Here is a 72,089-nt window from a genome sequence, read left to right on the forward strand (position 1 = left end):
ATTTTCAAGGTTTTTATAACCTTAGAGAATGCAATGTCATGATGGTGGAACCCATTCTTACCAGTTTTATTATCAGTCAGCAGTACAGGGGGCTCAGTGCCTGTTTGTGTCTGTGAAGGCTCAGCCTATAAACCACGAGTTATGTAGTAAAACTTTGGGCTTGTCCAAGGGGGAAAAAAACCCCATCAAAACACAACTCAAGCCCCCACCACACATAATCTGCAGTGGTTTATGAGAAAGGCAGTTCTCCTGGATTGGCCTTTCAGTGTTGGGTCCATGGACCGGGTGCTGTTGGCGCTGTGACATCACACTGAGAAGCACAGTGCAAAAAACCAGTGGCATCCAGAATTTATAAAGGAAGAATTCGATCCTCTTTTACTCCTATTAGTCATTCAGGATAATAATGGGAGACAGGCACCTCTACCACAGTGTGCAGGAGAAAAGGTAGGATTTAACATGCTGCCAGGCTCTGTGGGTAGTAAAGATTGGCTGGTTATCTCCCCCTGATGCAGCAGCTGAGCACGAGCTCTGTTAAAGACAAAAGCAGGACAAAGGAGGAAGAGGCTAGACAAATATGATTTGAGTCTGTTTCTGCTCACTTGTAGGTGTGGACTTTCAGATGTAAATACAATAAAGCGAAAATAGCAGGGAGAAGAGAACAAAGTTGTCTGTCAACATGACTTCTATGACAGATTTTTCTTGCTGTTCAGCAACGATTCTAATTCAATTGCTGGCTGCTGTGAAGGAGATGAGATGCCAGAAGCAGAAGCGCTGCAAACCAGAACAAAAAATAATTACTAGTAGAAATGTGCTGCAAATAACTCCCTTGAAAATACAGTTGCATTGTTCTTCTAGTTTCCTATCCCCCAAATATTTTTGTTTTCTAATCATTGAATTGAAACACATTCTGAGTGTACAAAACCATGCACCTGACGATATATGAAATGTCTGAGCAGTTATGCACAACCTGATACCATTATATTCAGGAGATTTGCAAACCTAATTTTCTTGAAAAATCTTCTTCAGACAGGCTTTTTAAAGAGAGAGAGGGGGAGCAGGAAAGCAGGGAAAAGTCTGTCTGCTTTGGCAGGGAGAAGTGTTTGTTTTGTTTTGGCTGTTTAGTTTGGGCTCTAAAATCAACTGACATCTAAGCATCTTCTGAAGGTGTTTGGGTTTTTTTCTTTTTAATCAGTGCCCACCTATTGCACACTGGTAACTGGCTATAGTTTAGACCAACAAAACCTGATGAACAGAAGTGCCCTGGCTGTATCACTGTGCCCAGATGAGGACTGGCATGGCTTGGCTAAGGACTCTGAGCAGAGCTTGTCCTTATGGCAGCTGTAGGGACAGAAATGTGCCAAGTGTACATCTAGGAAAACCTCCTATTGAACACAAAGAGCTATACATCACTCACATCCTGGAGCATGCCCACTGACAGAAAGATTAATGCTTGAACCCTTGCATAGTTGGAAGATAGAGACTTAAATGGGGGAGGATTGGGCACCTTCATCCCATCTTCATCGCCCAGTACAGTTGACTGTGTAGACTGCCAGACAAGCACCAAAATGCACCAATATGAGGGGTAGGTTTTATTCTCACCATTTTTCTGATTGGACCAGCAGATGGAAATGGAGATGTGATCATTTATCTTCAAAATTGCCCTAGTAATCTGCAGTGTTAGCGCAGATTATGTTATAATTGCTAGAACTGGAATAAAAGAGATTGCAGCATCTGTAAAGCTCGTGGTAAATTTAAAGGATATAAAAATCAGCTCCATGTCAGGGGACATTCTCACAAGTATATTACATTTCATGTACACAAATGTAGCAATGCAAGAGCAGAAGCTTATGACAAACATCATTTGAATTTTATTGCTGATTTTTCCTCTGCAGCTGGTCTAGGGAAGTTACTATAAAATACAGCCCTTGCAGCCCACACTACTGCAGCATGGCATTGTGTAGAACCCAGCCCCACAAAACAGGCTCAGTGGCACAGTCCTACCAAAACTGCTATGGGACAGAGTGCTTTTAAGTGTCCCTTCTTATATTAAATTTGGAAATAAAAATTTGTAACTTCAGTCTCTAAATGGTTTAATTTCACAGTAACAGATTTGACTCTCTAACCTACAGGCAGAAAAAGGAAGACAAGCTGAGACAAAGTTGAAAACAAATTTATGTACTTAACATAAATTAAGGGCAGGATTTTAGTCTTGTGCCTACTGCAGAACTGGATAAGATTTTGTCAAACACTAGCTTACATTAATAAAATAAAGATAAAGATCCTGATTAACTGCATTTAAAGCCAGAGAGAGATTTTAGTGCAGTGTCCACCCCTTTGATAACTTAATGTAGACTGTTTGGCTGGTTTTATGTATTATGACCTTGCAAAGTTGTTGAGTGTGTTCTTGTGTGGGTGAATCACACAGAAACTTCAGAGTATATATTCAGGTGATGAGGGTTTCCTTTAAACTTCTAATGGTAAGCTAGACCTGTCATAGTTTCTCAGACTAAGATACAATATTATAGGTGTACAAAGAAACCTTCAATTTTTAACGTTCACATTGTTTCATCTGCCGAGAAATCAATCATTCACAGTGGAAAGTAGCAGAGTACTTTCTTTTTATCTTGCCTTTCACCTCTTTGGTGCTTTTGAGGAACTGTTAACAATTTTGGAGAAATATTTTGGCTAATTTTTTTTCTCTGTCCCACGAGAGACTTCCACAGAAGTTTTCTAGTTTCACTTGGGCTTTGGTAAGAAAAAAAAAAAAATTACCCTTATAATAGCAACAACTGCAGTGTTAAGAATATAAAAGGTCACAGACTACTAAAACTGCAAATGATATAATAGACTGTAATATAGGTGAATACAAAATCAGCACTGTTGATTACATTCTCAGCAATTTCACCACACATTTATCATCATCAGAAAACAACAAAGGGAGCTGTTGAAAATAATACAAGCCAACGTTGTTACTTTGTGTGCTGTTCTCAGAGCCATACAGCTCTGGAAGAAATCCAGCTAGTAACTGAATTGAATAGCATTCAGCAATTCAAAGAGATTGTGATGGGAAATGGCAGGAGTTAATGAAATATGGTGCAAGTTTAACAAACACCATTTCAAGATGGGATGTTATTGCACAAACAGCAGTAAAAACTCTTCATAGAGATGATGAGCAGACTCTGACTGCAGTAATACTCTATTGCATGAGGATGACATTTTAATTTAGCTGACTTGGCAGTCTGGAGGGTTATATTTTGCCTGTTGCTGAACTGCATCTCTCTGTGGCAGGAGACTTTGCTGCTTCATCTGAAGAGAGTGACTGTGAGCTCTGCCTTCATGAGTGGTGAGTCTGAGCTGGCACATTGGGTGTAATGGCTGACTCCCCTCCAATTTCCTGCTCTTCTTAGGCAGTTGGATTACAAACTGGCTACAGGCCCTTTCCATTATAACATAACTAGCTGCAGGACTCTGTTGGAGCACATTTCAGCAAAACTGGTTGTTAAAATCACAAGATGATTTCTGAGCTGGCTGCTAGAAACCATCTTTGGCAAGCTTTGCTCCTGGCGGATCCTGTCTCCTCCCTGGAAGCTGTATCTCCATGCTTAAGTAGCAGGAGGCTCTTATTTCCCCTAATCTACTTGGGCATGGACCCAAAAGTATTCACTCTGTCATCTGCCTCGAGTCCCTGCATTCTCCAGCATCCCAGGCTTGCTGCTGCCCAGAATGATTGGCAGGAGCTTTGCAGCTCATCTGGATCATGGGTGCCTTTAGCTGGACCTTTAGCTCTACACTTTGTAGAGTGACAAATATAATTTGATGCTTCAGTCTCTGGAGGCTCATGTTGTAACACCTGAAAGGCTCCTAATTTTCAAAGAATGCTATGTGCAACCAGCTGCAGAAAATTGTTTCTTAAAAGTGTGTGAAGCTGGCAACTGAGAATAGTGATTTCACTAGTCGGCTGTGAATGCCATTTGAAGAACTTTCATGCAACAAAAATAAAATCCTCTTGTAGCTCTCAGCAATCTGCTGATTATTTTGCTTTATATTATGAAAACCTCACTTGTGATAATTTGAAAATCATGTGTTTAGAAAGGATGAATTTCAACAGTTTGCTTCCTGTGCGTAAATGGGCAGATCCTGCCATCATCATTTTTGGCAAGATTAGATGATATAATATATGGGTGGTCCATGCTTTGAAGAAAGGGGGAGGACTGGCTTTTTTTGTTTTCTCTTTAGAAGTGCCACAAGGCAGTTCACTGCCTAGAGAATTAAAATGGGAGTTTTTGGTTTGTACTTTTTGTTTATTTTGGTTTTGGCTTTTTTTTTTTTTTTTTTTTTTTTTTTTTTTTAACCTTGGAAAATACTAAAATGTATGGGGTGAAACCAGATTGTGCTGCTTGCTGCTGTCTGTATTGTGCATATGTCTGGTAGTGGGATGCACGCTACAACATCAAAGCAGCGTTTCTCTCTTTTTGACACAGAACAAACAGAACCACTTTTACTCTGAGTCATCAGACAGATGTTGCTTTGGTGACAACATGCTACACACACGCTAGCTTCAGCACATGTGGGCTGTCTGACATCAACACAGTGTCCAAGTACATGCTCCAATTGTACAGTGAAGGAAAAGCCACCAGCAGGGAAGACCAGACGAAGCATGGAGGAAGAATAATGATTTATTCATTATCCTCCCTGTTCTCTGTGACCTAAATTGGACACCAATTAAAAGATTGGAAAACTCAGCTTGAAAGGAAAATGGATTTATCTCTGTTTTAGGTGACTAGTGGATGGATGGCTACAGGTGGAGGATGACGATCAGATCAAGATTAAAGTAATTAACTGAACTGGAATATATTAGGCATGTAAGTTGGAGTTGCTAGTCCAAACATTTTCTCTTTAATTTGGACTTTGGAGTAGCATTAAGTAGGTGGCCTGATCAGTCATGAAATCTGTGGCTGCAGAAGGGAGAGTTGAAGCACATCTGAGATCTTAGTGTCTGAAATCAGTGCAAGACTAGGTCTGAGGGTGGAATTCTGCAATTTCCTTTGTAACTGTCATGAAGAGGAGCTGACACAGAGATGTTAACTATTATGGACATAAGGGGGCTGAAGAAAAAGCTCTAAGACTGCTGTAGGCTCAGTTACCATTGCAACCTCATTTTCAGAAATAGAAGAAAACAGGTGAGATCTGTAAATTCTCTGTGAGTTGTCTACTCTTTTGAGCTTAATCTAATTTACATCAGAGCAAAGTTGTGTCTAACATCAGTTTCAGATGATGTTGGCAGTATTTTATTTTTGCTTTGAATTCCTTTTCAGTGGTTGTGAAAGCAAGGGGAATTCAAGCCTCAAGGCTCCCTCTCTACAAATGCTAACCATAAGAATTATGTCTAGCCAGTTTTGTTGGTCTCTATAATTACTTAAAGGAGTACAGCATAAATGTGAAGTAGGTGTAAATCTCTAACATTTCACACTCACCATTCACACAGATGATATTTATTTTGCACACAATATAAACGAGCCTAAATAGCTCCCAAAGCTGCAATGTCTCAGAAAACCAGGTTCTCTGCTACAGTGGCTGGCAATGACTGCCTTTAGCCTCTGCCTGAGTACCACCAAATTTCCAAACTCTCCTTTGTCCAGTAAATAATGCTTTGCAATGTGTCAGCATAACACTGTAATTTGTTGATGGGAACCTATTAGTTGCTCAGATAGGATTATTTCCCAGTAATATTATTTTAGATAGGAAAGGAACAAATATACAGAAATGGAAAGCCTGTCTAGAATAAATGATGTCATGTCCTAGGACATAGAAACAGAGATGAATTACCAACTCTTATTTCTAATTATGCACTGGACACCCTAAAGTACTCTGAAACACCTTGATATGTTTAGCATTAACAAAACCTCAGCCTCAGTTTCACTGTATCATGTTTGCACGTAGTTTCTCGCAAGTGTTAGCAAGTATTGGGACAGATATCAGCAAGACTTGGGGCTGCTTAACCAGTGTTGTCAAATTCCACATCATAAAAGTATCGTGGTCAAATCTAAACCAGTGAGGGAGGAAGGGTTGGGTATAATACAAGGTCTTTACCCAAGAGTGGGCTGAGGTGCAGTCTGGAAGTTTGCTTTGCAGGGTGCTGAGCTGCTTTCCTGGTGCTGTTTTGATAACTTGTCAGTGCCTTGTAGGTGTGAGAGCTGCTGGGATGAGCTCCTGTTAGCCCAGTAATCCAGGAGCATGCTAGTTTCTTAATTGTTGTATTCTCATATGTGATTTTCTCATGGATGAAATATTGCAGGGAAACAGTTGGGCTTTCATTTGTTTACCACTGCAGAGCTGTGTGTTGGGCTGCTCTGTTCCCTGTGGATATGGCAGTGGCTGAAACACAAGCATGCTGTATGGGCATTTTTCCCCAAATGCTTAGACTGTAAAAGAACATTTCAAAGGTCATAAATCTATCATATGCTACATAAATAAAAATAGAGCTGTCAAAACATTTTGAAAATTTATAATCAAAAATCACCTTAACACAATTTTTTCCCCATTTTTTTTTCCACAAACAAAGAAAAAGATTCAAGATTTATTTCCTTTCTAAACTTCTTCAGAAGCAAAGAATGTTGGGAGGAGAGAGCGGAGTAGAGAAAAAATGGGGAAAGTTACCACACAAGAAAAGTAAGAATTCTCATTTGGAAAGCTTGGGAAAAAAAAGTCAGCTAATCAAACTCTTTAGAAAATAAAGAGAGCAGAAGCTTTATAACTATTATTTCATGGATTTTTTCTAAATAAACTGAGTAAACATTACACATTACCTTAGAATAGTTTTTCAGTGCATATAATGTAATTGCACATTGCACATAAGGGAATTACTGTTAGTTATACTTTTAAGTTGTTCTTACAAAGGGCATTTAGCTAAATATACCAAAGACCTTCCAGGCTTTCCCCAGGTCTTTTCCCCATCCTGGCCTTTAGGAAGACAATCTACCCAAAAAGTAAAGAGTGTTCTATTAAGCAAGGAAGGATTGAGATCTGGTGAATGGGGCGTAGAAGGGGTCCCAGGGGAGGGCTTGCTCTGCTCTCCAGCCTCAGGAATTCAAAGCCCACTAATGAAAGACTGAAGGTCTGAGGTGCCTTGAGTACTTGTCTTGGTAAAGTGCTCAGCTACTTCCATGCCCAGGGAGGACCAGTAAACCACATCACTGAGGATTTACTCTTCAGGTGTGTGGCTGAGAAGGTCCAATGCTTGTAAAACATCTGTTGCATCTCTCTGGAGATATATGGCACAGCCATTCTGTGTGTTAAATTTTGTTTAGCACACTAATATATCTCTAATACTGGTGGACAGTGCCTGTCTGAAGGAATATGAATGCTGATGTCTATAATCCTTGTTTTTCTCAACATCAGGAATAGATTTATTTCATTTTTGGTTATGGAGATGTTGATCAGCTGTTCATTAACAACACTGAAGATAAAGAAGGACTCTAAGGATTGCATCAGTGGTCTCTTATGGAACAGTCTCCAGAGCTCTCAAAGGAAGATGCCAACAGAGGGCTTCAAGGCTTATTAAGCAGACCTGTAGAATTAAATAGGGGAAAAAAACTGGCATGAATGCAAGATATCTTCTCTCTGAGGGGTAAGGATTTATATATTTCTCTTCTTCCTCTTGGGGAAAGAGTGTTGAATTTGCTTGGACTTTCTTGTGCTCTGGAATGTGCAGAGAAGAAGGATTTGCAAAACTCAGGGAACCCAGGAGTGCCCAAGGCTTGCAGTCTTGTAACTGATGAAGCAGCAGCTCCAGTCTATGACTATATTTATGTACATGTCTGTTACTAATAAGGACAAAATATAGCAGGAAGAAAAAAAAGGATCATTTCATCAGTGAATATTTTTCTATCTGTTGCTGTCTGAAGCAAGTAAAGCAGCAGTGAAATTTAGAGGTCTGTTATACAGATTAGCCATCTAATATTTCTTTTCCCCTTTCCCATATGTGCCTCATATATTTCTCTTGTTGCTGGTAATGTGGCATATAATGTAACAAGAAGGTGTGCTACAGAATTTGTTTGTTGGCCACCTCCAGGAGAACATAATAAGCATAACAAAGACAGCAGAACATGACACACAGCTTTCTGCATGCCCTTGTGTTGATCCAGCATCTGTCAGTTTGTGAGAAATTAAAGCCAAGCACCAGAATTTGAATTGGGGCTCAGATCTACAGCAAAAGACATGATTTTGGGTCTCATTGTGCTCAGCAGGGGTCACGCTCCACAGCAGATGTACCAGAGGGAAAAGAAAACAGATGTAGGTGTGGAGAGACTTGAATCTCTGCACAGTGAAGCTGCTCCACATTGCTGGTGTTATATGGTGTTATATATGGTATTACAACAACATTATGGGGGGGTGTTGTAGTTCAGTTGTTATTAGTAAGTGTCATTGTGTGCTGATTGCAAGCACTCAAGTGTTCAGAAGGGGGAATCAAGGATACCAAATGGGGAAAAACAATACACAGGAGTCTAATATCCTTAAGAGGATAAATTATCTTTTCCTTGAGAAAGCAGAAAATGTTAATGGCTAAGTCTGCCAAGACATTTTCTAAAGAAGTAAATAAAGATGCAAAAGATCATTCCAGTCCTTTTATATGTAATTATAAAATATCACTTCTTACTGATCCTGGCATGACAAACTGATTGACTCACTGCAGAATATTCCAGTGGATTTATGGCTGGTGAATCAGGGGAAAGGTTATTTTTGGTTTTAAAAAGAGTAGAAATGAAACAGGAACGAGCTGATAAGCATGTTCCTTTTGGGATGTTACAGGGGATTGGTTTGTCATTGTATGTGAAACCATAAGTACAACCAGTACAGGTTGTAACCCAAGTGTTGCTGAGGACAAAGACCTGTGCTGTGGGGCTGCAGCCCCTCACTGCCAGCCATTTGGAGAACTTTGGATATAATAAACACAGCTTCTGTCAGGGTAGCCTTTCCATATACACCACAGTGGCAAGTCTTTCATAGGTCTCACCACACAGCAAGTAAAGGATCAACCTTTGAACAATGTAGCTAATGCACCTTCCTTTTCAGCTGTTCCTGCAAGGCTGTGGCCAGGCTGGTGAGATGCTCCTTTATTCCACTAGTCCCAGGCAGCTGCAATGGCCCCTGAGGTTTTGGAATGAATCTGATGCACACCTCAATCTGCTGGCTGTGTAACCCTCCTCTGGTGGTTGCATTGAAAGCACTTTTCCATGAGCACGGAAACTCCACTATCAGGATAAGCACAACCCAGAAGTGTAAAACATTTACTGACTGGAGGAGACACACAAAAGGTAGTCAGGATCAACACCCTACAGGGCTGGAAATGAGTTTTCTCAATGCTTGCTGTAAGACACGAGAGAGTCTCTGTGAAATAAGCAGGGAAAGACTCGCAGCTGGTCTGGAGCAGAAAGGGGCCTGCAGCAGGGCAGGCACACAGGCCAGGGCAGCCCAAAGGTGGAGCTTGAAATATGGCTGCACATTTTAATCCTGGATCCAGAGCTCAAATTGACCATGCTGTACTGATGAGAATACTGAGGCATGTGCTAAGTTCTCCCAGGAGAACCTGCTGGGTCTTACACCTGCTGGGTGGTTGATGCAGCAGGTCAAGATGATTTATTATATGTAAAGTAAAGCTCCAGATTTTATAGTATAAAAAAATTCTTCCTTAAATGGAACAAAATGGCAGAGGTTTTGAGGTGTGCCATATTTTCACTCCAACAAAAAGATGAATTCCTATGTCTTTGCTGTAAGATGTTAGTAATCTGTTCCTGAACAGGAAAATTTGTCAGAGGTTACTGGTGGCAAGATTTGCACAGTAGTTTTATCAGTAGCTTAATAAGCCCCTTTCCCATCTCACCCCACTGAAGCTATGTCAAACATGGACAAATAATGGGGTGAAACTAGAAACCCCAAACCACCAATGATTATTTAAGATGTTGATTTTATTGATAAGAAGTAGGAATTTGACAGTTTCCATCAGCTCAGCGGAATAATATTTAGTATGAATTCCAACACTTTTAAATCTGCTGTCACAGCATCTTAGTCCTGTCTCAGGTGACACAGACCTTGTGACCATCACAGAGCTTCTGAACAAGAGAACAAGGACTCACTAAAAGGAAAGAGCTTGAGGGAAGGGGCAGAATTGTGTGAAAAGCATTTATGAAGCAGAAACTCTCCTAAGGAGGTTGCTAATGTTAGAAAACCTCTCTGCAGTCTCAGAGGGATTGTACAAATGTTCGTACTAGTTGCTTGTCTGTTTTGATTCCTAAACACTATTTAACCACACAGTCTGGGGACTGGAGGCCTTGTGTGCTGCATTTTTCTCTGGGATGCTTTTTCCAAAGATACATTTCTTGCTGCAAGGAGGAAAAGCTCTGGAGCTTCTTTGCTCCTAGAACAGTGCAAAGTAGAAAAGATCAGGCCAGAGCACACCTGGCCTCTTCTGGAAGTTTGTGTAATGGTGATAACTCAGATAAAAAAATGCAAATGATCCTATAGCCCCTTTTTCTCTGGAGGAATCATGTAAAGGACTTTTTAAAGAGTAAGTACAACCCAGATTGCTCCTAAAGTGAATGATAAAATAGCAGGTGATTTCAAAATGGACTCAGTTTTGCAGTATGTAGGATTTTTCAGGACTGAGTTTTGTGATCCAGGCTTAATTCGAATTTTGTTTTTAGTTTACTTAAAACATTCAAATGCAAAGGAAAGAAAAGAGGAAAACAAAGGTTGTAATGTACTCAGTCTCATGCTGATAAGCAAGAAATATTCTCTTCTCAGCAAACTGGACATAATATATTCCTGCACCATCAGAATATAGTTAAAATATCTGGCTGCAAATATGGTTTTGTATATCCTTCATGCATTGAATGAGGAGGTTTTTCCCACAGCCCTTCAGCTGCAGAGCTTTTTGAAGGCTGACTGTCACACCCTACAATAAAAGAGCTGAGGTAAATGGAATATGAGGCTAAGCAGATGCCCAAAAAGGATATTGGTGACAGCAAGGCAAGACAAGTCAGAGTAACTTTTGGATAATACAAGAAGTTGGGTGTCAGAGCAGCAAGAAAAAGAAAGGAAAAAGAGCAGTGTTATTTCATGGTCAGGTAGTTTACCCTGAAGGCTGTGTCCAGCAGAGGAATGTGTGGGAAAGGTAAGGAAATGTGAGGAAAATACCAGTAGCGCCTTGTGAACTAACTGAGCTGGCCTGTGGTGAGGCTGACAGGGATCTAAGCTACAGTGAGGAGCTCTTCTCTTGTCACTGATAAAGCAGTTTGATGTTCCATGGCATGTCCAAGGTACCTCCTCACATCATCTCTTTCATTTTAGAAGCATGTCAGAAATGCTGTGTTGGACTGTGCCTAAAATGTTTCATATGTCTTGAATCCAGTATGCTCAGTCTGAACCCTCAGTCAGCAGCACAGCCTGAAACCAAGTTTAATGCCTGTCAGAGTTTAATATGACTCAAATAAATAGGTTTCTGCCTTGTGTAGAGTTTTCTTGTCTCATGGATGCTGTGATTATTCAGAGGAGCTGTAACTCATTTGGAGGTTCCCATGACCACAGTTTGACCATGATGCATTTCCCCTGAGAAATGCTAAAACTTGTTTTTTTTTTTCAAAATAGGTTCTTACAGTAGGATTTTAAATTCACATATGAGTGCCCTGGATCCATATCCTAGTTCTAACTTGCTTTTCTGGAAAGTTGTAATTTGATAAAAACAAAAGTTAACCAAATAAGCTGCCTAAATCTCTATTTAGGTAGAGGTAAATTTTAGGCAATGCTGAGTTAATAATCAGTTTTAAATCTTAATGTGACCTTGAACTGTTGAAAAAGATACTTCCATAAGCATGTGTTTAGACTTATCAGCTGAATAATACCTAATAGCACCTTCTAAAGTCTCTTTATGTAACCCTCTTGCAAGAGTGTTGCTCCTTGCTTGCCCATAACCTCATTGCTAAAATCACTAGTGTGACATCACTACTTGAGACTGATATAAGTCTTTGGATTAATGGTGATCCACATAAAGAGCACTGTTACCAGAAGGGTAGATAATTATCTGTTCCATTGCATTATAGCAACACAAACAAATACTTTTTGGCTACTGAAATGCTATCAAGTGTGGATCATTAGTTTATGCAGTGTTTATGAGATCACCACAAATACCAATTAGTATGGCTGATGAAGAGGACATTATCTGTGGAACAGTGTTTGCCACCCCTATTCACAATCCATAATGGTCTAATCAGTCAGTCTGAAGTGTTGTGAATAAAGGAGCAGATCCTGGTTCTGTTTCAATGGGTTTGTATTGTCTTCAGAGTTGCATAGCACTACCACAGTTAATGGAGCTGTACCAATTTACACTGGTTGAAGAACTGGTAAATGCAATGTAGGAGAAATAGATACTTTTAAAGTTCTTCTACTGTTGTCCTGAAACTGGCATAAAGTTTCTTGGTATGAGAATGTCAGCCATGAATATGCCAGTTAAGGTCAGACAATGGCCAGAAGAGCAGATGTACAGGTTTTGGCAATTTCACTGGTTCTTCTGCAAATATGATTTCCAGATGTACTCCCTTTGCTTTAATTCTTCCAAGAGCTATTTGGAGAAGTTTTAAAAATATTTTATTGTCTTAGTTTTTCTGGTTCCAGTAGATAAAAACAGTCCATCTTTGTGAAGAGTACATTGTAATATCTGACTATGTTGTGGCAAAGTGCTGCAGCTTTATTTTTATTGCCTTTTCTAAAATTGGTATAAACCATAGAAACTGAAAAGCCTTCTTGGGAGAGGGGGCGATAAAGATAAAAGAAAACAGCATTTAGTTTTCTCTCCAACCAGTTCCAAATGTGCCACTGTGCCTATTACATCCCATAAACACCAGGGCAAAAGCACCAGCTGCTCATTACTCTCAGAGGAAATGCTATTTCCTCTCATTTTGGCACAAACTACCCCCCAAAAGGAAAACAGGCCTAGTGAACTGCAGCTAAACATCAAGTCTTTGTAATGGTGTTATATATAAACAATGTGATGTGATACGTCTCTTCCGACAGCCAACCCCTATAAAAAATATAAAATACAAAGATGTGCTAAACCAAAGGGCGTAAAAGGTGTTTGCATATGAATCTGCTCCTGCAAGGAATTTCCACAAGCTCAGCCATGGCTGCTGCTCATTGGGTGGCTGGGATGCAGACAGGCAGGGGACTAAGCGCCCTTAATATGTTAATGCCACTCGGAGGTCTCCTGCTAACGCCAGTTAGAGAGCAAAATCTATTAAAAAAAAATGGAATCAGCTGAAAGGCACTATGTACTGCTTTACGTTAAATAGGAGGCACATTGAAACATCATTAATATTTGAGATGCTCTTTGATTTAAAACACTCATTAGTGCTTCCCAAGTATTGGAAAGCAAACCAGAGGGAGAATCAGCACTCTCTTAAGCGAGGACTGCTGAGGATCTTTGAGTTGTTGCTCATCCAAACACCAGCCGAAAGCAGCTAGAATCCATCCCACACCAGCATCATCCATTTTTATTAGATAAATTAAGAAGGTGAATGTTCTAAGCTTTTTGTTGTTCAAGGACCACAGCTGTTGCCTGCTGCTTTCATAGTTGAATGCAATTCCCCGTGACTGTTTTTGCTATCACCTCTTTTCCCAGCTTGGTCTGCCCAGGAAGATCTGAAGTATGGGTCTGGAAAGAAAGAGAAAATCCTGCAATTTCTCTGGTGCCAGTTGATAAATAGGAGAGATTGGCATCTGCTAATGAAAGGCTCGGGGAATAAAAGTTGTAGAGCAAGGAGGATATATCAGTGAAAGGCTCTTTTACAGAATAATGTGCTTGTGAGCTGAGAAGAAGAGGCAGTAAGTGACTAAGGATTTGAACACAGACTGGGAAAGAAAGGTGTCAACACAGGCTAAGATCAAATACAACTGGAATAGAACTTAAGAGGTATTACCTCTGTGGCACTTAGATTATATTGTTCTGAGGCATGGGTGGACACTAGAAAGCAAACCTCCAACTCCAAAACCAAAATGTCAAATCAAATAACAGGATGGACCGATTTGTAGCAGAGTTTCATACAAAGTCTGCTGCCTTTCCACATTGGGGGAGGGAAAAGTGGAAAAAGAGAGTGAAATCACAGTTGTTACTTGCTAATAATCCAAGTAACCCATCTAAAAGACTGTGAAAACAATAGCAGATGCTAGTAGATAGAAATTAAAGCACATTCAACTCAGAATGCAAATAGTTCTGAGACCGTAAGGTTTCCCTAAAGCTCTGGCAAACATTTGGCTGGATTGATATTTTGGGCACTGATCTGCATAGCATCTGATTGTGAGCTGAATATGAGCAATGCATAAAGGCAGATTTTTACTGAAGAAAAAAAGGCTGCCTATTGCCTTCTGTGAGGCTGAGAGACGAGTTATAAAGAGCCTTATGGCACACTGCCTCGATTTGTGTCAGTGTGTGGAGCCTCCAGCCTCACTTTCCATCCCAGAGCACTCAGCAGCACAGTGCAGTGGGATGAGAGCTGCTCTCCAGCCTCCCAGCCTGTCAGACCCAGCCCTTGCAGGGCAGTGCCAAAGGCCCTGGGTCAGGCCAGTAGCTGATGTAAACCAGAATAATCCCAATTCCCCTCAGCCTGAAGGTTTTAGTCTGCCAAAACACACATTGGCTTTTGGTTCTGGGGCTGTCAGAAAAATAGTGGAAAATTCTGGTATTGCTAGTTTTGCTTTTCTTCTCCTCTGTCTCCATTTACTGTAGCATATCAATGAAAGACTGGCATGAGTTCAACACTTAAATTTTGAATAGCAGTAGAAGTAGCTACAATTTTTGGTAGTAGTAAGGGCTGTGGGTTAATAAGTTGTTTGGTTTGTGTTACAGAACTAACTCCTCTGCTGTCTACTCCATGCTGTCTGAGCATGGGCACATTTTAGTATCTTGGGTGAACATGTGTCTTTCTCCCTTGGTCACAGTTCTTCAAAAAGCATTTTACAGAGACCTTTCTCTGTCAGACTCGATTCTCAATTCCTTGACCTTGCACTGCTGCTGATGCCATATTTAGCTTATACTGTATGAAAGCCCCTCTGAAAAGATTCCTGTCCCTTCTAATTAGAAATATGATAGTATAAATAACAATTTTATATTATATTTTCTTGATGTTACAGGGCGTTGATATCAAATACATAGCTTATTCACAGAAAATTGCACTGCTAGAGCTTAGTTCCTATTTTATTTTTGCTTATCGACTTTAAAAATGTGCTCAATTTTCATAAAAATTTACATACAACAATAATAATTTTGAAAATGTTAAAAATATCTAGCTTTTAAAATCAAAATAACAACTAAAACAGGTTAAACCCCAAAAATTTCATTGAAAAAAAAATCAAGGTTTTATCCGCACTGTAGAAGAGGTTACAGTTTTTGCAAAAATGAAAAGATCATGAAATATTTCAGGTAATCCAAATATTGGGTTTTGAGACTTATGTTAAAAGGCTTGGATTAAAAGCAGAGCCTGTATGAACTGCTAATTATCCATGTACTGTGTCTGGTGCAATTTGTGTCAAAAGCCAGTCAAACATCCAGCAACATTATGGTCTTATTGCCTAAGTACATAAGACTGAAGAAGCAGGGAGTTAAATTCTCCTGTCTGATGTAAGGAAATGTTTCCCAGCTCTGAAATCCACTGACATGGAAAGACAGAGAGGCTTTCATTGCAGCTAATGGCAGTGTACCTATCCTGTGAGTAATTACCAGGCTCTGGTCCTTGGTGCCTCTCTGCTCATGAGACTAATGTTTATTCAGAACAATAAATATAAGGTCTATGACACTTTTAAAGTAATGTTCAGATGTGTCTGTGTAACCATGGATGAGTGGTGCTAGTAGTTTTATGCTTTAGTAAACATATTTGACTCTCTGAGTGCTCCAGGGACAGTAGTGGAGTGTGGCAGATGCTGGAGAAGCTGTAATGATTTGCAATTTTGGATGAACTTGTGGTAATAGAGAGTGTAATGACAAGGTAGCAGGATCAGCTTTCATCGACTTCTTTTTTTCTGCTTCATACAGAATATTAATGATTCATTTAACATTGATCTGTACAGATTCAGAGCACAGATTTGTATCTATAATCCAGGAGATTGGTTAATTTTTATATCCTCATGCTAAGTAAATCTTACTAGTGCTCACAGCTGTCTCTGCATAGTTAATGACCCTGAATAAATTCCATTATAATTCCTGGATGATGCAAGCAACATCATGGTCAGGAGCTGAAACCCAGCCCACCACCAGCCATCAGCCAGGTGTAAATGAGCACTCCTGTCCCTAGACTGAACCCCTTCCACAAGGTGTTGAACATTATACACTATCAGATACTTGAAATGGGAATTTAATGCATTCATTTTCCCGGAAACAGGGCTAGTTTTTCCCCAGTCTTATGCAATACTCAGGAACTTGTGCTTAGCAGGACTTTTAAACATTCACCATCTTTATAAGAATCCCTGTCAAAATCAACCTTACTCATCATACACATAGGTCTTTGCTTGATTTTTAAACTTTTGCCAAATCCAGACTTGTGTTTTCAGTTTTGCCCAGAAAGAATAATTTAATTTGCTTCTCTCAGTGTGTGATGATTTTGGAAACTTTGTTCCTCTGAAATGATGAAAGTATTTTTACTTGAAGTAATCATTTCATCTGGCCTGAGCACCATGTGCCAATCAGAGAGGGCTGGAAGAAATGTTTACTTATCTTTAGCACAGGTGAACAGGAACATTTTTGCAGGGGGTTATTCAAAGCACTTTCAAGTTACAAGTAAAAGGATTGGGTTTTTATTTGAAATTTTAGATACTTAACAATCAGACCCAGTAAAGTAAGAAAATGACTATGTTTTTTGGAAAACAGGTTTCTAACCAGTAAGCATAAATGTGATACTGATAGAATGGAAGAAAAATCTGTATTTAATCAATTTGATCAAATTTAACCTTTGCAAAATTGAGCTTTGCCTGCATAAGTCATGCATACACCTGCTGTGCAAAAGGAGGAAATCTTCTGTATCTAGGAGACTACAGCCAGCTAATCAACTTTAACAGTATATTATTTTCATGTTTTAAAAATTTTTTCCCATCTAAATCCTAGGGACTGGCTAACAAGAACACAGAGGACCTGTGGTGCCTTTTGATTTACAAGCTTCTAGGTTTGGTCCATGACTCAAATTTATCTTGTTCATAACTGCATGAGCAATGAGAAATTCAGAGTTGCTATCACAAACGTATAATAGAAGTAGCTGAAATTTTCCCTTTAGTGATAACATTAAAACAAAATAAATATAAAAATGGTGACTATCAAATGAAAAAGGAACGATAAATGTGTTTCCTTTTGTGTTCTAGAAGAATAGTCTTCCTCAGGTGCTCAAATTGTATTTAGGGTCAGGTTTAAGTCTCATTTCATATTGTCTAGCACCTGACTCTACTGCAGGAGCTGCTGATGTCAGTGGCACCATCTGTAGAGCAAGGAGTTACTCAGTGTGATCAAAGATGTAGAAACAAGCTCTCCATAATTTCAAAATGTTTTCCCATCTGGAGTTGCTGTCATAAGTACTCTAGTGGAAGACTCTGGTTGTTTTTCCTACCCAAAGTGGGAAGTCTTCAAGTCATGTGTAATAGTGAAGCTGGACTGGGGTAGAAGTTCTGCAATGGCTGTTGAAGATATGCCCAGTGCATAAAACACTGACTTAAGTCAATGGCAACATTTTATTGCACCCAAAACCTATAAATTTCTAGAATAACCTAAGTGAGAAACTTAAAAGCAGACAGAGACAATAACCACTTTTTAATTAAATGCTAAATTAAATACTGTGTTCTTTATTTTCAGAATAATTTCAGTGAAAATGCATGCCAATCTTTAAAGGAAATAGAGAACATGGAAAGAGGCGATTGAATTCACATTTGGGATGGATTATTTTAAAATAAAAAATTGTCTAGACAGCTCCAAGTTACACAGGTAACTTGGCTAGTATGAATAACCACTAGTGGAGAGCCAACAAGGCACTTCAGGAAGCCTGGATATGTTTATTTTATCCTGGGATTGCACAGAGAAGAGAGAATAACTCTTTTACTATATCTAGGTGAATTCCCTTTTGCTCCTTGGGCTGTTTTTGCTGGATCTGTAGACAGATCTCTTTTTTTTGTTTACTTCTCTAGGAAGAGCCCCCAAGCAAGTAAAGGAAAACCATTTCATTTACTATTTCATAATTCACCTGAGTATCAGTATTTTTCATGTAATTTTTGTCCTGCACTGGCTCATTAATATATCCTGTAGTGCTTTACAAAAAAAAAAAAAAAAAAAAAAATTGGATCTATTTCTCTATTTGGCACATCTAAGTGGGTAAATGATGCATTGACTAGACAGAAATGGAATTCTGATTTATCACTTCTTTACCTAAGTTTACTCTTTAATTCTCTGCTGCAGCCATTGCTTCACCCCTGCTTGGGAGATTCCAAATCATATATTTAAAAAAAATTAAAAAGAGCAGAGCAGATATTTCACAGAAGAATTTGTTAATCTTTTTGTAAAAGTCAGGACCCCAAATACTTTGACATGTGAACACATCATGAACTTTTTTTCTCCTGTGATTTTCATGTTACTGGGACTGGAGAGCACACATTAGACAATGGAGCTCCTCTGATAGTCCAAAAGCACCACCAGTATCTTATAGAAAATCTATTCTTACAGGCTTTCAGATAACCTGATCTAAATATATGTTTAAACCATGAGTGCTTATTCAGAATGAAACAATCCTTCCTTGGTCCATCTCATGAGGACTCTCAGTTTGAACCAGTTTGAGCCATTAGAAGTTCAATATTAAAGTAAAATTGAATTAACTTGGGACAGTTTGTTTTTCTTTTTGGGGACTTTGCCTAAAAACTCTTAAAAGTACTTCAGAAGGCTTTAAAGTTCATATGCATGTAAATAACAGGATTGGTGTATGGATGAGTTTGGGGGTTTTGAATGACAGTTTCTTCTCCCCTTAACTTTTTCACCTTGCCTGTAAAAATACCTGAAGAACAACAGGTGCCTGAGCATTTGCAGGGCTTTTTTGTTTTGTTTTTTAAAGCATGAGAAACCAACCACGAGATTTTTGTTAGTTTGCTTGTTTTTCTCACAAACAGAACCAGCCTTAAAGCCACTCTTTATCATTAATGAATCAAAGAAAATAGAAAAACTCCTCGGGGCCAACAGCAACCTCCTGTAGCTCATTTCCCTAGCACCAATGTAGATTTATCATTAATATATTGTCTAACATTAATTACCTCGGTAGAAGCAAAAAGAGCTATGGGTGAGCAACAGAAAAATGAGATATACTGACAGTCTGATCTGATTGCCATCAAAGCCAGGGAGTGAAGCAGCAATTCACAGACTCTGTGGAGAGGTAAGGCTGCTGTATCAGAAGGTACTGCATTTGAAGGGCGAAAGGGTTTCTAAGTGAAATCTCACTGAAGTGAAAGGTCTATAATGCTCTTACTTTTCTTACTTTTACTCCAAATATAAACTATGGCAGAGATGAATCAGGGCTGCCATACTTCCTCTTCCACGAATTTTTTTTTTTTTTTACGGAAAGTCACAGAAAAGCAAAATATTTCCTAGTGTTTAAATTTTGTTAGTGTTCAGAGTCAGGAAGCAGTGTGTGATCCCTGTGCAACAGTTGGAATACCTCTTGCTGTGCCCTCCCCAGGACTGCAGGCAAAACCTGTGTGTTGGGAAATGCTGCTCACCTGTGAGGTGATGTTGGGGGAGGGTGGCCTGCCATAAACTGCAGCTTGCTAAGCTCTCCAGCAGAATATTTCTCCACTGAAACTCCGTCTGTCATAAACCCAGCATTTTTAAGAGGACAGTTTGGATTTTGCACTTTGGCTTTGCCTGTAAGTGTGCAGGATGGGGGGAGCTGGGCAAAGGCACCTCTGGTCCCCTCCAGCCTCTTCCTGGGAGCTCCAGCCCAGAGCTCCTAGTGTGGTTATAGCTGTGTTCACTTTGAGCTTGGTGACTTGGTGGAAACACCTCTTTGTCCCATGATTCTAAACTATTTAGATCAAAAGATCAGTATTTCAGAGTTTTCCATTGTGGTCCAATAGTTTCAGAAGTTTGACACTGCTTTTTTCATCTATTTTCTAAACAGAAGTCAAAGTTTTAGTGCCCAAGGGAACAGGAATTCTGGGTGTAAATCAGATCAGCTGTAGAGCTGCTATTGCCTCTACAGGCTATTGAGAAAAGTGAGATGCTTTCCATTCACTGTGCTAATTAAAGCTTTTTCATTCATGCATGTAGATTCAGCATTATTGCTACCCTTGCTTGGCACTGTAGTACAGAGTGTGTGTTTGCTGATCAGATGACTGGTTTACAATTCATAAAATAATTTATGAAACAGTTCAGATCTCTTGAGCCTGAAGCCTGGTGTTAGAAATAACTTTAACACAATTAGAATAGCTGGGTGCTTTTGAGGTAGAAAAACTCTGAAATCCTCAGGGTTCATTATGAAAATAAATGTTTTTTTTCTCATTCAGCTGTTTTGTTAGGGTATTTCTGTGGTCTATGACTATTGTGAAGAATGATAGCAATAGCATGACAAAATTCATAAAACTGGTTTGAGTAAATTTTTAGGTCACATAAGATATTGCAGAAATGATAGAATGCTAACCAGACAAAATAAATTAAAGCATCATCCAATGGCTGACTCCATTCGATATCTGTATACATTTAAATGTCATTTTGGATACACAGCAATTTGTGGAACAAGCAGATCAAGGCATTTGCAATAATATATTTTGAAAATAAAATGCACTACAAGAGTTTGACAGTGTTTTACACTGTCATTTTTAATTATTTTTAGCAGTGTCAGTTTTCACTTCAATTTTGAATATTATTTATTAATTTAGCATCCTTATTGCATATGGTGAGCCAATTTTACTTTGAAATGAAAATCAAAAACTTCTATTTCAAATATGTTCTTAAAAGATTCTTTTTTTCTTAGCATAGAATCTTGTTGTTTTCCCAATGTCTACACTGATGTGATGAGGTAAAAAGCTCATTTCTTTCCAAATGAATATATAATGATGCTAGTACTAAAACAGTTAACTGGATAGCTGATATTTACAAAAATCTTCAAATGTAATGACTTCAAGTTCTTTGTTGAATATTCATTAAATATCCTTTTCTCATAGGGCTTATAAATCCTCTGAAATGCAATACATATATACTGTAAAATTTGACAGAAAATACTCGTATTTCTAAGATAAAGGGTTTTTTCTACTTTAAGCACTCTCTCAAATCATATATAATCAGGAACATTGGCAACACTGCTGCTCAGAGAAGGACAGAGTGAACATCAAGAAATCCAAATGAATTCAATCCCATTAAATGTAATGGTGTGGTAAATCTCACTATACCATCTGCTGTAGAAGGCTGAGACACTATTGGAATTCCACATCTTATTTACATAGCAGATAAGAATGTGTTGGGAGATTTATATGGTGAATGAATACCCAGAGACAAAACTAAGTTTCTAGTCTGTTCACATCTGGGGAACATCTACATCTGTAGAGCATTATACAAAAACTACTGTAAGTTAGCCTTTCTCTGAAAGGCCCTGCCACTTCATTCCAACATTACCCATTAAAGAAAAAAAAAACCAACAAAAAAACCAAAAACCAAACCCAGCACAAAGTAGTGAGAAAGTTCCAGGAAACACTCGTGGGAGCTGAGCTACTTCATCACAAGAAAACATAACCTCCCCTAATTTAGTACATATTTCCCAAAGAATTAGCATTGAACATTGGAACAAATAGGTTGTATCATATTTAAAACATCTGTGCTGTGAATTCAGAAACGAACCTGTGGCAAAACATTAAGGAAAATATGCCATAGATTTATTTTTTTCCCTCCCTTAAGCACTCAGGTTGACACTCTGCATTTTAACGATTCAAAGCTTTCATTTACTTAATACTGAAACATAGCTGAGCTGCAGCCCAGTTTTAAACCAGATGATATCACACATGTAACTTGCACAAGATATGAACTACAGAGGAACAAAACACTGCACAGTAGCCTCCACCTGACATGCTCCCCTTTATCATTATATTTAATAAATCTTGAGCTTGCTTGGGAATGGCATGTCCTTTGTGCACATTGATTGTAAAACCCATCACTTGTCAATTCAGCTGAACATTAAAGTTCTAATACATCAAAAGTGCATAGGGGAGCTGACCTGGGCTAAGAAAGCATTTTATGCAGGAATATTAATAGAGTTCTTCTGCAGCTGCCTCATGTACTTCAGATTGGAAACCTCTGAACCAAAGCCAATTGACAGTAACATATTTGGAAAGGAAGATGCTTTTAAATTACCTCCTTTCCATTTAATCAGACAAGCAACCTCTGAATCCCAAGCCGTGGGTGAATGTTTAAGAGAACATTCTTTATATAGTTAGCTGAACCATGCCCAAGAGCACCCACTGACAGCTTTCCTATTACCAGAAGGACAATGAATCATGTGAACTTTGCTGACACACATGCTATAATAATTGTTACATTTTCTTTTAGAATATATCCTTGGGCTCGCTTTCGGCTTCACCTTAAAGGTGACAGCTTGTAAGCTACATAACCTAGCCTGCCACTAAATCATCAATAACACTTCATAAAATATCCTGTGATAATTTAGCAGTGCATTGGTTCTGATCCTAATGGAATCAGACATCAGTAGTTATGCTATTTCCTCCTTGGATTCTGGATACTTCTATTGAACATTTGTTAAAACAGTTGTTCATCTACAGTGTACATATTCATGCCAAGCTTCATGGAAATATTTCTATCCACTATTTTTTAATGTCAGCTCTCAGTAGAAGTTTGTCTTTTCTGTTTGGAACTCACTTTGCTGCTATATAGACATCTTTGTTTCATAAAGCAGACATAGTTATAAACATTAAAACAGACACATTTGTATTCCCTTTAGGATAATGGCAAAATTTTCCCAACAGCTTTCCAAGTAGGAACACACAAACAAGAACAACGTCGGTATATTTCTATGTCAGAGCCCTGTTAGTTAAGTCTTTTGTTTTCAAAAGCATATCTTAGGCAATCCACATTCATATTTACTTAATTTTTCTCCACTGAATGCTCTCAAAGGGATTTCTGGGAAGTATTAGCATATTTGGGATGCTAAGACAGTACTAACATTATGATTTTTATGGTTTTGATATATGTACTGTTACAGTGTTCCCAAAAAAAAAAAAATAAAAAAAATTACTGAAGTAGTAAGTTTATTACTTTTTCCTTGATCACGGTAAACATCTGCCAGTAAAACCAGTGGCAGAAATGTTAGCAGAGAAGAGGGAGGTATCAGTGAGCTTTAGACAGTATTTGCTATGTGGTACCTCTTTTGTCCTGGGTTCCCTTCTGGGTTTTTCCCGGTTTGGCAGAGCCTTGGTGGGTGCTGGTGGTTGGGGGTATTTTCTGTGGGACCCTCCTGTCCCTGCTACCCCTGGCCCGTGGGCGGGCAGTTCTGCAGGTTCAGCAGGCTCTGCTTACAGGCTGTGGCCCCAGGGCTGGGGACTGCCCTGGCCCTACCCGGCTCACTGCCGTGGGCGTCCCCTGGATGTCTCCTGGGGGTCCCTGTCCACCAGGTGCCACACAGGGACCTGTAGGGCTGCCACCCACTGCCACCAAACCCAGCCAAGGAGGCAGAACAGCTGACTGAGGTGAGGACTCACCAGAGAACTTCCCTCTGGGTTTATGGAGCAGATTGAACCAGTGAAGTTCTAACCCATTTAGGTGGGCTGCTTGTGCAGTCAATAAGCTGGAGCAGCTCTTTCACTTCTGTGGTTCTATGTCAAAGACTCCTATGATTAGCCCTAGACAGCTGAAAATGATTAATATTAAATCCCTTCTTCACATTTAGAAATACTGGGAATTATCTCCTAAAATTATTGTAGTTAAAGACAGTGGTGTTGTGTGGGGGTGCTGAAATTGTTTCATAGGTTTTTTAGTTGTAAGTTTGATGTGATTTGGACTTTAACCCTAGCCAGGTAAAGTTCTTGTCTTGGATTGTTCTTATCAGAAGTTGATAAGAGTTGCCAAGGCAACCTGATCCTCTGCCCAGAGTTTCGGTCATCCTATTGTATTTTCCCCCATCACAATGTATATTCTCCCCCCATGCCCATCATCCCCCAGGCCCCAAAACCTTCGGAGAGGTGTCGGACAGTGATTGGTGGATCTCCGAGGACCCCATCCCAATTCACCTGATTTGTTAAATGTTGTGTATTGCATTTGGCCTTACCCACCTGGCTTTGTTTCATTGGTCTTGTAACTTGTGCCCACCCCTGAGATTTCGGGGGAACAAAAACTCCCTGCAAAGCAGGCCGGGGGTCACTCTCCAGAGGCACAGACCTGGAACCAGGAACTGCTCCTGTGATCCCCAAATAAAACCTTCTTCCTGAGCCTTAAGGAGTGTCCCCTCTTTCGAACCACAGCCGTGACAGCCAAGGCAAAGGTACTGTTGGGCGTATCAGAGCTAGCAGGGTGGTCCAGCCGACCGCTGGACTGGCCTGAGAGACAGATACGCGAAGCAACAGTGTTGTCAGATACCAGTTCTATACATAAAATTTCAGATTTCTCACTGTGCAGATTATTCTGTGAATTAATTTCTGCATAGTTTTATGAATTCCTGTAATATTTTAATTTTTGAAGCAGCTATTTTATTTCCTTTCAATTTTATAATAAAATAGAATATTTTTATTATATACATACATATATATATAAAAACATTATTTTGCTGTGACAAAACACTATAATAGAATGCACAAGTTGTAACTACTTTGATTGATCCCATTCTGCCCCATTTATATCCTTCAAAGGCAGCATCATTTCCAGGTCTGTCCAAAAGAGAAAAGGCTGTGTCTTAGAAAACAGTGTTTCTCTTGAGCATCACCAAGAAGCCTGTAGATACCCTGAATGGGGCTGCAGGTTCAGTGGGTGTATGGAGTGATTAGAATATGACTCCTTGTGTCTGCTGTGGGGTTTGAGACCTCCATAAGTTTCATCCTTAGAGAATATCTTACATTTTCTTTCTCCATCTCCCCAGAAGGTCATCCAAGAAAAATCCCCATGTCTTTCTTGATTTCTCCAAACGTCAGGTCTCCACAAAAGGTTCAGTACCAGTGTTCTATCAGCCTTTCAGGAGTTTTTGATTTCCTGCCTTCTCAGGAAACTTTTTCACTGTGTGACCAAACTCTCTCAGCAGCAGCAAACACCTGATGCCTCTGTCCCTTGTCACTAGGCCAATTATCTCCAACCCTCTGATCTTCCACTTTCTGCTCCTCTCACTCTGTCATTTCTCTTGTGTGAGAATCTTGTCTTCATTTTCCTTTCTTTCATAACAATCTGTTTCAGATTTAATTTCACATTTCCTCAACTTTGTCCTTGCGATAACTTACTGTATCTCATGTATGAATAAATACATATATAAATAATGGTGTAGACGCATGAATAAAGAGGCCTCATGGTAGCTGCAAGACTTACTGTGACCTCTTTTTTTCTTAACCTTTACTATTACCTTTTTTTTCTTCTGCTTTTTGCTTATATTACTTCATACTAGGATCTTGTCTTTTTTATCACATATGAAGGCATGGAAAACCTCATTTATTTGGCAATTCTATTTTAAAAAAATGGAAGATTCCCATGCAAACATAGTTCTAGTATTCACTTGAGCTACCCCTTATTTCCTTAGCTAAAATGAAGAGAAATAGTTGAGCTGCCTTCTCTAGAAAATGTGTTAACTCCTAATGAACATTATGCAACAGGAGAAACACAGGTCTTCTAAAGCCTTTCCAAGACTCAGCTCCTATTATTCCCTCTGAAGGGCTGCATCACTGCCATTCTGGGCAAGGGTGACAAAGACTGCCTGAGAATTATATAACTTTCCACTTTATTTCTAAGACATGAATTTTTGCTTCTCTCTGGTTTATTTTTTTTTCTCCCTTCTTATAAAAATGTCAATACAATTCACACAGCCTCATCTTTTTCAGTCTACAGAATGATGTCTATAATCAATGCAGTTACCATTGAGATAGAGGTCGTTTTGAACTCTTAATCTCAGGTGAAATATTTTGATGCGTTTTGATAATGTCCAATATCTATTTCACATATTTTGTGATATTTTTATAACATCCCACTTACATATTTGCAAGTTTTTCTCAAGCATCAGTAAATGTTTACTTTGCAGGAGCACAACTTGCTTTGTAGTTTTTAGTTCCTCAAATACAAACTGTGGACATAACTGGACCGTGTAACTTCTCTTTCAAAGACAGAACTGTTTTAACAAACTCTCAACATCACAGAGGTCCAAAAATACCAAGGTATTTTTTGGCAGCAAAGATGGCATTCAATAAACATGGCCTTATAATTAACTTCATGATGCTTTAGTTGCTGGTGTAACCCACTAACTGAGCTCACAAGGTTTCAGAAATGCAGTACAGTCACAGACAAACACACTGAGTACTACTGAGCACACTAAAGAGTCTGTGGGAAGACCTTACAGCAAGGGGGGAAGAAAAGACAGACAGACAACAACAAACTATGTTTATACAGTCAGGAGATATACTATCTATAATATTTTGTAATAGATAATAATTTATAATTATAAATTATAATATTTTTATAATTTTAATTTTGTTTGCAACTACTCATGTACTGGTTTTCCCAAATGAATTATCAGACTTTTATCTTAGCTGTACATTACAACAAAGACATTAATTGTTTGACTTTTGAGTAATCACTATAGAACATATCCTCTAATGAAAATTATTTTGTGTGTGTCCTGGAAATAATGGTGGCTAGTCAAAATACTGAAGTTTCCACAAAAAAATTGTCAGAAAGCATAGATACATAAATATATTTGTGCTTTATCAACAGATTTTTGGCTTTGTCTATTCTCAGAACACTGGAAAAAAATTACAAAATTCCTGTGATAGGACTGTGTGCAAAGTAGTGAACCATAGGTCACGCCTAGTGTGAATCAGAATCCATTATGAGTTCGGGTTGTATTCATTCATAAAGGTTATTTCTCATTTTTATACTTGTAATGTCCTTCTCTACATGTAAACTTGTAGTTTTTGCTTTAGGTCAGCGAGAGGATGGACTGTTTTTTATGTTTAACCCCACCTACCCAGAGTCATGAAAATGACACAGAAGATGCTATTTTCTGTCTTTGTGGTTGCAAAAATATATCATTGTATGGTCCTGATCCTTCAGAGTTACCCTTTCAGAGTGAGAGGAGGTTGGTGGTGCAGGTGGCCACAGGCTGCTGCTGCTGAAGCACAGCCACAGGACAGGAGCATTTGTAGCTCCATTCACACCATAGGTGGGGTGGCTACTTTTTGAAGAGAAAAATAGCACCACAGATTTTGTAAGACAGACTGAATACTCTGAAGTGTTCTGCAGCTATTCCTGTTGCTAAACGTGGCTGAAGACACCTGTCAGTCAAGACACTTGTTAGGCTGTGGAGCCAGCCAATAACGCTATTCTGCTCTGGAATATTTTCAGATAGAAAACTTAATATTTTTAAAAAATAGAAAACATAAATTCTTCAAAACAAATGCTGAGTGTAATTTTGCTTACAAAGATAACCAAAAGATAGTTTCTTCTACAGAGCATAAGGCTACTCTTGTCCTCTTTACAGTCTGTCCATCCTAGTGAGGACAGTGATGTTAGCTGAGAAATGCCACTGTTGAGTAATAAAAAAGTGTTTTGAGACTCACAATTTTTCTTTAGTTATTATTCCACAGATTTACAAATGTTTTATATGCCTATAAAAATGCAATGCTCTATTCTACCTAGCCAAGAAGCACAAACACTCCATTTTATTGATTGAGGGATGTCAGCAGTAAGCACATTAATACTTATTCACTGTGTTTTTCCTATGGCATTCTGACATTAACTATGATGGAAAAAATCTTAGGGTATTCCTAGTGAAATAGCACAAAATAAATCGAAATCTTAGTGGAAGCTTAGATCTCACCAGAGCCCTTTTTTTATCCTGAGATTTTAGCCATGCAGGATGGAGCCCATTAAGCAGAAGAAGAATATTGCAGAACAGTGCATGTTTACTCATTAATGAGAAGTTCTCATATAAAACTGGACATTTCTTGCAGGGTGGAATCTTTTCATTCCTGATTTTGGGAGGGAGGAAGACAGCAGAGAGGAGGGGGAGGAATCCTTTAATTGTTAGTGCAGGTTTTAAACTGACAAGCCTCAAAGGCAGAATACTGACTCTTTGATCTTAAAAGGGTTGTTAAAGGATGGTCTCACTTGTGTTTATTCAAATGTTTGCAGGTAAATGCTGATAATCTAAACTGAGTCAAAGCTGCAGAATTTAGCATAAGTGATTTGCATATCAAGAGCCTCAAAATAAATACCAATTCAGAGATCTTAAATGTTGTCAAAAACTAATCATGACTTGAAATTAACTTGGGGCTTGTCTATGTCTGAAAGTCTGTGCTCAGGAAACTAAAACATCCATTGGCAACCAGAGGTCTAATAGATGTGCTTAATCCCCACGAAGAGGGCTGTGTGTGGCTGCAGGGATCTGCAGTCACACACCTGGTGGTTTGGGGTACACCCAGCCAGAGGCCAACCTGGCAGGGCACAGAGCTGAGCTGTGTGTCCTCCCCACCAGGCCTGCTCCACTGGAGACATCCTTGGGAGACAACCTGTGGCTGATTCTAGTTAACAGCTGGGAGAAATGCTTCTAGTGAGTGCTCTTGTAGACAATTTGCATTTTGCTGTTTCTGGGCAGAGTTGTTGATTCTTGAGCTACTGGATTCTTGACAATTTTTTTTTTTTTTTTACTATTTATAATTAGTTGTATCAAGTAAAAGTATCATAGTTTCTAAATTACTTGATTGTCTTCAAAATCTATTTTTAGCACCTGGTTCCTGCTACTTATTTTACAGCTAATGACTTCTTGGCATAATTTTGTGCCTGTTTCTTGACTGAAGGAATGTGCATCCTGTAGGAGCACAGAGAGACCCATTTGGAAGTACAGATCCTTCACACTTCCTCTCTGAGAGTCAACAAAAATTGTCTGTGTTTTGGAAGTCTTCTGTGTGCACATACGCTGCAACTGATAAAATGAGATACTAATAACATTTATCAAGTCAATCAGCTGTAAACTCAAATTAATAATAAAGGATTAAAGTTTCAGCCTTTTGATTCCCTTGGGGGAATGTTTGGGACATGAGCAAGTATAAAAGAGGCTAGGAAATTATTTCAATTTGTGCAAAAATTTGCAAACGGCTTCAGTCTGACCAATACCTCATTATGTGGGAAGAACAGCTGATTGCAGCATCACAAAGTTGGGTCAGCCCTTCAGTCCTTCTCCTTCTGTATATTTCTGTGAATTCTCAATTTGCATCTTACCTAGACAACAAGGATCTGTAAGACTAGCACCAGTTCTGGGCATTAGAATTGTATTAATGACAGACTCCCACAAAAGGAAAAATTAGGAGCAAGAAATGGACTTTTCCAGCTGGTCATTGCTTACTCAATTCCTTCTTCAGATGTTTGTCATCTACCAGATCTTTCTATTTTGATGTGCCTGGAGTCTGAGCTGCTGATATTACAGGTTACTCTTCAGGGAATAAAAGTGGTATGTTACCAATCAATATAGCAGCTTAGTAAATCATAAAGTGTAGGTTTCAGTTCTCTAGAACTGGGTCTCCATGAAAAGTAAGTGTCTACTGGATCCACCTGTGGGTTTTGGGCTGAGATTTTCAAAGAAAAATAGGCTTTACATAGTAAATTTGTTACCTTTTTAAAAACTTAAGTCTTAAGAAGTATAACTGAAGTTCTTTAGATCTAATGTCCTCAGTTGAAGTTTGCTGTTAGTACAGTTATGTTACTGTTATGTTAATTTAATCTGAAATTATTTAGAATAAAAAGGATTTTGAGTAATAAGCTGTTTTTATGGTAGGAAAGCAATTTTTGAGGATTTGTGAAAGTTCTGATTATTATCCCCTTTCTCTGGAAGGAAAGTCTGCCAGGACCAGGGAGAAACTGGATTGCTAACAGAAGCACACAGCACTTACCTAACACGAGCCTTGCCCTCCGATGATGGCGCTAAATTCTGGCATTCAGAAAACTTTTCTGCTGGTGTTGCCATAGTTCCCTGAGCTCAGCACCTGCAATCCAGCTGCCTCCCACTGTGCTGACTCATTGACATTTCAACACTCTGCTTCGTCCACCTTATTGACTCTACAACTTCCTGCCTTACTGCTTTATTCTCTGCCCACTTTCCCCAGTCCCATTCTACCCACCCCTTATTAGTCAGATGTCCACAGCTGGTCTGACTCTGAAACTTTCATTTGCTTTATAGGATGTCTTACTATTGCTTTTCTACTGCTCTTCCAATACCTTTTTTCTTCTTCATAACTCCTGTCCACAGAACACACAGAATGGTTTGAATATCTGGACATTATCCCAAGTTCTTATACTTGTGAAGCAGAATAATAACTAACCAACAAGCTGCCACAGCTGGTCATTAACAACAGCCAGTTAAACCTCATTGCTGTTTGACCATGAGTCTAATCTTAGTGTTTCTCAAGCTACTTAAGCCTTTATTTTTAATAAAGATGCTAATATTTTTGAAATTGAAGTATATATGGTATAGTTTTGGTATGGTTTTTCACCTAAAAATGAGTCCCATCCTCAAGTTCAGCACAATTATGTGCAGTTGCTCACTGTGTACAAAAATGACTTACAAGTTGTTTTTTCTTAATTTCTGCTAAATATTTTAAAATACACTTGTGTGTGTCTGGTGATCCCACTTTTGTTTAAAGTTTATAAAAGCACAAATTGAGTAATTTCCTATTTCAAAATCTGAAGCATGCTTTCAAAGATTAGGATAAATCTTCCTGGAATATTCACAGTAACACCATAAGCTTTTTTACATCATAGCAAGTTAGGAGCTCAAAAGAAAAGTAGAATTATTTTGGTGTATGACTGAAGGAAAGTCAGATTGTGGGTAGCAGTGTCTGTGTGGCAGTAGAAGGGCTTTTACATATTACATGGCCTTCATTTATATCCCCAAGAGTGGTTATAGTGCAGTAATTTGTTTCATTTCTTCCAAATAAGGAATTGTAGGCTTAATACGTGACTCTAGAAGAACACAATCTTTTGACAGATTTATTTTACATATCACATCACTGTAAATTTTATTTCAGTTGCAGTCTGATCCTATTTGCACCAAATCCCACTGAGAGATGCCAAAAATCTCAAATTCTGATACATTAAAAATTCTGAACACCTCAAGAAATTCTGCTTACGAGTCTTAACAACACTTGTTGGGCTAAATACAAATGTGAGAACAATATGAACAGCCAGTTGCTGGCTTTTCAGGCTCACTAAACATAAGTGAAGTTATAATGTCTGGACCTCAGGAGATGTAGTCCCAAGCACTAAGCCTTGAGAGATTTCAACAACAAAATCTTACACTTTTGATCCTGCCAGTATATGGTTATCTTAAATACATGAGTAATTCAGCTGCCTTAGCTGGTACTGCTCAAACCCCCAAAGCTGATAGTACAGTTGTAGGATCATGGCCTTAACATGGGGTACAAATATTTCTGTTGGGGGTTTCCTATTTCAGTTCAGGAGCATTGGAATTACAGGTCCTTGTGAGCAAAACTAAGACTGTTCCACCAGGTTTGTGGCGTTGCTTCACTGCACGGTCACTGTCATAAACCCCAGATTAGTATGGTTCCGCTGAGTGCATTTTACACATTCTTTCCTAAGAATGAGTTTGTGATAAGCTAATTTCTCCTTTTTTTTTTTCCATAACAGTTGTTAAATGATTTCCAAATTTTAATGCCTAATATGACCTTTGAAAAGCTATAAAGTTTTAACAGACTCTAAATATAAAGTGAGTGAATAAATTGCTAGGGAGTCTGTGGTTTGATCCCAGGAAATCCTGATTAATAGCCTTTAGCTTTTTCTAGACCACCCTGACTACATTGTGAAAAACAGTTGACTTATTTTATTGGTATTTAGACTGTAATTCGAGCTACTAAATTTATAACATTTTTTTAAACATTAAATGAAGACATAAGAATTTGTATTTTTTTCATGCGAGACCATATGCTGAACACATTTCTTGCTCTATTTAGTTCAGTCCTTCTAAAATATAATTCTCTACATTTACTAAACACATAATATCTATTTTTGGTATGAAAGGGATCTAGTCAAAAACTGGTGTAATTACTGTGATAGTAATTGTATTCGTAATATTCCTATTGATTTTTGTTGATCCGGACTTGCACATTTAAAAGTGAAAGTAATTTACATGTGGAGCTTCCCAAAATAAGGAGTGGAAATATGCAGGTTGCAGGATAATTTGTCTGAGAATACTTTTTTCCTCTTTACTTAATGTGCAATTTATATAAACAATATTTTAAGAACAGGGTAGTTGCACCTTATTCTTTGTTGATTATAATATCAAATTAAAAAAAAATGTACTTATTGTTGATCTAAATATTGATATTACCAGTCAAGGACAAGGCATAGAGCTAAACTGAGTCCTTTTGTTTTAATGACTTGTGAATCTTCAGTGCTGATCACCTTGTAGAAACTTAATTGCTTCGTAGACCAGATTTCCTGAAAGCTGAATGGTTGTTGATGCTGGTCTGGGTCTGAACAAAGGTGGTGAAACATGGCCTGTGATGTGACACTGCTGTACAAAAAGGCTCTGTCTGTACACAGGGTGTTTTCATTACATGTCCTGTGATCATCTGCACACAGAAAGGATGGATTTTTTCCTTATTAAAAAGGGAACTCTTTTGGTCATAGTATTTGCAGTAATATGGATGCAAAAGAAAAGAATTAATCTTCTGCAATGCTACCACAGAAGGCTGATTATTTATAAAATAATTTCCATAGTGTGCGAAACGTAACAAATCTTGTTGAGTAAAAACGTACACTATATATATATTTATAAACCTCTGATAGATTGGTAGCAATAAATAGAATAAATTTGCATTGTCTTTTCAACATGCTCATATTTGCTTTTCTTTTCAAGAAGAAATAAATGATTTTCCACATAATAGAAAATTGAGTTTACTATTTCTAAAGTGCTCCTAACGTAGAAAGAGGAAACATATTTTAATATTAGTGCTTATCACAGCATTTAAGGCAACACCATCCCCCCTCAAGCTTTCTGCTCTTAAATAAAAAAAGGAAAAATCCCATTGTTTTCCTAGGTTCACTTTGCTTCTAGTGATTGATGTAGAATTTTACTGCCATCCAATGGCAAGGACCTATTATAGCCTAAGTAAATGTCTAATGCTTTTTGATCAAATTGCAGTCTAGGGAATTTAACTTATGCTGTACACTTGGAACTTACATCAATACATCTCTGTTCCTTCCACAGTGAGAAAGAAATATGACTACAGTTTCAATTTATTCTGTGTTTCCTAATTCAATTTTACTCTGAATTACTAATATTGTGGTACATAATTACCTAAATGAATAAATCAACCTAAGCTACTCACTAAAAAGAACATTAGTGTATAATATTAATTTTTGCCTGTACCTTGTCATGTTAGTTTAAACGATTCCTTTTGCTACAATTAAGGGCATTTTCCTAGTTGTTAAAATATCCTTTTGCTAAAATACTTCTCTCCACTTTATTTACTGTGCTTGGAGATTTCACAGTTGTTATTGTACCCTAAAGAATTGCTTTATGATGCTCAGATGTGTTATAGGGGTTTTTTTGTGAATTTTTTTTTCACTTTTAACTCACATACATAAACCCCTAGAAGAGAAAGATAACTCCTTAAAACTATAATCTGAAATATATGGATTTGGGTTTCCTTTTATCCTCTATGCTTTCCAGATTCATCTTCAACTGTTAGCCCAACACAACAGTCACTCTTTAGGCTTCTAAGATGAAATCCAAAGTTAACTTTGGAAAATTGCATTTTCCAAGTGTTTATTTTACAGAGGAAACTACATAGATACATCTAAAGGAAATAATTTCAGATCTTGGCCAGAATATAAAGCTAAGCCTCCATCTTGTACTACTAACTAAAACTTACAATAATTAGTGGTTGTTAAAAGGAAAAAGAAAACTTACCAGGATGAAGGAAAATATAAGTTTAGAAAAAAAGAGAGGGAAAAAAGACTAGATGCTGTAATTTCTGTTGTTTCATTTTATCTGGAAGACTCCTCATGTACTGTCACTGTCCAAGCCAAAGAACACACTTTCAGTGACATAAAGGAGACCTAAACCATGACCCATTTGTAGCTCCTCTCGCAGAGGGCTGCCTGATGTACCACAGGTGTATCTCAATTCAAAATTTAAAAAAAACATTTTTAGCTTCTCACAAAGATGCAAACAGTGGATTTCCACTTTCACAGTCAGAACACGTAGGAGTACTTTTGAAGTGATGTTGATCTCTTGCCATTATTTCAAGTCCTTTTAACAACTCCATTGCCATAATCTTTGACTGTTACCATGGCTGCTTAGAAAGAATAATCTTTGATTAAATTACATCATTAACCTGCAGCACTCCAAACCATGTAAGATTACAGGAGATGGAGCAAGAAACAGAATAAAGAGCACATTCCCAAAAGACTCTGACAAACGCTTTATGTGTCCATACCTTAGACAAATTCTACACTTACTAAAACAATTGCAAAATGAAAACTTTCTGCCTCTAACTGAAATACATTGACAATAATCAGCACACAGTCTTTGGGGTGCATGTGCAAGGAAAAGAGTACCATGCTTAGAGATATCAAAATGAAAGTAGGTATGTATATGTTGTTTGCTACTGTAGTTCTTTAATACTAAAATAATGGGTATAATAGAAAAATACAATATGAAAATTAGGAATATGAGAAGTAAGTTGTTTGCATCATTGTATTTATTCTGTAATTAATATCAGGACACCACAAGTGTACCTGGAAAAGACAGCTTACTCTTCTCAGTATTGCTATATTAGCAGTTGATTGGAAAGTGAGAGAAACACTTCTCTACACTTTTAAATTTGAAAATAAAGTACCATGTAATGTAGATATTAATAAAATTTATAACTGGTAGAAAACAGGGATAGATTGTCATGATATCATGGCATAAAAATCTGTTTGGCTCCCTCCACCCCTCTGAATTTGGATTGTCAAAGAGCATCAGTCTTAGAAAAGCAGCATGGGTGAGTACAGGGTCCTCCTTGGGAACATCCATTTATGGTTAGCTAAGTTGCTAATTATTGCTAGTTATTGTTGGTTAAGTTGCTAATTCATTCTCTAAATTATTCCTGTTGCTATAGGTCTCAAAGTTTTGTGTATGTGCTTATGCAAATTTATTGAGTGAAATCTATTTTAAATTATTTTGTACAAAAAGCTACACTTTAACTTCAGTTTTAATACTTCAAGTAAATATACCTTTCACAAAGCAGATACTTTCTCTTATTCCTCAAAAGTCACTTAAACTGTTTCTATAAATGAATAGCAGGAAAAATTTAATTTCAACCAATTCTTCTTTCATGTTTTGAATAATAGGTTGTTTTGGGTTTTTTTCTTCCCTGTGCTTTGAAGGAAAGGTCTGTGTGACAGCTAACAAAGCTGCATTGGCTTTGTAGCCCTCATTTTATGAGACATGAGATAAGCTTCTCTCTGCATGGGTCTCCACGAGTTCAGCTGGCCACAGCACATGGGCTGGCCTCAGGAAATGGAGCCTTCCCCCACTTGTGCACACAGATGTGTGCAGGGGAAGAGATCTGCTGGGGAGGGGTCCTGCAGGTCACAGGCACAGCACAAAAAGGGAATGTGGGAGCTGGGTGACGTGTTCTTGGGTGAATTTGGGGCAATACCATTATTCCAGTCCTCCTGCCAACAGAAGCAGAGCTGGTAAAGTGGAGACCATGGAGAATGCAGCATGCAGCATCTGTTAACAGGCTAGAATTGCCTCTGTTCAGCTATTTTCCCCTCTGCAGGAAATATCCTCAGTCTATCCATCCATGATTTCCTGTGGCCAAGAAGGGTGGAGAGCAGTGACAAGAGGAGGCCCTGCCACCAGCAAGAGGGAGCACCCAGCCACCAGCCTTACCCTGGGAGAACTTTCTGCTCATCACCTCCCTCCTTTCACTTTCTCCACATTAATGCATATTCAAACAATTCATCTAAATAACCAGAAGGCAAACTGCCGCTGAATCACCAGCCCTTGGTCCTGAATAAGCTGCTCACAGTCAATTGCCTTTTTCCTAGTTTAATTTTCTTTGTGCATTTTATAGTGCTCTGTGTGCTCAGTGACAATCACTTCTGCAAAGCTGCATTTCATTTCCTCTGACCACTAAAACTGTGATCTGCTCTACTTGCCTGAAACAAGTATCATGCACAGATTTTAATTATTTAGTCATGATTTAGCACACATGATATATGGGCATCATTATCAATGGCTGCAATATCTCTTCTTTTGGCTATTTAACATGGGGAAGATGCTCTTTGTTATTAACATCTGTTCATCAGGGACACAGACCTTCACAGCATTACTAGCACCTTCTGTTTTTGTCAGGAGAAAGGAAAGTGATCAAGAGCCTCATCAGAGCCTAATTTGGCACTGATGTGTTTTCCTTTCTCTTAACGTAGCTTAGATCTAAATTGTTCCTTAAAATTACCGTGGCTGCTAAAATACTGCTCAATAACTAGATCTGACTAGGGGTAGACTAAGATGGTACAGATACCAGTGTATAATTATTTAAATGTTATGGTTGTGGGGGGGCTACAAGATGAAAAATAAGTTAATAAAAGATGTGGTGGAATTAGAAAATAAGATTAGTGAAGTGCTTTAGTCATGAAACCATCTTCTAGCTATGAAAAAATGGCTAATCATATTTTCCCCCCACTAAGCTCATTCCTGTTTTTCCACAGCCCAGTGAAGGCCTCACAGCAGAAATGTCCCTTTACATTTACCTTGTTGCTGTAGCAGGTTTTATTAAGTTTTTAAAGCTGGATTTGGGGTTCCCAGTAAAACAAAGCTCTGGTCCTTGGCTGCTGCTCTCCAGGGCTGTTCCAGCAGCCCTTTGCATGAGGGTTTCCCTGCTCAGCTGCTCCCCAGGTGGGTCAAACCCAAAGAGATGGGTGTTCTTTGAGGACAAACTGAACTTGAACTTTTCCTGCATATCCTTCTTAAGGCAAAGGTAAACGAAAAACCGGATTTCTACAGAAGTGTTTGATTCCCTGAGTGCTGCCAATACTGAGGGAATATAACAACGTTTGTGCTCCAGAGCAGGATCTTATTTCTTCCTAAAAAAAAAAAAGCATCAAAATCTGATCATGTAGATAAAAGAGGGAACTTCTCATGAATATACTCTACGTGATTAAAATCCCAGCTCCCTATGGTTTAGACCTGGAAGACATTTTAATTATCTAACATCTTGCTATTTCTGGAATTTTGACTGCAAATGTGTCTGACATAGTGTTTCATGGAATATCCTTTCCTCATATAACGCTTTTTTTATACTCCAGATGTACAGTAAACAACAAAAACCTGTTTTATCTCTTATCCTTCATCAGATAAAAGTGAAAGATAACTTAAAGAAAAAAATCTTTTAAAGAATATATTTTAATCATAGATGTCCTGCTTATAATCTAAAATCCTGTAGCAATCTCAAGTATGCTTTATTAAGTAGACCCAAACTACACAGAACTGAGAAATTCAAATATTAACAAGTACTATAAAAAACCCTAAAATTAGGCAAAGAAAAGCCTTACATTGTTCTCATTTTTCAAGCAAATAATATTCATATTTTTCACATAATTACTATTTTTAATCAATTTTAACAAATATCAGTACCATCCTGTCACAAATTAGCAGCACAGAGAGAAAAAAATTACCATGATAATCATAAGCATGTTTTGGTTCTGAATACCTAAGTAAGAGCAACTTAATCACCAGGGTGATTTTCCAAATGTGATCCAGCCTATCAGATAAAACTGCTCCTAATAGTTTGCAAATGAGAACATAAATGCAGCATATGAAAAGTAGATATCAAGCATACAGCAGAATGCCTTTAAAGTTCATATTATATTGACCACGTAAATGGTGTTTTGAAATCAGGGAGTTACTATATACTGCATGAGAAATATGAAGAAAGTCAGGTAGACTCAACCTGTGCCAAGGGTTTGAGTGGTTTCTAAAATTACCTTATCACTTCTTAAATGTAAGTGTTGGACTAATGTTTTAATATAGCTAAAATATTATCAAATATTTTCTCAGGGACTTATCTATTTCCTAGATAGCTGACGATGAGTTGATGAGTTTAACCCATATGAATCAAGTGACTGGGCAGGTTTTGACCCACAGAAAATGCCTGTGCTGTGGTAGTGAGTGCAGTGACAGTCGGAGTGAGCTGCTGAAGATGGGAGCTGGAATTTTGACTGCAAGTGTTCTGACATAATGTTTCATGTGCAGTGTGAGCAGGGCTCACCTGTGCTGCCCAAGCAGGATTTGCTGCTGCTCTGGGCAGGCCCTGGCAGGGTGTGCTCACTGCTGGCACCTGATCCAGGACCCCATGGCAGCTGCCACCCAGAGCTGTGCCAGCATGGGCTGTGCCCTGGGACTCCTCACTGCTGCTGTGGCCATTATCTCCACTCAGAGCAGTAATTAATTCAGGATTTGTAAAAAACTTTGTGAAAGAAGTCTCTAAGCTGGGGGTGGAGAGGTGTAAGGTAGGACTACCTTCCAAGAAGAAATTACTAGTGAATTCATAGGTACTTTGTAAAACCAGATGAACCACTTTGATGATGATCTAGCTTGTCTTTGTGCATGTATGTACATCTATACATTCATCCACTGATTCCACAGTGTATCTTTAGTAACCCTGTTTCTTTTAAAAACAGTCATGTCGGACTCATTTTATATGATGGGCTTCATCTGACATCTTGATGCTTGGCAGCAAACACCTTCAGAAGTTATTTAGTTAAACATTATTAACATAAAAATAAGAAATAGTATTATTCTATTTGCATTGTCAACAAATAGGTGCCTGTTAATAAGTAGAAAGGCGACCAGCAGGAAATTATTCCTTTATCTTTTGGCTGCTGCCTTTTTTCTGTTCACATAAGGAGAAAGGGGCTTTTAGAGGCTGATGTGGTCAGCTTTCAGTCAGCCAAATTTGAGTTATTTGTGCCATGGGTGCAGGGACAGTTCAGGACCAGCTGCCCAGGTGCAGCAACACTGACACTGCTCTCAGGAGCAGGCAAGTACAGCTGGTCTCCTGTCACACAGGGCCTGAGCCAATAAACCCCCCAGATCTATGATGGCTCTGTGTGTGCTCATCTCCTGCCTTGTCTGGCTGTGTTTCCATGGCAGGAGGTAGAGGAGAGATAAGTTATCTTAAAGCTAGTCAGATCCAGCTGGGGTCTTCTAAGTTCCATTTAGGTTGTGCCCATTGAACTGAACATGTGGAAATAATTTTTTGGTAACAACCAGATTTCCAATGGGCTGTTTTGGTCCTTAATATAATAAAGTCCATGCAACCAGGTGCTTAGAGCCTAATGCAGGTATACCAAATAGCTCTGCAGAGACAGCTTGATACAGCAAAACTCATCCTCTTTTGGAGCTACTTGGTTAGTCTAAGTGAACCAAGACTGATTTCTCACAGAGCTGCTGTGAGATACATGTGTACTGTGCTGGATTTGAATTCTATAACACTTCTCTGCTTCTCTGAGCATTTGCATCAAATGTCACCAATCCCCTCATTCTCAGTGAGGAGGGACTGTGGAGAGTTGCTGGCACGCACACACGACACGCAACCCACTGGGGGCTGCTGCTGAACTGCTCCAAACAACACTAACTGTGGGAGCACTGCCTCTAAGCTGAGTAAAAACAGAGGGTCTGGAGTAGCTTTTGCAAGCACCATGTTTGATAAAAATACTTATCTACTGCTTCTGACCCAAAGCACCATCCAAACTCTGTCCTTTTTAGAGAATGGGAATGTTTAAACATGCATCCGGGGCAAAAAGAGCTTTCAAAAATGTCTTATATGCTAAAATCTGATTCTGATCCATAAATTCCCCTACTCTTGTGCAAGTTCTGCTAATTTGTGCAATGTCATATGAGCTTTATGAGTGATCACTTTTACTTAACATCTCTGCATGTCAGTCCACATACAAAAATCATTCACATACAGTTTTGACCATAATGCTTTGATGAGGTAACAAGTCTTTCAGCTATCAAAACTTGCTGCTACTTCTTAATAAGGCATCCTTATGTTGGCAAAAATAAATGCAAGGCATTGAATTTACAATAAGGATTTTTCCAATAAACTTTAAGTTAATCGACTAATGACAGTCAGCTATGGCAGCACCCAAAAAATTCTCAGGTAACCCATGCCACATTTCATGTTCATGATGAAACTTATTTACTTCTGAACCTTAGTGAAGAAGGTTTGGGCTGTCACTGTGCCACCCATGAAGGGTTAAAAGCACCCCTGACTCCTGCGCAGTTGAGGGGCAACCTCATCCTTGGTGGGGCTACCCAGCTCTGCAGGCTGGGCTTGCCTGACTAGTTGCAGGAGAAAAGGAAGGAAGTAATTCTAGGTATTGGGGAGAAAACAGTGGATTTGGAGGCTTTCCTTATGTTCCTTTGGCTTAGCAACTGGAGGTGTTGGCTGGAAGTGGTAAGTGGTTTACATGGATGTTATGATCATAAACACATGCTGGGTAAAGGAAAATGGTGCTGTTTTAAAGAGGGTTGGAAATAAGGAAGGGATGTTTGTGAAGAGGAGAGTTCCTGTTATCAAGTTAGCCTGTTTGAAGTGGTTATCCCTGTGGCTCCCAACTTCTCTCACCTCAGGGATTCTGAGGAGTTTTAAGCTGGTTTAGCGAGAAGGGCTGTTTGGCAGAGTGGAGGGTATTCATTCAGTCACCATGAATAAGAACAGGCAAGTGTGGACCTTCAAAAGCTTGCTGGCTGAATCCCTCAAAACCAATTTTCCAAATGCATGTAGCCTTATATTACTGAGAGACAAAACACTTGGACAGTCAAGAAAAAAATAATTGCTATAAAATATTTTATGTGGATACTGTAAATGTAGCAGAGATGTGGAAATATAGGCTTACAGTTTGGCAAGGGTGGGCATGCATCAGTTCCTGCATTTTGACACAGCTTCGGATAAATGCTGCACAGTGTTCCTAATCAAGTGGAGTTACCACAATGGGAGGCTAGTTTTCTGGTATTGTATGATGGGGCTGGGTTGATTTCTTCATTCTTTCATGGAAAACCAAGTTATGACAGATGACAACACCAAAACAACAAAGTCTGTGAAGTGTAAGCAATAGTAGGTCGTGTCAAGATACTGTCTTCTGTGTTTTCTCTCTGCTCTGGAAGCAGCTTTAGAGCTCAAAGGGCATTGCAGTCTACTTAATCATTGCTAATCTAAGAATTCAAAACACAGAAAACTGTTATTTATGCCATGAAATTGCTCCAAAGGTTCAAATGTCTTATGTGCCAGCACAGCAAGTTTCCCTTGAGGTTCTGTCAAGACTGAATTTAAATGGTTTTGAGTCCAGGTAATTCCAGGCAAATTAGCTTCAACCACACTGAACCTGGAAAACTGCCTCGTTCAGGAAGTGGTGAGATTCATGCCTAGAAAACCCCACTTGTATTCTGCTCCAGGGGCTGGGTATAAATCTTTAGTGTTCTCATTAATCTTTTAAGCTGGGGAACATAAACATCTGGAAGCTTGCACTTTCAGAGTCCTGTAACAACATCTCCAACTGGTTATTTCACTTCTTTTGTCTATAATAATGCTCCATTTTATTCCCCATGTATTATTCATATATACCTTAAATTTAATCACCAACCCACTAAAGTTAAACTCACACTACACCTGAGATATAAACACCATCACACTGGAGTTGAGAACACATTATGCCTTATCCATAATTACTCTCATGCTGAGGGAAGGTTCACACCTTTATTTTGTGATGCCACCAAAACTTTTCTGGTTAGCAGAGCATTTTCATACCTGTACAACACATGCAAAATGTTCTTTTTCTCCTGGGTCCTTTCTATGCAGGGAAATACTTTTTTTCATTCCATGTTCACCCTTCTAGTCAGCTGTTTTCTGCTAGGTCTGAAAGTGGAGTTTGCCAGTTAGGGATGCTGGAAGCACTCAGGATGTGTCCTCTGTGTTCCCCACTCCTGGAGACTCCTCGTGTTCCACAGGGAACATCCTTTGCCCCAGCCAGCAGTTTGTGCCCTGTGCTCATCCTGCCTGGCAGCCCCTGTCTTCACTGACTCTCTGCACAATTTGGTGATTGCAGTAGTGAGGAAAGACCTCCCTGTAGACTTGGCAGAGTGTTTTTAGAGACAGCTCTTTGGTATTGTTGGGACAGAGTTTACACCAGTGCCCTGTGCAGCAGGGCCTGTGCTTGCAGGGCAGAGGACTTCTCCAAAGCTCTGAACGTCCCATGGCCCCACAGAATCAAGCTGTCCTTGTAGGCTGGATGTTCTGTTTAATTACTGGGATTTATCTGAAAGTCTTTGAATCTGCTGGTCTCTCACCTGTCCAGTCACAGGTTTCCACAGATATTTGCTCTTGGTTATCTATCTCTTCTCCAGTTTTCCAAGAAGTGTATTTTTTTGGTATTTTTTTGTTCTTGGTTCTCTAGTCTGTTCAAGTCACCATGTGTTACCCAGCTGTCTTGAGTTTTGCCTCCCTGTAATAAATAAACACACATTCATGTGGTGCTTAGGGACACAATTTAGTGGCGGACTTGGCAATGCTGGCTCAGTGGTTGGACTCAATTTTAGAGGTCCTTTCCAACCTAAATTATCTATAATCTCTGTATTATATATATAATATGATCATAGAATTCCAGAATGGCATGGGTTGGAAGGAACCTTAAATATCATTTAGTTTCAATCCATTACCATGGGTAGGGAACCTTCCACCAGATCATATTGCTCCAATCCCTGTCCACCCTGCCCTCAAACACTTCCAGGGATGGGGCATCCACAGCTTCTCTGGGCAACCTGTGCCAAGGGCCTCACCACTAAAGAATTTCTTCCTCAGATGTAATCAAAATTTTCTTTCTTAATTTAAAACTATCTCCCCTTGTCCTATGACTCTTTGCCTGAGGAAAAAGTAGTTCTCCCTCTTTTTCGTAAGCCCCCTTTGAGTGTTGGAAGGCTGCAACAATATAGAATAAAAAGCAATAAATCTTGGGTGAACAATTATTGCAGGATGTACTTTTATCTTTTTTTCAACTTGTATTTTTGTCACACCATCTAAAAACCCCTGGGTTTGAGAAGGAAACAAAGGACACAAAAATTCAAGCATGAATCACCCATAAGTGGCCTAAAAGCTACTTTTTAGCTGCAACAGTTTTCAGTATCTAATTAGTAAGTTTCATATTTATTCAGCTAAAAAGTGCTAGAAGTTTGACCATTCTTTGACTTTTTTATGGGAAATAAAATCAAGTTAAATGCAGAAAAAATAATTGGCTTGTGTCTGTGATAAATATGAAAATGTTGGTTCTTTGTTCCGTTTTTCTGTATTTTCATGTGCTTTATATGGGCGTAATATATGTACTTGCTGCTTTATGCAGAGGTCCAAAGTTTTCTCCAATCTTTTGTGATACCTGGAGTCAGTAGTGCATATATTGAGTGAGAAAATTTATTTGAGTTTGTTGTCTGGCCATAATTAAATCCACTAATATTGTTCTAATGCTGCCTTTGTTCCAGAATCACTGTGGTGAGTGCTACATCTCACCTTATGTTATCTTCAAGAAAAGCCTTTCATGCTTATGTATTTAATTATCTGGCATTCTTTTAATGTATTTGTTAAGCAATCTGAAATATATTATTGCACTACCATATCTGCAGTAGTATCTCCACATAAACAAATGTGCTTCTTAACTACAGCACTGAGAACTCCCTCTGGTAGGATTCCCAAACTGCTCTGCAGGTTGCTGGCTACAGCAGACTACCAAAACAAATCCCTTACCATGATGAAGGTCAGAGCCAGGTCAGTCATTCACAGAATATTACATCTCTTCTTGGAAGCAGGAAGCATTTGATATTTGATTTCCCCATGCACCATTCTTTGATGGATTTTCCTTTTCTTTCCTGCAGAGGGAAGAAACTGTTATGTTAAATCTGTTATATGTATTTACATGTAATGACTGATATTTATTTAATGTTGATAGTGTCCTGGAAAACCATTAAGGAAATGCATCTTCTGGCTCTGCAAAAGTATGTAGTGTGCTATTCTCCTGGAGTCTAAACTAATTCTTTGTGGGGAAAGTGCGTTCACCTGAGGACACTGCTCGAGGTGGTTTGCAATCACATCAATTATTTCAGTAAATGCTTAATCCCCAAGCAGACTTTGGCAATGATTTATGAAGGATCTAGGAGAGGAACTCTGCTACCACTTTAGATGGCCAGGTTACCTGGGTGATTGTGCTAGGATCATTTGCCAGGATAAGACCAAGGTTTCATTTTCAATATATGTATGTATCTACAGCTATGGAAAACTAACTGACTGATACCGTGGCTGAAAACTGAGCATTCTGTGTCTATGCTTCAAAATCCTTTAAATCCTACATTTCTGATATCAAAAATAGCAAAGAGATTATGGAAGAAATCTATGGAAGGAATCCTGGTTTTCGTTTCATTGTCTTCTCCCTTTTATATTCAGAATTAATAAGATGCTTATTTTGTGTCATTTTGTGATGTGTGGATTTTTATTGTTTAGTTTCTTTTTTCCTTTTTCTTTTCCTTTTTTTTTTTTTTTTTTTAGTCTTGAGTTCTATCTGCTTCACCTTCCCCTTCCCTGGTTTTTGAATGCTAGGGCTACCAGGGTCTTCTGCTAATAGGAATAACTAAAAATCTGGATACGTTGTTGCCTATCTTTCATCTTCCTTAAGAAAGTGATCTCTTGTTAGCATGCTGCAAGTGTTATGGCGATGGAATGGAGGAAAAATTTCATGTTTATGAGGTCAGAAATGATGAAAAACTGAGTTAACTGAAGTCATATTCCTGTCTGTGACAGGACAGGGTGGTTATGTGTTACAGAAAGGAAAGGTGGGAAGTCTGATGAAGACTGAATTAGTGTGAATAATGTCATACTGGATATATTACATGAGAGAGAAGCCAAATACCTCACTGTTGCTGGTCATCCTAATCTTGCTGTGTGGAAATCCTGGGTCATGCAAATAGAAATACCAAAGATTCTTCTCCTAGTTTGACAGAGTGTGTAATCAATGATAAATTGTACTCATCTTGGCATTTTTGTCTTGTTATTCATGAGAGATGAAGACTGAAATATGAAGTAAATCCCAGTACAGAGTGCCTGTGATGGATGGTTGGCTTTCTCTTATTGTTGCTTATAGTTCTTTAACTGCTTGTCATTAAAGACTAAGATGGTAGAAGAGGAAAACTGCTTTGGAAGTTTTTATGGCTCATTACCTTCCTATTTATTCTCTTAGCCGCCAGTGTCCTGGGCAAGATATTAAAAATCTTTGTTGTTCTTGGAAAAAAAGCCTAGAAACAATCTTCACTAATTTCTTTGCAATCAGTTTTATAGTTTAACTAGCCAGGAAGCTGAGGTTGAGTTCAGGAATGCCAGTCACTTTCCATAGTTATTTTTGGATAAGGAAGCCTAATATTAGGGACAGGCACTTGTACTAGTCTTTTATGAGGATGGTGACTGTCAAGCACAAAACTGTGTGTGATTTTCATTACTTGCATTAAATCAAAACCTGAAAAGGTAGAGATTTTCTTCTGTTGAGGGAACCTGTAGGTGCTGGATTAGTGCAATAAATACAGTGGTCTTTTATCCAAACAGCCTCCCTCACTGAAAGAGAAACACATAGATGCACATAATGTACCTTTTTGGTTTCTTCTCTCCAATTATGCTAACAAGCTTCATGCTGAGAAAGGATTAGGGCTGATGGACAATCAAAGACAATGCTTCCTTCTTGGTAAAAAGGTGTGAAAAGATATAGGCACTGGGGCTGGAGTTATTAGGCATACCTGCAGGAGGCCATATGACTAAGTTAGGCCTTGAGAGACTGAAGTATAGAAATTGCTTAGTCACTATTCTAAGCTCTTCAATGACATCTTTAGCACCTTTTGATTCGAAGGCAAAGCCACAATGCAAACATTCCCCAGGCAGGTTCTGCTCAGTGTTTGTGGCTCAGCAGGGCAGCAGGACACCTGGCTGAGTAAAATTCCCAGTGGGAGACCTGCACTGGCCCTGCCAGCAGGGCACGGGCACCTGCAGGCGCTTGGAGAGCAAAGCTGCAGATTAAAGAGGCAGGAAGGTCTTATGGAACAAACCCTCTGCCAATTTCATTCTGTATTCCATAGAAGGAGAGGAGCAAATTAAAAGGTAGAATAAAGGGAAATGTTAGGTAAGTCCCTCTCATAGTTCTTATTAACTGTACTATTGCTTGTTTGGAGCACTTCAAAAAGCCAAAGCAAGATGGTCAGGGAGAGAAAAAAATTATTCCTCAATTGTATTACTAAGCAATTATGACTTACTTTTAAAAAATAAAATGCCTCTGCAATTTCAGCCTCTTTATCTTTACTCAGGGTTTCCTGAAGACATTTTACTTTAATTTCAATAAGAAAGATTTAAAGATTGAATCAATTTTACCAATTTTATCTCTTCTTTGTAGTTGGCTATTTATTATCCCTTTAAAATGTATTCCTGACCTTTTGTATGCAGTTCTTTTGGAGCTCCATAATTATATCTTGCCTGCTTTCTGCCTTTGTTACTAACCTGTGAAACCCAGTGGTCTCCAACTGAACTAATCATAAAATACTATGTAAACATCTCCCTGCATCAAGGATATATATTAAGTTACATTCCACACAGACAATGCGAAATAAAAATATTGTAGCTGAGAAATGGGTATCTAATACAAATGTTATTAATGTACCTCCCAAAGACTGCTCAGAGGCAGAGGTGACCGCAGGGGCGGAGGTGGATGGTTACAGGCTGCCTTCTCTAACATCTGTGTAAATACTGGAGTGGTGGCCCCTCTAAGTTACAAGGGCTGCAGTTTCAAATATTAAACTACAAAAAAGTCTGTCTGTGACTGTACTAAAGAAATTGCCTTTAGTATCTTTTCTTTTTTTCTTTTTGGCTGCTGGTATTAAGAAAAATACCAGAAGACCACCAAGGAAGAAAGGCAGGAAAAGGACATAGGCATAATGAATGAATGCCAAGATTTAATTGACACAGTAGTGGCTCATACTCTCTGTTCTCTTTGTGGAGATGTTACCCTTTGGATGTTGATAACAATAATCTTCCAAAGAACCATATTCAATGGACTTGTAACCCCTCCAATTATTATTAAAAGGAAAAAAAAAAGTAGCTTTAAATCATATTCTTTTCCCCAAAAGCCAAGTATCCTGAACATTAAAACAGCAAAGCAGAATGTTTAGATTAAGTTTTGATATCAAGCAAGAGAGTTAACTGGTAAAAATAGCCTTAAAATTATCACTGCTGTAGAGGCACCAATAGCCTAGATAGAGGAAGGGATAGGTTGGTTTAAAATGGAAAACTGGAACACTAAATGCCTGTATTTTATTCTGTCTCTTCCGATTTTCCTGGCAGACTTCTCCAAAAGACTTTTAAAAATTCATATAAGTCTGATTTTTTTCACCTCCAGCTTCAGGCTCAGTTTGCAAACTGATGTCATGATACTCATGTAAAAATGCAAATATGAGTGTGTGTTACAATTTATAAATTGCTGCAGTGTGTTGTTTTAAGAATGTATGGAAGAAAAATGTAGTTGAATATAGATGCAGTCTGCTATGTATGTAGGAAGACAGGCTGGAAATCACCACTTCTAAATTTCTATTTTCTGTTCAGTGGAAGGAAGTGTTGACACGGGGAGCTCTTATGACCAGTCCAAATGAACTAATATTAGTAATAACAAAATTAGAGAAGATTTAAATTTTTACACTGCAAGCACTCACATGACCTTAATATCAATTACAATTTCTGATTATACTTAATCTAGGTGAAAACTGCTTTTTAAACCAATATTTTAATAAATTGGGGTAAAGTATAAGAAAAACATTATATTGGATCAGAACTCTTTTGCTGAACATGGGAAATGTTGTGGCATTATTTTGGAAGCTCCCTTAAATGAGGTGGCTTCCTGTGCATGTAGAATTTTTTTTAAGGAAATTGTGAGGTCTAGTACAGTACAGAATTGCTCATGCCCCAGTGGTAAGGTAATTTACCTGGTTAGTGCAGACATTAAGTTGTTTTTTAAAAACTGGAGGTAAAAGGCAAAAATTCAGAAAGTTCACAACCATGCAGATAAACCCAATTTATGCGCAGCATGTGGTTCTGTATAGAACTCCTGTAAATTGTATTGATCATGGCCTTCCCTATGACAGTGTCAGTGGAATAATTTATATAAAAACCCCAAACAAACAAATAAAAGAAAAATCAACCTCAAGACAGTAAAAGAACCCCCAAACCTTAATTTTTGTGATGGCTGAATGAATTGTGTTTTGACAAATGAAGATCAGTGAGTTTGACTTTAATTTTAATTGGTTTAATTGGTTAATTTTAAGAACTTGTCACCAAAAGAAACCAAATACTCTTGAATTTAAATTAAAAAATCTCCAACAACCCCTTCTTTCTGTACCATGGTCTGTCAGAGGAGCCCTGGGGGGCACAGGGCAGTTCAGTGGTGATGTACTTATGTCAGACATGCAGGATATCCTGGTCAGGGCATCTCTTGTGCAGTGATGCTGCCCCCAGATCCTCAAAAAGATAATCCAACACTGTACCACACAAAACTGACCTGGTATTGCCTCAGAAAAAAAAAAAAAAAAAAAAAAAAAAAAAAAAAAAAAAAAAAAAAAAAAAAAAAAATTTTAATCACATGTCATTAGAATATTTGAAACAGCTGGGTCCAGAATGGTACAAAATTTCATATGCAGCTGCAATAGTGCCAATCCTGTGTATGTATGTGATGATTTTCATTGCCACACTTGCAGAATATTGTACTGAATATCAGCACAATATCTTTAAGTCCATATACAATACAGCTATTGACTTGATGTTGGAGATGACGCTCATTGCTTAGTATTAGAATCAAAATTATTTTCCTTTCACTGCTTGCTAGTGCTGATTTCAGTGAGGCAGGTCCTGAGTATTCATGATGTTATGCAGATGAAAATTTTTAGGCAACTCAGCTGGTATCCAACTCAGCCATAGCCAATGTCAGAGGGCAGAGAATAAGATTTGAAATTAATCTCCTTGTATTTTAGAACAAGTCAATCCAGCCACTAGACTATTGCATAAAAAAGTGGCTGGCTTTTTGCAGGCTGCTTTTGTTGGAAAGATAATTGTTCTGGCATATTCTGAGCTCAGCTTGGTCTGGGACATGGGATGAGAGGCAGGAGCCCTGGAGTTGAATGGCACAGAAGTGCTGTGCTGCCATTGGATGCCTCTTCCCAATGACTTTCAGACACGTAACAGGATCTCTTCTTCTTTGCTCGTGAAATATCTGGAGAACCCTGGTACTGGATGAACCTCCTATTTTCAGCTGAAATGAAAGCAATATTTTTACAGCAGTATACTGCTTTATTGACAAGGAGATAAGCAGTTTTTTTTATTGTATCAGCATTTACCATTTCCCAAATTTTTAATTGGAAGTTAATGATGTATGGCTTTTCTAGTAACTAAATGAATATTTGAACCACTGCAAGTTGCTTTAATAATTGTTCAGCTAATCGTTTAAATTGTCTTTACTTGTGCAAAGTCATATAAATGGGAAAAATTAAAAATTAATCAGCTTGATTTACGTAACTAAAAGCTGCCATCTAATGGATATTTTTCAATAGAAGACAGCAGTAATTATGCAGAAAAAAAATTCATTCCTGTAGTTTGAACGATTACAGCAATTTCCACCGGGGGATTTCGCAGTCAGGTTCCAGTTCTGGGCAACAGTGATTAATATAATGGTTATTAATGAGAATTCATTTTTGTACATCGAGGGGTGTTTGGGTGTCAGTGTTCCAAAAGCAATGTGGTTAGCATATTAATTATAAAAGATAGCATTGGGCTGGTGACTAAGTAACTATATTGATTTTTTTCTCGTTTTCTGTGATGTGAAAGGTCAATTAGACTTATAGAAACAATGGAGCCTTCACAGCAGGAACCATCGTTTCGCTGTGCTGACATCTTTTTAGCCATGTACAAAGTTCATTAAATGTGCAAAGGTAGTAATGTTAAAAAGAAGCAAGTGATTGGGTCAGAGGTCAGCAGCCATGGCAGGCTGACAGCCGCTTGTGGATTACTCCACGGGAGCTAAGTAATAGTGAGAATTGCCTTTCAGGTTGCCCACTGGGACCGAGGGGAATGAAGTCATAAGCAGCTAATACTATTGGGTTAATTAAAAGGAATATTGACAGCAGCTTTGTTTGTCTTGCTCTGAATGGGATGCTGTTAACCCAGTATTTTATTGGGTTACATAACATTAGCGAGTTTTTGTCTTTAATAACAGATCGCCAAATTTTAACATCCATGCTGTTCCAGGAAGCCGGTATTGAACCAAACACGTCTGACACTTGTACAATCTTCTATTTCACTGTCTCTGTTCACACTGTCATGTGGTCAGATACGACCATTTTCCTTTCCACTGGAGTCAGCTCTCCCAGGCACTCATGCCCAGGCATTTTCGCCAGAAGCTTACAAGGAGCTGAAGGTCTCCCCAAGATATCAGGTATTAAATATAACCATGGTGTCTGTTGTTCTATTCACTTGGTCAAGCACCTATAAAGCTTTTAACTCTTCAGCTTCAGTCACATTTAACAAAGTAAGATTCAAAGCATGCCAGGCAAAGCCAAAATCCCTGCACGAAGGACAAGTATCATAATTTAGGTCTTGATTTGGTTTGTATTGTTCTAATGTTTGTGGAACAGCTGAGTAAAGCATTCATAATCATCCTGGTGACATTAATAACTTTAAGAGCACATCTGTGAAGATTTCAAAATTGATTACCATGGCTCCATAAAAATGACAGGTTTTCCTACTAAATGTTCAGGAGAATAAACCTACATTTTAATAAGTTTTCGAAGTGTTTTCCTTCACTGATATGCTGAAAACATTATTTATATGCTAGATGTGACTAATTTGCTTGTACTCTTCATCTCAAAACATCAGGGTTTTTACTTTTCCGTGCTAAAAAGAAAGAACTTGATGTGAAGTCTCCATGTAGCAATATATGTCTGATTGCTTGGAATTTTGTGTGATCGTTCTTTGATTTCAAAATGAGCTCAGAGCTGGCAGTGCAGAGATGTACAGGTAGACTTCAAAGCTGACTTTCTTATTCCGTTTTCCGTTCTGACATTACTGTCCCTTTGGTTTGTTTTGCAGAAGCCTGAAGTAATACATACTTCATTATCTGACAGTGTTAGCAAAAAATGGAAGCAGAAATATAATGACTGTCTTTATTAACCAAGATGTGGAAGGAACAGTGAAGATGGATTCACTCCTGGCATGTACAAGAGAGGCACATTATCAACTGTATTTATATGAGAAAAATGTAAAAGCATGCACTATTGTGATATAACCAGATTGTTATGAAATAGTAATTTCTGCATTTTGAAAACTGTTCTTATTGCAAACCAGAACTGCTGTGAATGGTAGAAGACTCAAAACGAATTGTACATCCAGATTATTCGAGCATCTTGTTTATGGTTTAAGGGTTGAATGACTTAAACTGTGAAAAGGACAAGTTTGACACCTGACAGAAGCTTGTGTTCTGATAAACAAAATGATCTTGCCTTTCTCCATTGCATCAATAACGTAGGAGTACAGCTGCAGTCAGCTCTGTGTTGGTAGCGAGACAGCTGAGAGTGTGCACTCTGCACATGGAGCTCAGGTCACTAATGACAGTCACCTTGTTACTCCTCTCAGTGACTCTTCTCCAATACCTGTCTGTGGCAATGTATGAATTAAATGTATGAATTAAATCTATGAATTAAACCCTCACCCTGGGCTGTAATCATTGTCTTGTAAAAATCTTTACAGTCAAAGGATCCAGGGATGCCATATAATAATTTTTTCTGTATGCTATGTTAGGAAGGAAAAACCCTCATCTTAAAGGAAGTGTTGAAGCTCTCAAGAGTTGTTAAGACTTCATAGCCCTGTGAAATGTAGAAATTTCACACACAGTCTTTGAGCAGAGTCTTACCCAACAGCTGCACAGTGCAACAGGTATCTCAGGGCAGGGCTCTCACATCCCAGCCTAGCATCACAATTGTAAATTCACCTGCTCTATTCCAAGAACTGAGTGCTATGTTGGCTGAGGCAGGGTCCACCAAGCAATAAAACTTCCTGCTTCTATAAAAACTGCATAGTAATTGCTCAATGGAAGCCTCAGCAAACACTGAGAAGGTGAGATGTGAATGCAGCTTCTGTTGGCAAATATTGAGTCTCTGAGGTAAAGCAATATATGCACCTTCAGAGGATGAGCACTGTGCTCCAGACAACTTGACACTTGTGTTCACATCTTTCACAGTTCTCATCTGCAAGTGATAACTTTTGACACCATTGCCTGTGTGTGAAGGGTACTGATGGCCAGAGTAATGCACAGCTCCTGTCCTTGTGGTGCAAGGCTGGCTCCTGAAACCAGTGCTGCCCTTCTAATGAAATACCTCCGTGGGTTTGCACTCCATGCTTACGAGAGCTAATTTGAAGGCAAGTAAGTGGGTCATATCTAGTACCTGAGCATGAGCCTTCATCATTATTGTGCCTGTTATCCAGTGTTGTGTAGCATATCTGCAGGGGTGCAATCTTGCCGCTGGGTGTCCCTGATATTTGTGGTTGCTGATTAGTTGCTGCCACTGGCTCTTGATAAATTCCACATGAGGAGGCGAAGACTTGCAGTAGCCTGATGTCTTGATGCACTGAAAGTGTGTAATGAGTAGCTTCTTCAGGAGCAGTAATTTGTGTGTGTTTTTTATAGACTTTTTAAGGATCTGTGTTTGACTTGTTGACCGAGATTTATGTACAAAAGCAGCATTACCCAAACTCCACCTGCAGCACAGGTTATACTTCGAAGCTGATGCTGCTTACAAAGCATCCTTTTGTCTCCACAGTGGATTTATTACCTGAATATCAAGTTGGTTGACAAAAGCAATGGAGAGCAAAAGATTTTAAAGCTAATCAGATTAATTCATCTCCCTTTGTAGTGACCACAAAAAAAATATATTCTTAAAGTGGCAATTCTGAAGTGATAAAAAGGTTTTGCCCTATTGTGTGTTAATTCACTAAAAAATAAAGAGTGTGAGCTCAGTTGAGAGTAGACCCCTGCACACCAGCACCATTCATGTCCCCATGGCTGGGCATAAGCCAGCTCCAAACCTGTGCTGGAGCTGCCTGACAGATGTCCCCGTGTGCCAATGTGTCACTACAGCTCCCAGGCACACGCTGGCCCCCAGCTGCCCCTCTGAGCCATGGCTGGCCCTGCACTGGCTCTTCAGCCAAGGCGTGGAATAGTCCATGTTCAGTTAAGTCTGGTAAATGCCTGATGTCTGGCAGGGAGAACACTCTGACATCCCATGACAGCCTGCCTTTCAGCCAGTCTGCAGATTTACAGCCTGCAGCAGATATTTTTCTGTGAGGGAATGTGAAGGTTTTCTGCACTTCCCACTCTTCCATGTGATATTTCTGAAGTTCCTCCTGAACAGAGAACAGAATTTTTTTTTTTTTTTTAATTGTTTTTCTCACCACAAAGAATGTTTTGATGAAACTGAAATAATCACCTATTTTTTCTGGACATTGCCTAGTCTAGATATCACAGATTTTTTTCTCCCCCATTTTATAGAGTATTTTTGGAGAAAGTACTCCTTCACTAGAAAGCTCTGTTACTAAGATTACAGGTTAGCTGTAAGGTGCAAAAGTTAGACAAAAATTATTCTACTTTTCCACACGATTGCTTCTCTGTGTACCTTTCTCTTGCCCTTCAGGATGATGTCACAGTTTTTTCACCTACAAGTAACTGCCTAATTTCAGTGTTATATGAGAAATGGAGAAATTATGCAAATTACCTCCCCACTCGATTATAATGTCTTGAGCTTGAGGAGAAATGAACTCATTTATTTGGGAGAAATATGCCATCTCAACAAAAGTGTGTGGCTGCCTGTTACTTTTCTGTGAAAAGATAATGGTGTAAGAAGTAAAGGGAAAATTTAGTAAATAATTTCTTTCTTTAAGCTTCTGTTTCAGGAACGCTGTCTTAGTGCAGAAATGGCATTTCTTCACATCCACAAGCTTTCTTATTGAATCTGTAAAAACCAATAGGATCAAAGCACGTGATTTAAGCTTTTCGTGTGCCTGGTGGTCTCAGGTCTCTTCAGCTTCTTCATAAAGCTGTTTGGTGCCAAAACTTGATTTGCTATTCAGTTATGCTTAGTAGCTTGTCCAATTCTTGAGCCAGATCCTCAGATATATATTGGTTTCTAAATTGTTCAATGGAACATGATCCAGTCTGATGTGTTAGATTTTTGTAAAGCAAACTCAGTCTGGTTATCATCATGCTCCAGGGGGAAAAGAAAAAAAGGTTGTGCTATTCATGTGTGTTATGGATCTATTCAATTAAAAAAAAATTGTAAACCTCTGCAATGGTGAAACACATTCCTATCCTCTTTAGGCTGAGAGAAAATTACCTGCTGGGTATCTATTTCCAGGTTCTCTCCACTAACCTGTACCACTATTTGTGAAAACAGAGTGGTAAAAGCTGCAAACTCCAAAAGTAAAAAAAGTGTACACATTGGTAATCAAAAGTCAACAGAAGCATAGGTCTTCCCCTTGTGTTTATGAAAAGTGATACCAGACAACAGAGATTCTGGCATTCTAAAGTACCACACTTAAACCCTGAGAAAGCTAAAATTTACATTTCTCTTTTTCTTTAAATCTGAAAATAAAACTACTTTGAATTACTTCCAGATACTTAGACCCACGTACAAATGCAAACTATCATACCATTCCCCTTGACTTAGTATCCTGGCTGTAATCAAGGCTGATATTTAAAAAAAATGGCTGAGTTATGGAGTTAACTGTCCACAGGGACAGTTTTCCTCTAACCCTCATTATTTAGATTTGGCTTAAATTCCACAGCATGATGTTAAGCAACTAAGATACATCATCAATGGAGGGGACATCTCAGTTCTGAAAAGCAAATTATTTAGGTATGTTTTTCAAAAGTTATGATAAATCAATCTGCATTTCTTAAATGGGAAAACCATGAAATTCTGGAACAAGCTTCTTTCAAATGTATACAGTATTGCAGCATAAAAATTCTACAGGAAACAAACTTACTCTTATTAAAGTCAGGTTTAATGTAATAGCTTCCACATACTTCAGGGTGGAAAAAAAGTTATATACAAATGTCCTCAGTCTTTTGGAAAGGCTGTGACCTGCATGATATTTGAAAGTCCACAGGAGTATATAGGAATGAACTCAGCAGTTGTTCCCTCATAGTATGTTATTACAAAGAGAACTGGGGGTCAAATTGCATGAATGATAAATGGAAGGTGCTTGAAATGAGTTGGTTCTTTTTTGAACATTATACATTGACCTTGGCAGTTTTGACAATTACATCCATCATTTCTAAGAATCCATTCCAGAACACCCGTCTGTTCTCTAATGTGGCCAAGTAAACAGGATTTGTGAATACACGAATCAAAGATTGATCTCCTGTACCTATACACTGATTAACAGTTGTTTCTTGGTGCAACTTTTTCATTCTATGAATTATGCGAAGATCATAATTCACCATGGCACACCTGTAGACAAGCATGTTGGAATGCTTTAATCTTCACTCACAAGGTCTTGGTAGAATCAATAGTTGGCTTCTGAGTTTCATAAGCAAAATGGAATAAAACCATTAAAAAGCCCATTGTACACAGCAAAAATGATGTTTCACTGCCTTAGTGTTCCCCCTGGCAACAGAACTTGCTGAAGACAAAGATGGAACAAACCAGGGTGGAACAACCTAGCTGCCCTCAAAAATGAGCCTTCTCAGGCACCAAAAAGCAAACATCAGCATTTCTGCTTGGAATCCACAGCTTATCCATCTCAGACTGACCATGTAAACAGGCCTTGTAATCCCCAAAGGGATCCATGCTTAGAGCAGAGCTTTCCACAGGGCCGAATTCCTGAGTAATGCCTTTCTCTTCATCAGAACATCTCTATTCACTGGGAAGGTGCTGAGCTGAATCAGCACTGCTCTGGAACTCAGCGGAGCAATGGCATTCACAGAATCACCTGGCCCCTTCTGCAGATTCTTTAACAAGAAACATGGGAAGCAGTGCAAGCCTCCACTGAAGATGTGAGGGGTGAGATGACTGAAAACTTGCTCAAAGTATAAATGGATTCAAACTGATCCTGAAGCCCCAGAGAGGGGACACCCAAAGCTCTGTTGCCTTGGAAGGGAGCCAAGGAGGGCCATCCAATCATAGTTATGTAAATAACTGTGCAAAATCTGAGTTCATGGAATTAATGTAAAGGCATCAGCTGTGGAGACTAAAGTAGAGCATTTTCTTTCTTTTAGTTTTTCTCAGAAGAGAGTCTCACTTTTGCTCCAACAAGAGCTCTTAAGAGATAAGTAGGTGGCTGGTGACAGGGTGCAGGCTTTGTGGAGATGGGCTTAGTCCAAGAGGTAGACACAAAAAAGTATAATATTCTATCTCCTTAGCTATGATGAAAAGGTTTAGTAACTTCTGTATTCTGACAGGTAATTGTAATACTGGTAATACTTGATTTTTTTTTACAAAATTACTTAAAATTTGAATAGATTAGTAAAATCAAAGGGAATTTTCACTCTGCAAAACCTCACTCATTCTTAATTTTGCCTGCTATTCTTTCTCAGTAATTTTTCTTACGCTTATGTAAAGCATTTTAGTGTCTTAAAATGTCTGCAAAAAATGGTCTGACTGGAGATTCAAACCCTAGAAAGTATGTAAAGCACTATAATGTCTGTACGCTATCTTTTGGCCACTGACCTTGTATGGGTCCAGGCTAACTGTAGATTTATATTACATGTGAAAATGGAAAAGTTCTCCTTTTTTTGTAAGCAAAGCATTTTTTTAGCCAATTTTGCTCCTTAATAGAAATGGTACATTAATAGAAATGTACCATTCCTTTGCCTAGGAGTTTAGACTAGGTAATACAGAGATAAAACTCTATTAAAAATACTTTCTCCTGTTTTTTGATTCCCATCTGCCCTTGCATATTCTAATACTCATTCATTTTCACAATTTTATGATGTGCCTTTAGAAAAACTTGTACAAAATCCATCCACTGCAAGTAGAGCTATTATTAATTTCATTATTAATTTCACATACTATGTTCCAGGAATTGAAAATCCACTACATTTACACTAAGCACCAGTCCTCCCCTCCTCCTCTTGCACTGAACTATAAAAAGACCAAAATGGTTTTGTGACAAAGAATTAAATGGATTGCAGCAGGTGGTATCACAGGTGCCTGCTTAATTCCTGTTGACACAGTCTGTATGTAGCTCAGGGATGGGGAAGGATGGAGATTCCCTGACTGCTGGTCAGAATTAGGGTAGGGACAGAGGAGTCAGATTAATGGCTCTAGCTCAAGCCATGAGCCTATTACAGGGGATTATTATTTTTAGTGGAATTAAATGTACTTGGAAACACCACAGGTCCATGCAGTTGAGAATCCTGTGACTGGAAGAGGCCTGTGCTGATTGTTTAAATGAAGATCTGTGACATTCACTTGTTCACCCCTCGAAAAAGGCAAATGGGTGAGATCAGTGTTGTCTCTCTCTTGCTGGGACAGACAGAGGCAAAGTTTCAGCCGTGAGCTCACAGTTTTAAAGCAAGCACAACAAGTTCAGGTGGAGCCAAGCTCAGGGTGGGCTCTGCCTTGGGTTGGGGTGAATCCCTGCTCAGCCTCCAGCAGCACTGCACAGTTTGGGCCATAAGGCTCCGTGTTGGTGCACAAAGGATGTGCTGGAGCCCTCCTACCAGATGGGGTGTTTTGCTAATCAGTTAAATCTGCTTTAGCTGATCTTCTCATGGCATGGATGGAAACCAGATTTTTTGAGTTCATTTGGGCAGGATGGGAATATCTAGCAGCCAAGTACAAAGACTTCCCTTTAGATTGTACTGCTGAAACAGGAAATACAGATAGATTAATTTGCCAAATCAAGGCAAAGGGATGCATTTAATGTAAGTGTACCTTTTTGTGAGGATTGTTTTCATTCATATCTATCTAGGCTAGCTATAGCCAATTAAAATGTATTGTGGTCTGGTGTAAACAACTCCCACTTCGTACATTAATCTCTAACAGTGATGGTTTCCAGAAAACTGATTAGTCTTTGCTGAAAGGCTGTAATAACCATCCTTGAAGCCAAAATCACATGTGATGGGCAGTGTAGCTCCCTTTGTGAAAATGTTTGAATGTGCAGTGGTTCTGACAGCTGGTGAAGGTCTCTTGCTCTCTGCAGTCCCCTGCAGACCCTGCCCTGCCCTGCCCTCTGTGCCCCTGCCTGGACATGAGCCTGGGCACAGCTGCCATTGGCTGTGTGGGCTGGGATGAGCTGTAGCACTGCTCAGCCTGCCCAGGGGGCACAGCTGGTCTCCTGTTTGCTCCTGCAGTTCAGTGACTGCTCCAGGTAGGACACAGGACATCAGCACTCCCCTGGGAGCAGGGGAGGCAATCCTTGCCTCCGCTGTGGGCCTGTATGCCCTGCACTGTGGATGCAAAAAACATGGAGAAAATGCTCCAAACCACATATCTGAGGATGTCTGGAGATTGAAATTTAAGTAGAAATGCTCGATCTGAATCTCTAGGTCTGAGTCTGTGTGCCTTGTCACAACGACTAAGCTAAAACTAGATCCTAATTTATGTATCTGATGGAAATGTGCTTAAGACATATAAGTAGTCTGTTTTAAAGGGATTGTTCTTTGTTGAGTGATGAAGTTGTAATCCATGAAGAAAAGAAAGAGTAACAAATAAACACACTATGCACTTTAATCCATTCTGATCAAATTATGCCACACATGACTATGCAAGGAGGTTTTTTAGGTAAAAATCTGAAAAAATATGTTTTATATAATTTATTTGATTATAAATTATCTACTTATATTGTTGTATTAATATTTTGTAATGAATCAATGGCCTTGTTTTTGCATTACAACCAGTAGTCTCACTTAAAAATGTTCTGAATGTTTTCCCTATGTTTATTTATTAAGGTCAAATCTTACTATGCTTCATTTTCCTCCTTTGTACATTGAAAATTGTGAGTAAATGCACTAAGGAGGAAATGGGAATACTGGCTGAATACTAATTTTATTGTTTTTCTGCATTGTGGTGAAACCTATCTCCTTCAAGAGACTATTTAAGTAGTTATTAATGTGTAGCTGTCTTTTTTACTAATTAAAAATCTTTCATTTGCTCCCTAGTAATTTGGAGTAGGATTTAAAGAGGAGAAAAGTTTTCAGTAGCTCTATCTTGGCCTCTTGCCTTAACACTGGTGATTAAGTTAAAATCATGCCTACAATGAAGTAATTTTATATACATGACTGAGTTACTAATAGGTAAATTCCTTAGTGTTACTAGCTGAGTGTCTTTGGTGGTAAGCTCAGTATGGACCAGTAGTCTGAGGACTTGGCATCTCAGACTGAGTTTGCTGATGGCCATTCCCATCCAGGTGGTGTCAGAGCTGCATAACCACAATCAACTCAACCCTGCCCATGTGAACTGCAGCCACAGTAGCCAGAGAACCTGGAAAACTCTCCTGGATTTTATGGAAGCATTTGCCTGTGTCAGCTTCAGCCTCAAGCCATTTGCTGGGCAGACATCTGAATTAAGTTAAATCATGTGTAACTTTGCATGAGAAAGCTCAGTGATTTTGTGTAAAAGGTGAAGGGCAGACTTCTCACATAGTTTCTGCATTTCCAGTTTGCTCTGTAGTGCCTGTTGTGTTGGTGTTGCCCAACATGATAACAGCTCAATGCAAGACATGGATACTCCTTTTTGCTTGGCTACATGTTACATTACCTGTGCACAGGGATGGATTATGCTAAAGCCTCTCCACTTCAGAACTTTCACCTTTTGTGGTGTAGGAGGCATCAAGAAGAATTTGGAACATGGTGGTTTGGTTCTGTTTGTTTTAACAGAAATGTCAAAAGGCTTAACCTGTAGAGACAATTTACTGTCATATGTACAGCTGTTGCAACATAAAGAAAATTCTTTGCCTAGTAGATGGCACACCTTACATTAAAGAAAAGTTGTTTTCATACTTTTATGGTGATATCTAGTAACACAATGTGAAAGAAAGCATAAGTTACTACTGTTAGTACTGTTAAAAGTTCCTATTTTTTTCCCTGCTAACTCAGTGTGTTAGAGTAGCTGTACCATAAAAATACAGAAGGGGCATCTCTGTGCACAAGGACTTTCTAAAATACGTGGTGTGAATTGTATTTTTATGCGTGTGCTAGTCTGGATTTGGTAAATGCTAGACAAAGTTTTTGTGCTACATGAAGCACCATGTTAGGGACAGAAGCATTTCTGGATTGAGTTGAATTTTAGATGTAGCATCTGGTGAAAAATGAGTTTAAAGCATCAGTTCTAAGACTATGCAGTCCCACTGGGCAGAGATTAGTATTTTGATCATGAGTTTAAAGAGTTCCCATGCCAATGTAGTCTTGATAATTTGATTTTTATCATTTTTCCCTTTTGAAAATAACAGTTCTTGGTCCCCTTATACTTTACACACTTACTAGGAAATGCTGTGTGTTTTGTCTTCAAACAACTTAGCACTTATATATGATTTAACTATTTATTTACAACTACAATTACATACAACTACATTTCTGGAGTCTTGGGTTCAAATATATAACAGATAACATATTTGGAGAATATATTGGAAGCAAAGAAAGCAGTGGTTGAAATGCCATAACAATGTTTTTTGACAAGCTGTAGATTTAAACTTTAAATGCCAGTTTTCAGGTCTGGCTATTATTGGTAGCTAACAGCACAAGATAAAAAAAATCCATGGAAAGTTTCTCTAGGTTAATACAGATTATTTTATTGTGATGTTTGAAACAATATCTTGCTTTCGACCTGTACACAGTGCAAAAATCTCTGTCAGGGATTCACTCCTCAGCTGCTGCAAGTTTGCATAGTTTACCTAAACTTGATGATGACATGAGATTAATAATTTAGTCAGAAACCATCGTTGTAACAGTACATTCATGACTCTCAAAAACAAATTCCAGGCAGGTTTCCTCTTTCACTGAAGCAGGCAGTTACCATGGTGATGGGAAGTGTGCAGGAGCTAGAAGAGACAGAACAATGCATGACTTCAAAGTGCTCCCCTTCCCACCAAAAATGTCACTGCTCCCCGTTCCCCAGCAATTCCTATACATCAAATAATATGTGCCATAACACCAAGGAGTTCTAAAAAAGCAGAAAGAGTAGCCCTATCTTCTGCTAAGCCAAGTGGTGCCATTGTCCATGTGCATTCAAACCTTCCAGTGCCTTGGAAAGTCTTCTGCCAAAACCAACTATCTTTATTCAGAGATCAATGTAACCCACTGCTCACTGCATTTCAATTTTAAATTACTCAGAACAATAGAATAATTAATATAAAAACAAAAAAAGCACAAACCAAAAGGAAGAAACTATTTTTTGGTTTGGAACTTGATCCTTCCAACTCTGATTTAAACATTAGTCAAGGCATAGAAGTAATGATAAAGCTATGAAGAAACAATATGTGATCTCAAAGAAATATATCTTTACTTTAAGATTTAAGACCAATCTTTTTCCGGACTCTTGCCTACAGTGACGTCAAAGAGGAAGCAACATGATGGGAGCCAGGGTAGAGATTGCCCTGAGAGAGAAGCTTTGAACAAAGAGAGGAGGCCTGGAGCCTTGCAACAAAGAAAGAAATGCCTGTGAATGAATGTGGAACCCTGTGGGCAGTGGTAGGCATGGAATTTCATTAAAATGTGGAAAATAAGCAGTGAGCTCTTGAAAAGGTGGTGTGAGTGTACAGTTGTGGTGCTCTCTTCCACTTTGATTCCTACCAGCAGTAGGAACAGATGGTGGATTGCACCTCCTCCCCAAAAGGAGCCATCCCAGCACTGCAGAAGAAGCAGGAACCTTGGAACAAAGCTCCTTCATGCTGATTTTGTGTTGGTTTATTTCCACTGAAACGGTTTGCATAACACTAATGTAAAAGGGCTAGAAAATGATCATGTTGTCTTTGGGAGAAGGAAGAAAGAGTCTCAGGGGAAGTATGGGAGAGTATATTGAAGATGTATCCAGTTTCAGAAGCTCAGCCAGTCAAGAAGTTCAAAACTGTCAGAAAGTCTTGCTGGAGTAGATATCACCAAATAAGTTGCCTAGGGGTAGATACATCTTTGAAAATCAAGCAATTTCTCTTGAGGATGTATGTTTTAAGGCATGCATACCAGAAGACTACAGAAGTCAAAACCGTTCACCCAGCTCCTCCATATAAAACATCTCTCTGACCCTAACAGAAATTTTGCATTAAGTAGGAGTACAGTCTTGTCAGTGTAATGAAATTATTCTGGCCACAAACACATTGGCTGGTCTGGAAGTGAGCTGGATCAATGCCTGTTAAAGTTAATGTGAATATACTGAGACTGTGATTTGAATGTTAGTGAACATCTAGACAGATTTTTTAGTTCAAAAGCCTTTATTATCCAGAGTCTTCCTTTAGGGAGAATTCAAGCAATTATCAGGCTCCTTTGCCTGATAGAACCTATTGCTATGGTTGTACTGATGTTTTCTGATCAACTTGTTCTCCTTTTGTCTGTTGTGGATGTGTTAGTGTGATACCAGCTCACAAGAAATGAAGTAGCAAATGATTAATAGAGAAATATTATACACAATGCTTAGCAAATAGCTAGCAAGTTGTTGGAATTTTTTTTTTTTTTTTTTTTTTTTGGACTTTATACAGCTGCATAGTGGAAATAAACATCAGAGAAGCACTTGCCCTGTGTATGACAATGAAGTGCAGATTAGCGACTGGCTATTTATCGTGAGGAGAGCAAACTGATCATCCTCTTTCTCGTTGCTTTCATATTGTTTTGTTTTGTGAGCTGGCTTAGCTGGATGTAATGGATACCTGTGTTGCACTGCACGATTTTGGGTTGTACAATGGGTGTAGAGCACCCTCTGCTTTCTTTTAATCAAATAACACTCCTGGGCTTGAAGAGAAGGGTGTGTAGGGGGAATGTCGAGGCTGTTTTCCTGTAGATTTTTGTACTGAAATCAGAAGAAAGAATTTGTCTATAGGGTTCATTAACTGTTGGCCTCTGCTGGCAGTAACCCATGTTATATAGGCCACCATTGTGCCATCCTCAAAAGAACTCCCTGAAGGAGGCAAAGTCTAGAAGGAGAATATCTACTCTGAAGTTTCCCACCTTCCCTGAACTGTATCTCCAGAGCCACCCCAGGAGGGGAGACTGTGGCTTTGAAAAATAACACCTTTGTTATTCCAAGTGTTAGAGATGAAGCAGAGTTTTCAGATGGCCCCAAGGTTTTTGCACCCTTCACCAAACACAGATGGAAACTGGACTCTTTGAACTGCTTTGAAAATCTGTTACCATGCATTGCTGTGGGGCCTGTGAAGCAGCCACTGCTAACTTCTGTCTGCCTGCAATTTTTATGACCATGTGATGACAAGGGATTAAATAGCTTCATTTTAGAAGCAGACAGCTTTTAAATGTAAAAATGAAAAACAAAATAAAACAAAAAGCCCAATAATTCCTTGCTCAAGGCAAAACCTTAATAGATGCTGAGGTAACATTTCAATGAATGAGGTGAATTCCGAAGTAAAAATGTGAGCAGTTTAGAATTTAAAATTGTATCTTAGGCAATAGTTGCAAAACCTTTATGACATTATGATCTTAGTAGATTGGAATCCAGAAAATATAGATTATCCTTTGTTTCCCAATTTAGGAGCTGTTGGAATTATGGTATATGATACCATCACTGTTCCTTGTAGTGTTTTCTATTTAGTGCCTGTAATTTACATGGCATTATTATCCAGGTGCTGAAAAAAAATGTTAATTTATTCATATAATGAAAACTTTGACTTATCTGAATTACCTGAGTAGTTAATGGCAAAGAGTGTAGAGCTTTCTATAGAAAACTACATTCTTTAAATTTTTTATTGCATTTTATTCATTCATTGAGATTATCAGAAATATGTGTGCTTATTACAGCTACTCTTGGTTTATTAAAAAAGTGATAGCCTTCATTTCAACATAATTTCATATGTTTGGTTTAACAAGCAATAGATTTTTTTTTGCATATTTTTCATTAATCAAGAAGTATTTAGTTTATCTATTATGAAATAAACAAAACTTTTATAGATGCAAAGCAATCATTCAGGTTTTGTTTTTCTAGTTCACTCGGCTGGACTGATCGCAGTTGCATGAGCCAGGAGCTGTAAAGTGTTACAGATTTCATCTACTTTTCATAAGCATGACTGCTTTGGGCAGATTCAGTAGTGTGCTAAAGAGCTGAATCATGTGGGCAGACTCAGACCTCTGACAATGTATGCCACACTCTGCTCTGTCCTCATCCATCAAAGACACAAAACTCCTGTGCAGCAACTTTTCTAGTGGAACAATCTCAGAGGAGACCAAGTGGGACCTTTTCTGCTGCCAGGGCAGAGGGTCAGAGAGGGGCAGTGGGCACAGGAGCCTCTGGGCTGTGCTGCTGCATCCTTCGGGCTGGGGCTTCCCTAAAGTCCCTTGACTCCAGTCTTTTCCACTCTACAGGGTATGAGGATTGGCTTTCCCTCAGCTGGGAACATCTTCTGAAGTTGATTTGATGACCTGATTTTCTCTCCAGAAGGTGAAAGTTGGGACATTCTGTGTTGGCAGTGTTTTGTCGTTAAGAGCTTCAAACACTGTAAGATGTCTTCGTTAGTGAAGTACTTGGAGGTGAAGCAGCTGAGTGTTCTCTTATACCAGCAAAAGGAATGTGTTCTTGTACCATGTAAGTGTCTTTTATAAAGATTAATTCTTCTTGAAGCACTCTCTGTTTTAAGGTGCTGGAATATACTGGCAGTTTGAGAAATCTTTGTCTAAAAGTTGTGGAAGCTTAGATTTACTGAGGAAACTCTGCTTTTATTCATGTCACTTCAGCAGCTCTGGCCCTGTCAAATGTTGATTTTTAGTTCAAAGTGCCTTACTGCATAAAATATAATATGACATATGCAACTGCAGACTATAAATTAGTTAAAGCTATAAATAAATATTTTAGTCTGTCATCTGTTATGAACTTTTGTGGTGACTTTGGAAGAAGTAGAGGAGTGGCCTAGAGCATGAACTGCCCAGAGAGGGGAAGGGATTACTGCTCTGCAACTTCTCTGCCCATTCCTGATCCCAAAGATGGCAAAGGGCTTTAACTTCTCTCCACTGGGGTTCCTTTCCCCAGAACTGGTACTAAGAATTACCAGTGTGAGAAGCCAATTTGGGTCTACTGCCTTTCTGGATGGCACAGTTTATTTTGCAATGAGGTGGTAGTGAGGGCAAGTGCTGGAAGGCGTATGGGAATATAATACAGCCTCCAGGACCTGAGGTTGGAGCAGCAATCCTGTGGGTAATTTCCAGCTCAGTGCTGAAGTGGCAGAATTTATCTATTACCACAGTGAGGCCATAAAGTTCACTTGCAGCTTTCCTCTGTGTTTAGTGCGACTTAAGCATGTGCATGTTTAGGACAAAAGGGGCGTGCACTGCATAGAATTGCATCATGTGAAGTGTCAGAAATGACAGGAAATTTTATTGCAATTCAAGGAACCTCAGTGTCGTAGTTGCAGCTGACAGGGAAATCTTAGCTTTCAACAGATGTGTCACATGTAGTAGAATTTTCTCTCTGGAAATAATTTTTCAGCCTTGTTTTAAGTGATACTATGCAAACAAAAAGGCACATACAGGAACTTGCACCTTATTCTTTTCAGATTAACACGAGTTCAAATAGTGTGGACGTGTCTATAGAGTAGGACCAGCTTCAGTAATTACTAAAGAAGATAATGACAGAAAAAAATTTACCATGCAAGTGTCTTTATTAACTTACTGAAAAAGGCAGTGACAGTTTAAGATGCAAACTGGACAGTCAGTGACATGAGATGTGGAGGCATGGGCACTGTGAGCAGTGATAAGCTGACAACAAATCTTTGGTACTTGCTTGCCATTAATCTTGCTGACATTTCTTTATACACTAATTGAAATATTACTTCTAATTGAGTGAAATTTGAACTTCAGCACAAGTAATTTTTAACTCTAAGGAGACCTCAGGAACATTTTTATGTATGATCACAAATTTCAGCTAATATTGGAAACATAAGGACTTATATTTTCCTTAATAGATGTCCTTCTGTAATAGAAGGGAATACTCTTTCTATACAAAATTTGATTAGTAATTTTTAAAGCTCCGAGAGACATGAATCTTCAAAGAGGATTTTCTAGATCATTATTAATTCACTTTTTATCTCCTTATAGAGTAAGTATTACTAAATCATATATCACTAAAATCAGTAAAATTGTCTAACAGTATTTGGAACAGTGCCAAATATGCAGGCAATGGCATAAATCCCTTTTTTTTCTGTGGGATAAGAAATTTTTGTACATTTTAAATCTCATGGGAAATGTTTTTTAAGAACTTATTTTTCAAGTGTGAAACATTCCAGGTGGAGCCTTTACTCCATCTCTGCTGAGATACAGACTGGTACTATACTGCACATATTCAGACTACTTCACACGGCCAAAACCTTTTGTGGCACTTGAAGGTTGGTTCATAAGCTTTTCCCTCCATGAATTTCATGCACATGTATCCACTGTGCCTTTGCACTATAATTACATCGGTCACATCCAAACACTGGATCAATTGGTCTTTCAGCAGATGATGCACCTACATCTTAAGGAGGAGAAGAGACCTGGCATTTTGCAGCTTGGGACAGGAAACATTGGGTTTACTATGTCACATATTTTGGGGAAGTGGCAGATCCACCATTCCCCTTGTTCAGCCCTGCTTGGCAGCCTGTGTATTTCTCTTGTAGGGTATTTGTGAGACTTTGAGAGATTTTAAACTAATAAAAGGTCATATTAAGCCAACTCAGTTGGTATTAAGTGCAAGAGCTGGATGGCTTGACTACAAAGGGACAATTGGGGAGGGCTTAGTTTAATAAGATACTTGTAGCTTACTAATGCACATTGCTACAATCCCTTCTCCCTTGTGAATACTCCACTCTGAGTAAATTGATCTTGGTTACTGTAGCTTTGTTCTCCTCTTTGGCTACAGCACAGAAACGGGTTCCTGCAAACTGTAATATATTTTAGATTCTCTGCATTGACCCTCAGTTGACTCCTGAACTTTGAGTGCCTCTCTGTGGCTGGGGCCCATGCTGCCTGCCTCGAGCCACTCTGCGTGCAGAGCTCAGTGCCCTCCTCCTCCTCCTCCATCCTGGGAGCAGGGACAGCTCCTTCCCTTTGTGCTCCTGGGAAAGTGACCCCACTTCTTGGCTGCATCGAGAAGGCCAAGGCCAGCATTATGGGATGTCCTTACCAGGCTGGAACTGTCAGCTCCTGGGTAAGAGAAGGCACCAGCAATCCTCTCTGGAACAGCTGAAGCATTTAGGGGGATGCACTGGTTCCTGCTGATCACACAGAAAAGTGCTGCTGGTTGTAAGGCATTACTGGCCTGTAGGTAGGTAATATGCTTATGTGGGTATGAAATAAGACACACAGCTTGGATACATCCTTAATATATGCCCAAAGAGAGACAGAAAACAAGTGGAAAGCAGCATAGTGTTTTTGAGGCTCTTGGTTTTAAATATAGGAAAGGAACAGAAATGAGCATCTTTTCAGCCAGCACTGACATACTAATCCTCTGAGCAATAATGGTATTTTTGCCACTATACTGTGAACAAGCATTGTGTAATCTACAGATACAGAAGCCTCCAGTGAAACAGTCTTGATTCAGCCCTGCCTCTTCACAACTAGAGACACTCTCATAAGTCTTGGAAGAGATTATATATGTGTAAGCCAGAGTGAAATGCTTAATTTTTGGAGACAGTGTGCAATCAGAATCACTCTTCCCATGTTACACTATACCTTTCAATTCCAACATACTTTTAAATAAAGTGAGATTGAGTTAGGCAAGTCTTTCCTACTATTCACATTCCCAGACTACCATTGCCCTTTTCTCCAAGGAAGCAATGAAATGTGTTCTATGTTGTTACAATCCTGGAGAAACATTCATTTTTCATAAATAGCTAATGAATGCTGACACTTGTATCTTGGAGGTTACCAGACATTCAACAGGCAATAAAATTGGTCATTGTTATCCAAGTAGTGGGAAGCAATTATTTTGAATTTTTCTCTTTACATCTCTAACAAATCTGCAATATTCACTGCTGTAAATGACAAGCAATGCAACATCTGAAGTAAAATTCCCTGGTGTGGCCCTGCAAGATTTAGACATAGTCACACAATACCTTTCAGTACATGAACAAAAACAACTCCATGTTTTGTTTTTTTTCACCTTAATGCTGAAAATGTCATAGAAATTTGCATGTAAAACACTTTCTGTACTGGCAGGTGTCTTTGCTTAGGCCTCTCAGCAGTGAGTTAAGCCAGACTTTTAAATTGTTAATAACTGAATAACTTTTAGATCTTTATGCCTTGTGTAATCTGTCACAGAAATATAAATTATGTGGGAAATTGTACTCTGCAATGATGGGATGGACATGAGAGCCTCAGTAACCTTGAAATAATTCACTGGCTCCTTTATAATCTCTCGTGTAATGTATGCAAAAGGTGGAAGAAAGTGAAATAGTATTTGTTGGATAGTATTTAAGACAATATAACATGTGTTAAGTTTCTAAAGAAATAAGCTATACTATTCTGAAAGGATGTATTTTTGAAACAAAATTCAAAACTTAACATTTTGGTATTGAGAAAGGTTTATGCTAAACTGTTAAGAGACTGGATTTTAGTAAATAAAAAGAAAAAATTCAGATAAAATTTAGTCAGCTCATTCATCAACAGAGGTCATCAAGGAAGAGCAGTGAGACAGTTCTTGGGACCAGCTGTAATCGAACTGATCACTTTAGTCTGAATGTGTGCAACTATTATGGAAGAAGTTAAGATTTAATTCACATTCCTTAAAATTAAGGAAATCTGCCTGCTCTTAAGGGTTTCTGGTTAGGAACATTGGATATATAGAAGCTGAACCTGTTGTGTATCTTTTCATGGTCTTACAATATTTACCTACTATTTTTCCACATTTTTGCATAGTGCAATTGTAGTTCAATGTCTCATTTTTCACTTTTTTATATTAAATAGTTATTCCTTTGAGGCGCTTTTCTTTTGAAGCATTTGGAGTACTCCATTCTCAGCTGGTTGAAGCTTCTGAACTCCCTGTTGTTTCAATATATTCGTGTTTATTTATTCACATCAGCTTAGGATCAGGGCTTGGTGTAATAGGAGGTTATTTTCTTTCTTTAAATATGAACTTAATATGTAAATGTTCTGGCATCTCTTAATGCTAAAGGTCATCTGGCTGATTTCATTCTTTGGATTGCAGCAACACTTTGAAGAGTGTTAATTGATTGTAATTGTTTTAGTTAATCAATTTCAGAGGATCATGAACCTGTTTTACATGCTGGAGTTGTTTGCTTCCAGGCAGTTCACAGAATGATGAAAACTACCTTAGGTCAATTGTTCTTTTATTTTAGGAGATTAAGGGGTTTATGTGTTCTAGGTGACACCAGGTTTGGAGTATGTTAGAGCTGAACTATGAGAAGAGTATGAATCCTTCATATACAAGCTGGACAAAAATATCTAAAACCTTTTTATCCCCCACCATTATTTTTTTTTAATTGAAGAGAAATAAAGTGTGAAAGAGAGGAACCATCTCTGAACTTGATACTTCCAGCAGCTTTTCTGATAAAGGCATCAGGTTCTTGCCACTAGATTTCTGTGCAGGAACTCTCATTTATCTACATAGAGTTGTTTATTTATTAAAGACAGTACTTCAAAGTGTTTGTGGGAAGAGTTTGTGTAGTGTGGCCATGTAGTAAACTGGAAGGGAAACTTACGGAATTCTTGATAAACAGACTTTATCTACTCAAAACTTTTTGAGATGAAGTCTGTCCTCTCCTCATTCTTTTCCATTACAATTTAATTTTCCCCGTCTGGCAGTCAAATAAGGAACATTGTCTAAGGGGGCAGTTAATGCATTGGATGTATCTTACTGTGTATGGAATGAAAGCAGAAGTTCATTATAGTTGGAACATAATGTGGGGTTTAGGAATCTTTGTAAACATTTAAATCCAGCAAAATGATGTGTCCCTTTAAAAAGAGGGAACTTCTGGTTTCATCACTGAGTTCCTAACATAGCCCATAGTACAATTTCATGGTCTGCATGTCTTAAGCAAACACTATGCACATCAGAGCATAAAGTGGGTTATTCTTTTCTTAAATCTGAAGTTGGCTTTTGTTTTCTGGAATTGAAATAAGCTGCAAGGCTGTCCTTTTTCTCTCCTGAATGTGTATTTTTCTGGATTTCAGGAACTTGCTGATTTTTCCCATGACTCTTGCTATCTCTGAAGTAACACTCAAAATTAGCAGATGTTTAGATGAATTAAATGGCAAAATTCTGAGGGGAAATGGAAAAGGCTCCTGACCCAGAGGTATGGGTGGTTTACTGAGGGAAATGCTATTAGCAGAGAGTGGCAAGGAAGGTAAGCTAATGTGAATCCCAGATTTCTGCTAGGAAGAGAAAAACAGAACTGTCAATGAAATGAAATTACCTAAATGAAGAAATCTGCATTTTTGGATAAATAGTACAAAGATCAGGCAAGGGGAAGTAAGAATTAAAGTCACTGAGCATAAATTTGACCACATAATTGGAAACTCTACAGATGGAAGTAGAGGAAAAGAAAAAAAATGAAGCATTAACATTAAGTTTAAAATAATGAGTGAAAATTTAAAGTATACAATACCAATGAAGGAGTAACTGCAGCATGGGTGCTTCTATCCTGGGCTCTTGGATTTCTCCATCCTGCCTTTGCTGTCCCTCTCAGAGCCCTGTCTATGATTTGCCCTGTCTGCTCACATGAACCCATGGACAAATGTTTCCTCCTGTGCTGCTGGGGCCACTGGGAATGAATGATGTTGCTGTTGGACCCCAAACTGGGCAGAAATCAAGCATGGATCCCTGTTCTGCCTATGTGCTTAAGCTTTAAGGCATGAATGACAGTTTGATGTCTAATTGAAAATCAACTAAATTTAGAACCAGAGAAACTCAACAGTGAAAATCTTTCTGCTCAAATAAAGAAAATGTGATGGAGGTGGAAAACACAGCCAGAGAGAAGCAAAAGTAGTAGCAATGAGGCTGGTGGGTGAAGATTTTGTGTCAGGCCCTAAATGTTGTCCTTTACTGTGTGTATTCTGAAGGGGAGTAGGACTATCCCTGGGACACAGCCTGATCCCTTTTCTCTTGGTGAAGTACCACTGTAGTCCTTAGGTATGTTAGGGGATATACAGAGCACAATAATAATGGAGCACAATTTTCAGAAGAGGAAAAAAACCCCACCTGAATGCAGTTTTAAAAGAATTATTTTAAAATTTATTTGTGGAAAAAAGATTTGACTTGTTCCAGGCTGCTAACTTCTGGAAAGAAAGAGGATTTAAACTACAGCACATTCCTTCTGATTTCATCTGCCTCAAAACAATCACAGATGCCTGACTCATTTTATATACCTTTCTGTTGTTAAGACAGGCAGGAAATTCGAGAACAATATAATTGTCAGTATGATAAATGAGAAGGCAAAATACTGTTGAACAGTAGAGGACACCGGGTGTTATTATGGCCTATTGTTGCTATGAATAGAACCACCCAGACACCAATTAACATCTCATTGCTATGATTACTTGCTACAGTATCTGTTCCACTAATCAAACTTGCACCTTTTTA

Source organism: Zosterops lateralis (genome assembly GCF_965231275.1).
Source record: "Zosterops lateralis genome assembly, chromosome: 10".
Classification (NCBI taxonomy): domain Eukaryota; kingdom Metazoa; phylum Chordata; class Aves; order Passeriformes; family Zosteropidae; genus Zosterops; species Zosterops lateralis.